The following is a 72,089-nucleotide window of genomic DNA, read 5'->3' as shown; positions in this document are numbered from 1 at the left end:
AGTCTGCTTGAGACCCTTGTTTCCTCTCTTCTGCCCCTACCCCCAATCTCTCAAATAAATAAATAAATCGTAAAAAAAAAAAAAAGAATCTTTATTACTAAATGTCAATAGAGTTTGAAAAAGTTCTTAGCATTCTTGGAGGACCTGAAACTGGTACAGTTACATTGATTCCCAACTACCTGAACAGTTACACACAGAATGTGGATAAATGATAATTAAAGACCAAAGGGAAGAATTTGTTCTCCAACTTTTACTCTGTCCTAATCAGCATTTTGTCATAATCTTGGGTTAAGACACAAATGACATACTTATCAATCTTCACATGCACAAATCTAGGAGTCATCAATAAACTACATAACTTTAAATGAAGATGTAGAGATATCATAATTTCTAGAAAAAATGAGTTGCAATTGATGAGATTTTTTTTTATGTGAATAGATGAATAGCTTTGCATAAAAACTTTAAAAAGTCAATTTTATAAGCACAGGGAAAGAAAAAGAGTCCAATGGCAAATCATGGGTAAAGGCCTGGGATCTCAATTGGATGCAAATTCAGCTGATTCAACTTTGGCCAAAAATGTGTGTGTGTGTGTGTGTGTGTGTGTGTGTGTTTTAATGCTATAGTTATTTTTATTACATATTATTTTTAATATATTGTATAATCATATAAATATAATTTTAACAGGAGTGCAATCTCCAGATCAGCTGACTAGTCCAACTGCATTTGTGTTTTGTCCTTGCCAGGGTAAATACAAGTCTTACATTCAGTTCTTATCAGCATATTTAAGGAAGAAACTTCACAAAGTAGAAGACTATAGGGGAAAGGACAATTATCAAGAAAGCTTGTAATGGTTAATGATCTGAGACTGTTTAGACTAAGGACTAAGTCTACATTGCAACTCTCATTTAAGAGGTGAAGACATGTGGAAAAGATGGTAAATTTATCCAATGCAGATCCAAAATTAGGCCAAAGGATAAAAATTACAGACATGTAGGTTAAGGCTTCAGAGAGAGATTATTTTCTAAGATCAGAGCTATCTGAAATCAGACATTTTCTCTACGGAAGCAGTAAACTCACTAATCACTGCAAACGCTCCCTTTAGGTGATGAGATACCTCCCCCTTAGAGGAAGTGTGAAGATGAGCTTAAAGATCTTTATAATACCTTTATAATTTAATGTCATATTAAATTAGTTATACATATAGCCAAATAAATCCGATTTACTAGTAGGCATTTGATAAACCTTGTCTGTGACAATAGGATATTATTTTATATTTGCTATCATTCATTCCTTAAAAATTACTGAGCCACCTGAAGAACAGCAGAAACTTTCAGCTTCTTGTATGCATCTGCTCCTGCTTGACTTTTCCCCCATTGTATCTTTCAATCTAACCAACTCAGCTAATCCACAAAGCATGCCACTACCATGCACTTAATAACATTTAATGTGCTGGCCAAAGTTTCCATTAAACTCTTACGTTTTGTGAATCAGCAGCTCCCTTATTGATTTAAGTTGTTTCTTCCTTTCTCTACTGATTGCCAAGAAAGATTTCATAACAGAATATGAATGTATTCTGCTGAGCATAATTTAAAACCACATAACCTTTTCACAGCAAAAATCAAGTTAAAGCTTACCTAGATTCAGGACATCATATGCTTGACACTTACATTTATAATTTATTACATAAAATGGAATCAAAGGATGCATTTTCTCCTTGATCTACTTAATTTAAATATTGACTTATAAATTTCAGCAGAATATATTTTTCCAAACTGAGGTGTTTAAGATATAACCCCAAATATCTCTAGTTTCTACCATTCTAAATGGATGATACCTAATTCCATAAAACATTTTATTTATCAAATATTAACTGAGCAGTTATTTGCCAGGCTTTGTCCCATACTCTGGGAATGAAAGATGGAAAAAAAAAAAAAGGTCATGATCCTGTTCTTGTGAGGCTTATAATCATATTACACCATAATCAAACATAAAATTGAGTGATTAACCATTAATAATGAAAATTATTAATAATGGGATTTGACCTGGTCAAGGTCAGGGAGAGTTTTTCTGAAGAAGTGACAATAGAGCCTCTCTAAAGAATGAGTGAAAGTTTTCCCAGACACAAAAGACACGGAAAAGTACTTTACCTCTACAATATTGTAAAGGCTTTCTGGTGGGGCAAAATATCACAAGGATAAAAGACTAGATGAGATCTGTGTGGCTAGAACCAAACAGAGTACAGTGGGGGAAAAAAGGAGCCTAGAGTGAGAAGAACTTGTAAAAACAGAAAGGGCCAGACAACACTCTTCAAAGGAATGGGTAGTAAATGATTAGTATTGGATAGCATTACAATTTATTATGGATCATTTGACCCAAGGGGAGAGACATAATGATGAAGAGTGGAAGCCAGTAAAGTAGTTATGAAGCTATTTCACTCATTCATTTTGGAGAAAAGTAGTGTGGGTTAGTTTGACATGGAAACAATGAAACTGGTTGTGTTTGGGAGATATTTAGAAGGTGAAAGTGATCTGATTTAAATTGATCTAAGTTTATCTTTCACCTATAAATCAGATTTATAGAAATTGAGTTTTGGAGGGACACCTGGGTGGCTCAGTCAGTTAAGCGTCCAACTTTTGGCTTCATCTTGGGTTATAAACTCAGGGTCCCGAGATTGAGCCCTCATCATGCACAGGGCAGAGTCCGCTTGTTCCTCTCCTTCCCTCTCTGTCCCTAGCCCCTGCACACACATGGTGCATGCGCTCTCTCTCTCTCAAATAAATAAATAAATAAATAAATAAAATCTTAAAAAAAAAAAAAAGAATTTGAGTAGTTCCTCTTTACCAAGAGATTCCCTGATCGTGCAAGCTGTATCAGTCAGGGGTCTCCAAAGAAATAGTACCAATAGGACACATATATTTAAAGGGAGACTTTTTTTTTAAAGAACCGGCTCACACAATTGTGGAGGCTGACAAGTCTAAAATTTGTAGGACAGACCAGGAAGCTGGAGATACAGGCAGGATTTGTATGTTAACCTTCTTCTCAGGGAAATCTCAAATTTTGCTCTTCAAGCCTTCAATCAAGTGATTGGATGAGGTCCACTCACCTCACTGATGGTGCTTTCTTTAAAATCAGCTGATGGTAAATGTCAATCATATATACCTTCACAGCAATATTTAGACTAGTGTTTAAGCAAACAACAGGGCACCACAGCCTAGCCACTTTGACACATAAAATTAACCCCAGGAGAATTTGTGTATGAATTTATGTCATTTGATATCTCAGAGGATGCCTCTAAGTTTGGTATTTTGAAATCTAGTAACCATCCATATAAACTTTTCATGGATTTATTAACCTAATGAATGAACTTTTAAAAAATAGTCTATTTTAGCCCTAGGTTTTTCATATTATAAAAATACATTTTGTTTGTCTTTCCTTATGTCACAGGCTCTCTGTTACACTTACCACCTTCCTCAAGCTTCCCAGATTTTCTAGGATAACACAGTTCATAAAAATTAGGAAAAAATATATTATGTTAACTTTGATGAATGCTTTGGTCTGAGATTTGTCTAACATGACCAAGAAGTTAAGTTACAGGACTACCAATCTTCCCAACTCCTAGGCACATCCTTTAGGAATTTTAGTATTAGAAAGTCCTCAATGTATTAGCAAATCTGGAGATTTTGTTGAAAACTCCTAAGAAATTTATTAAAAACATTCACGAGGGTAAATCACATGGAATACCTGCAAATGTTTTTAACAATTCTAGAACCAAAGATATAGCCAGATTCTTTCTTACATTTTGGTATGTTGACTTCCTCATTTCTTCTCCTATGAACCTCCCAAATATTAGCAACTCCACCATCATCAAAGTGATAACTTCTGTGTGTGCATGGGTGTGTGTGCATGTGCACAAAGGCATATTTTGTGTAAGTCTCTTGTGAAAATTTTAAGTCAAAATGAAGCCTATTTTCTGGTTCTTCCTTGTTCAAGTGTTCATTTACATGCTATGGCACCTAGCATATCAATTCCAACCTCCCCTATCAATTTATATACAGACACACATAGATAGAAATTAATAAATCTTTTCCCCTGGTGTATCCATAGTAAAGGCAGCATATGAATCTGTAGGATAAAGGTAGTACATGTTTCTGAGACATCAACTTTACTATAAGATTTGGAGCAAAAATGTCATCAAATAGTCAGAATTTCAAAACATATTTTTTGTCTCTTCCTGGGACTTATTATCCTTATCTACTATTTCTGCTCTCTCTAACTTTTCTATTAATTTTTCTGTCTTTATTCTTGTCTGCCATCCACTAAGAGATTTCCTCAATCCAAACTTCTGGTTTACCCATTCTTTTTCAGCTATATCCAACCTGTTGTTTATCTCAACTGTTTTGTTCTTGATTTCTGCTACTGTTTTGTTTTTTTTTCCAGACCTGATATTTCTGCTTCTTTGTGTGAGTTGTCCTGTCTCATATTCTTTTACAGCTCATCAAGCATCTTACTTTGCTTATTGTAAATTCTTAATTCATTCTTAATTTCTCAGTTCCAGTAATTCTCCATATCATAGAGTCTGTTGTCTTCCTTTTTTGCAGCTTACCTTCTCAAATGCCCACTTATTTTGACCAGTGGGCTCACATTCCCCTGAGTATATTGGCTACGGTATCAGGTAATGTATAAAAGAGAAGGGCCAATATCTAATGCCTAGTCTATATCCTTCTTAATGAACCAAAAAAGAAGTGAGGGAAGGAGCCCTAGGGAAGATTACATCATAAGTAGTATTTACTGCTTCCATTTGCTGCCACTTTTACTAATTAGGTATTCATTTTTTTTTTTTTAACTACTAGAAAAAAAGCAGCACTGGAAGGGAACAGCCTCTTCAGTAATTATCTATTGGCCCTGAGAGTTTGGAAGAGAATGGGATGCAAGAGTAAATGCCTGAAAGCAACCAGTCTGCCATGCCACTGGTCATTAGCTACCTACCCCAGCAGTTGATTTACCTTCCAATACAATGTGGCCTAAGCAGTTGCTAAGATGATGGAATCAGCAATGATTTCTCAACTCAGTGTGGAAGAAAAGCAAGAGCAGAATTTAAAAACCACCTAATCCATCTCCTACCAAAGTGTATGGCTGACCTCTACTCCAGGCTACTGAAAACCCCATCCCTTCTCTACACATACCAACTCAAGGTTTCTTATTTTTATGTTCATTTCTCAGATTTGAGCTACCTTCTGAGCTCTGTATGGTTGATTTTAGGGAAGGAGCTAATAGCTCATGCTACATTATCCCCCCCGCCCCCAGAAACTAGAGTCTAAAACAGTATTTGTCACCTAAAGCAAATATTATTATGGAGTAGAAGGCAAGGTTCACATGAACACATCAGATAAAAATACAACAATTAAAACACATTTTGTTCTTGCAGCAGATTTCTTCGATTTATGCCCAGGGTATACTTGCAACTCCCAAGTTGTACCTGTTCAATTTACTCTGCCATTATAAGTCTCAAAAGTGCTGGCTTCAGTGATCAATGGAATAATCCCTTGCTACAAATCCCACCAGTCTGCCCAACAAAGAATGAGATTCACTGGTCTGTAACTCTCTGGTCTCCAGGGAACCCTTCTCACTCATGGTTGGAAGTTTCCTTGGCAATCACACAGCAGAGTGACCCGCTTATGGCTGCTTGCATATTTATGCCAATGACTCCATAATTTCACCCCTGAGTTCCTTTAAAACTCTCCTGACAGGTCATTAGCAGCAGAGGGCCTAGGGGATCTGAGAGATACTGAGACCAGAGAACAGAGGAAGAGAAAACAACCCTCACCATGCAAGAGAACCTGGGTAAACAAAGTCGTAGGCATACACTGAGGTCTCAAGTGCATACACTTACATAAAGCAGAGTAAGAGAGATTCCATAGTCCAAAAGGCCAGTGGCTATGCACAGGGGTAGACAGTCCACAAACGGGAGGTTGGAAGGCAAGGAGGAAATAGGAACACAACACACAGCCAAGAAGAAGTCAGAACCTGCACTGCACTGAGGTGCTGAAGCTGTTGGTCAGCTGCCTTCATGTTCCTCTCACCTGGCCTGGGGAAGACACTTGGAAATAGCTATCATGCTACACAGTGAGGATAAGAGGAGGTAGAGAAAAGTCATTTTCTTGACAAAAACTGGGATGGATGGTATCAACCCGAGTTATTCATATTCATCTCATTTTGCAATTGTATATAGAGCCTAGCATTTACTGGTATTTGGCTAGTATCTTTGAACCATCTTTGTTAAGAGATAATTTGGGAGTAGAAATTCCTTTAATGTTATCCTCATAAGACTCCCAAGTGAAGAATTCAATTATTCTCCTTGCTCTCTCTCTTGTGTTCCGAGTATACCCTTTAAATTATCATTGCCAAATTTTTTTCTCCAGTGTTCTGCCTTTAACACACTTAGAGTAATTATTATTCATATTACAGACTCTTGCAGGTTTTCCTTGAATTATTTTTTGATCTGTATACTGTTTACCATGTCCTTGACCTTCCACAATTCTGAGCTACCCTGTCTTTAACTCTTAACTGATCTTCCCCTTTCTGTAAAGATCATTTTCCTCGTTTCAAGACTCCTTATTGAAAATATGACTTTCAGGCTTACTGTGATTTATTTGCTTTCAATTTTTTTTTCCTTTCATAGTTTCCTTAACTTATTTTGTCAATTTTCAATCTCTAAATTTCAGTTTTATGATAAATGTCTTTTTGCTTATTTTCCTTTTCCCACATAATCACTGTGTTATATTTTGGTGCTTCTTGGTACTCTTCCTTATTTATTCACAGGTAAATAAGGTACAAGTTTTTGTCCCCAACAAAGAATCAAGCCAATACAGAGGTATTTGGGTGAATTTTAAGTTGGCCTGTTCCAGGAAGTAGACAAAACTCATCCACATACCTTGCTTCAACTTAGGATTCCATCCGGGCTTAGCCTATTGGGTGGACACTTGAAATTTCCCAACATTATTATTCTATCTAATTTGCCCAATCTCAGCATTTTCAATTTATTATCTTAAATATGAAATTCATTGTACATTGCTCTTACATTTTTGTCAGTTTATTGTGTGAGGTTTACTAGTCAAGCCTGATACACATTTGGCACCTTCACTATTCCTATTAATTATCCTACTGTTGCCAGATTTTTTTATACTGGAAGTCCCACATTCATACAAGACCAATTAACTGAGCAGTCACTGCATGTCAGCACTGTGCTAGGCCCAGGGAGACATGGCAGTCACTAAGAAAGAGAGAATTTCAGTTCTTATAAAACTGAAAGTCTCAAGGCTTGCCATCACTAGCAAGCAAACATTTATAATTTGCATAGATGCATTTTTAGGTCATAAAGATGCATTTAGGTCATATTATTTTAAAATGATCTTTGTCATTTGATGTTGTCAGTTGATTGTTTCCTCATCTTTACTTTCTTCGAATATGGTATTATCTAATGGGGTGGGACATAGAGAAGAGGACTGGTTAATCCTTATGAGAAGTCTTTTTGTGTTATTCAACAGTTTTCACCTAGGTTTTAGTTTATATATAAACTGCCCTGTGACTTCTGGTTCAAAATCTTGATAAAAACCCTAAAGCAGCCTCTCTCCCTAAAAAATATTTATGGAAACCATAAGATGTGGAAATATTAAAAACATCAAAAATACCATGACTGACAGTTAAGTTATCTGGATGTAAGAGAAAATCTCTGCTAACCACTCGGGCTTTACCTCTATGTCAACAGAGCTGCCACACCCACTAAAACAAAAGCATGGTGACCTCTTCTCCCTCACTTTCCTTCCCCTGACCCAGAATACCTCTCCCATATAGCTGATGCCCTTTTCATTGGATATAATTCTTTCTTTTTCTACTACTTTATGACATTCTGAAGAGAAATACATCAAACTCTAAATAATCTTAGTAAGAATTAACATTTATAGGAAATTATTCAGTGGAAGAAATGGTTCTAAGCCCCTCACATTTATTGTTTCTTTTTTTTTGCACTTTTTTAAAAAGATTTTTTTTTTATTTTTATTATTTTTTTTTAATTTTTTATTTTTTATAAACATACATTTTTATGCCCAGGGGTACAGGTCCGTGAATCGCCAGGTCCACAAACCCCACAGCACTCACCAAAGCACACCCCCCCCAATGTCCATAACCGCACCCCCTTCTCCCAACACTCCTCCCCCCAGCAACCCTCAGTTTGTTTTGTGAGATTAGGAGTCACTTATGGTTTATCTCCCTCCCAATCCCATCTTCTTTCATTTATTCTTCTCCTACCCACTTAAGCCCCCATGTTGCATCACCACTTCCTCATATCAGGGAGATCATATGATAGTTGTCACTCTCTGCTTGACTTATTTCGCTAAGCATGATACCCTCTAGTTCCATCCACGTCATTGCAAATGGCAAGTTTTCATTTCTTTTGATGGCTGCATAGTATTCCATTGTGTATATATACCACATCTTCTTGATCCATTCATCTGTTGATGGACATCTAGGTTCTTTCCATAGTTTGGCTATTGTAGACATTGTTGCTATAAACATTTGGGTGCACATGTCCCTTTGGATCACTACGTTTGTATCTTTGGGGTAAATGCCCAGTAGTGCAATTGCTGGGTCATAGGCAGTTCTATTTTCAATATTTTGAGTAAACTCCATACTGTCTTCCAGAGTGGTTGCACCAGCTTGCATTCCCACCAACAGTGTAGGAGGGTTCCCCTTTCTCCGCATCCTCGCCAGCATCTGTCATTTCCTGACTTGTTTATTTTAGCCATTCTGACTGGTGTGAGGTGATATCTCATTGTGGTTTTGATTTGTATTTCCCTGATGCCGAGTGATATGGAGCACTTTTTCATGTATCTGTTGGCCATCTGGATGTCTTCTTTGCAGAAATGTCTGTTCATGTCCTCTGTCCATTTCTTGATTGGATTATTTGTTCTTCGGGTGTTGTGTTTGCTAAGTTCTTTATAGATTTTGGACACTAGTCCTTTATCTGATATGTCGTTTGCAAATATCTTCTCCCATTCTGTCAGTTGTCTTTTGATTTTCTTAACTGTTTCCTTTGCTGTGCAAAAGCTTTTGATCTTGATGAAATCCCAATAGTTCATTTTTGCCCTTGCTTCCCTTGCCTTTGGCGATGTTCCTAAGAAGATGTTGCTGCGGCTGAGGTCGAAGAGGTTGCTGCCTGTGTTCTCCTCAAGGATTTTGATGGATTCTTTTCTCACATTGAGGTCCTTCATCCATTTTGAGTCTATTTTTGTGTGTGGTGTAAGGAAATGGTCCAATTTCATTTTTCTGCATGTGGCTGTCCAATTTTCCCAACACCATTTATTGAAGAGGCTGTCTTTTTTCCATTGGACAGTCTTTCCTGCAGTTGAGGGTCTATTTCTGGGCTTTCTATTCTGTTCCATTGATCTATGTGTCTGTTTTTGTCCCAGTACCATGCTGTCTTGATGATGACAGCTTTGTAATAGAGCTTGAAGTCCGGAATTGTGATGCCACCAACGTTGGCTTTCTTTTTCAATATTCCTTTGGCTATTCGAGGTCTTTTCTGGTTCCATATAAATTTTAGGATTATTTGTTCCATTTCTTTTAAAAAAAAATTGAGGGATTGCATTAAATGTGTAGATTGCTTTAGGTAGCATAGACATTTTCACAATATTTATTCTTCCAATCCAGGAGCATGGAACATTTTTCCATTTCTTTGTGTCTTCCTCAATTTCTTTCATGAGTACTTTATAGTTTTCTGAGTATAGATTCTGTGCCTCTTTGGTTACGTTTATTCCTAGGAATCTTATGGTTTGGGGTGCAAATGTAAATCCTTAATTTCTCTTTCTTCTGTCTTGTTGTTGGTGTAGAGAAATGCAACTGATTTCTGTGCATTGATTTTATATCCTGACACTTTACTGAATTCCTCTACAAGTTCTAGCACTTTTGGAGTGGAGTCTTTTGGGTTTTCCACATATAGTATCATATCATCTGCAAAGAGTGATAATTTGACTTCTTCTTTGCCTATTTGGATGCCTTTAATTTCCTTTTGTTGTCTGATTGCTGAGGCTAGGACTTCTAGTACTATGTTGAATAGCAGTGGTGATAATGGACATCCCTGCCGTGTTCCTGACCTTAGCGGAAAAGCTTTCAGTTTTTTCCATTGAGAATGATATTTGCAATGGGTTTTTCATAGATGGCTTTGATAATATTGAGGTATGTGCCCTCTATCCCTATACTTTGAAGAGTTTTGATCAGGAAGGGATGCTGTACTTAGTCAAATTCTTTTTCAGCATCTATTGAGAGTATCATTTGGTTCTTGTTCTTTCTTTTATTGATGTGTTGTATCACATTGACTGATTTGTGGATGTTGAACCAACCTTACAGCCCTGGAATAAATCCCACTTGGTCGTGGTGAATAATCCTTTTAATGTACTGTTGAATCCTATTGGCTAGTATTTTGGTGAGAATTTTCACATCTGTGTTCATCAAGGATAATGGTCTATAGCTCTCTTTTTTGATGGGATCCTTGTCTGGTTTTGGGATCAAGGTGATGCTGGCCTCATAAAATGAGTTTGGAAGTTTTCCTTCCGTGTCTATTTTTTGGAACAGTTTCAGGAAATAGGAATTAGTTCTTCTTTAAATGTTTGGTAGAATTCCCCTGGGAAGCCATCTGGCCCTGGGCTTTTGTTTGTTTGGAAATTTTTAATGACTGTTTCTATCTCCTTACTGGTTAAGGGTCTGTTCAGGCTTTGTATTTCTTTCTGGTTCAGTTGTGGTAGTTTATATGTTTCTAGGAATGCATCCATTTCTTCCAGATTGTCAAATTTGTTGGCGTAGAGTTGCTCATAGTATGTTCTTATAATTGTTTGTATTTCTTTGGTGTTAGTTGTGATCTCTCCTCTTTCATTCATTATTTTATTTATTTGGGTCCTTTCTCTTTTCTTTTTGATAAGTCTGGCCAGGGGTTCTCAATTTTATTAATTCTTTCAAAGAACCAGCTCCTAGTTTTGTTGATTTGTTCTATTGTTTTTTTGGTTTCTATTTCATTGATTTCTGCCCTGATCTTTATGATTTCTCTTCTCCTGCTGGGCTTAGGGTTTCTTTCTTGTTCTTTCTCCAGCTCCTTTAGGTGTAGGGTTAGGTTGTGTACCTGAGACCTTTCTTGTTTCTTGAGAAAGGCTTGTACCACTATATATTTTCCTGTCAGGACTACCTTTGTTGTGTCCCACAGATTTTGAACCATTGTATTTTCATTATCATTTGTTTCCATGATTTTTTTCAATTCATCTTTAATTTCCCGGTTGACCCATTCATTCTTTAGAAGGATGCTGTTTAGTCTCCATGTATTTGGGTTCTTTCCAAATTTCCTCTTGTGACTGAGTTCTAGCTTCAGAGCACTGTAGTCTGAAAATATGTAGGGAGTGATCCCAATCTTTTGATACCAGTTGAGACCTGATTTAGGACTGAGGATGTGATCTATTCTGGAGAATGTTCCATGTGCACTAGAGAAGAATGCGTATTCTGTTGCTTTGGGATGAAATGTTCTGAATATATCTGTGATGTCCATCTGGTCCAGTGTGTCGTTTAAGGCCTTTATTTCCTTGCTGATCTTTTGCTTGGATGATCTGTCCATTTCTGTGAGGGGAGTGTTAAAGTCCCCTACTATTATTGTATTATTGTCGAGGTGTTTCTTTGATTTTGTTATTAATTGGTTTATATAGTTGGCTGCCCCCACGTTGGCGGCATAGATATTTAAAATTGTTAGATCTTCTTTTTGGACAGACCCTTTGAGTATGATATAGTGTCCTTCCTCATCTCTTATTATAGTCTTTGGTTTAAAATCTAATTGATCTGATATAAGGATTACCACTCCTGCTTTCTTCTGATGTTCATTAGCATGGTAACTTCTTTTCCACCCCCTCACTTTAAATCTGGAGGTGTCTTCGGGCTTAAAATGAGTTTCTTAGAGGCAACATATAGATGGGTTTTGTTTTTTTATCCATTCTGATACCCTGTGTTTTTGATTGGGGCATTTAGCCCATTAACATTCAGGGTAACTATTGAGAGATATGAATTTAGTGCCATTGTATTGCCTGTAAGGTGCCTGTTACTGTATAGTGTCTCTGTTCCTTTCTGATCTACCACTTGTAGGCTCTCTCTTTGCTTAGAGGACCCCAATATTTCCTGTAGAGCTGGTTTGGTGTTTGCAAATTCTTTCAGTTTTTGTTTGTCCTGGAAGCTTTTAATCTCTCCTTCTATTTTCAATGATAGCCTAGCTGGATATAGTATTCTTGGCTGCATGCTTTTCTCGTTTAGTGCTCTGAAAATATCATGCCAGCTCTTTCTGGCCTGCCAGGTCTCTGTGGGTAAGTCAGCTGCCAATCTAATATTTTTACCATTGTATGTTACAGACTTCTTTTCCTGGGCTGCTTTCAGGATTTTCTCTTTGTCACTAAGACTTGTAAATTTAACTTTTAGGTGATGGGGTGTGGGCCTATTCTTATTGATTTTGAGGGGCATTCTCTGAACCTCCTTAATTTTGATGCTCCTTCCCTTTGCCATATTGGGGAAATTCTCTCCAATAATTCTCTCCAGTATACCTTCTGCTCCCCTCTCTCTTTCTTCTTCTTCTGGAATCCCAATTATTCTAATGTTGTTTCATCTTATGGTGTCACTTATCTCTCGAATTCTCCCCTCATGGTCCAGTAGCTGTTAGTCCCTCTTTTGCTCAGCTTCTTTATTCTCTGTCATTTGGTCTTCTATATTGCTAATTCTTTCTTCTGCCTCATTTGTCCTAGCAGTGAGAGCCTCCATTTTTGATTGCACCTCATTAATAGCTTTTTTGATTTCAACTTTGTTAGATTTTAGTTCTTTTATTTCTCCAGAAAGGGCCTTTATATCTCCCGAGAGGGTTTCTCTAATATCTTCCATGCCTTTTTCGAGCCAGGCTAGTACCTTGAGAATTGTCATTCTGAACTCTAGATCTGACATATTACCAATGTCTGTATTGATTAGGTCCCTAGCCTTCGGTACTGCCTCTTGTTCTTTTTTTTGTGGTGAATTTTTCCGCCTTTTCATTTTGTCCAGATAAGATTATATGAAGGAGCAAGTAAAATACTAAAAGGGTGGCAACAACCTCACGAAAATATGCTTTAACCAAATCAGAAGAGATCCTAAATCGTGAGGGGGGAGAAAGGAATAAAAAGAGATTCAGAAAGAAAGAAAGAAAAAAAAAAAAGAAAAGAAGTAAAGAAAGAAAACGAATAAAGAAAAGTATAAAAAAGAAAAAATATATATTAGATAAACTAGTTTAAAAATGTTAAAAAAGAAAAGGGTAAAAGTTAAAAAAAATTTTAGCAGAAGAAGATAAAAAAATTTGGAAAAGAAAAAATTAAGATAACTGCAAGACTAAAAAATCACAGGGAGAAAGCCATGAGTTCCGTGCTTTGCTTTCTCCTCCTCTGGAATTCTGCTGCTCTCCTTGGTATTGAAACTGCACTCCTTGGTAGGTGAACTTGGTCTTGGCTGGATTTCTTGTTGATCTTCTGGGGCAGGGGCCTGGTGTATTGATTCACAAGTGTCTTTGCCCCAGGCAGAATTGGACCGCCCTTACCAGGGGCCGGGCTGAGTAATCCGCTTTGCTTTTAGGAGCTTTTGTTCCCTGAGCGCTTTCCGTATAGTTCCGGAGGACGGGAATGGAATACAAATGGCGGCCTCTTGGTCTCCGGCCCGGAGGAGCCGAGAGCCCGGTGCCCCACTCCTCAGTGCGCCCTCAGAGAACAGCGCCCAGTAACTCCCGTCTGCCTGACCTCCGGCCGTGCTCCGAGCTCACTGAGCCTGCGGCTGGTTCAAGGGAACCCTGAGCTGTGAGCTCACTGTCAGCTCTGTCTCTGTAGCTGGCTTTCTCGTTCTAATTCCCGCAAGCTTGGTGACACTCAGACACCCCCGATCCTTCTGTGACCCTGTGGGACCTGAGGCCACGCTGCTCCCGCGTGGGCTTTGCCCCAGTTTAGCCTCTGGAGCAATGTCCCTCAGTGGAACAGACTTTTAAATGTCCTGATTTTGTGCTCCGTTGCTCCGCCGCTTGCCAGGAACCGGCCCCTCCCCCCGGGGTCTATCTTCCTGTCGCTTTGGATTCACTTCTCCGTCAGTCCTACCTTTCAGAAAGTGGTTGTTTTTCTCTTTCTAGAATTGCTGTTCTTCTTCTCTTCGATCTGCCGATGGATTTGCAGGTGTTTGTAGTCTTTAGATAAGCTATCTAGCTGATCTCCTGCTAGCTGAAGCAGTCTCAGCCTGCTACTTCTCCGCCATCTTGACTCCTCCTCCTTATTGTTTCTTTTAATCTTCATAATTATCCAATGAGGGGTTTTATTCCCATTTTACAGGTGAAAAAAACTGAAGTACAGAGCTTCTGTAACTGTTTCAAGATTATTCACTAAGGTAGAGGCGAGGCCAGGATGTAAATAAGCATTCCAGCTCTAAGTACCTTAGTGTAAATGAGGATAATCTAGATATTATGTGTCTGGAGGCTCTGGGCCTAAGAGTTTAGATGACCCTGCCATTGAGAATAATTCCTGCTCATACGGTATATGAAAGACAATGTACTGATGTTACTGTGTATGCTGGTTTCTCAGAGTTAAGTTTTCAAGAAAACAGGGTGCATAAAAATGAAGAACTTTAGAAGGTAGAGAGAATATGGAGGAGCTTTGCTTTCCAATTTTTGTAAATGCTCTTTTTTTTCATTTTTCCAAATCAATTTGACATCACCTTCTAGAACCATTCTTAAAAGAATCATGGGTGTTTATTTATACTGCTATTTTAACTTTTATTCAATCTGAGGAAGGTTATTTACCCTCTTTAAATTTCAGATTTCCATTCATTTCTCTTCTTAAGTGCACAAATAATCATAGTTTGAATTGTTATTTTTATTAAGTAGCGTAGTCATCATTAGTAGCTTTGACCAAAAGCTCTTTGAAAACATCAGCAGTGGCTTACTCTTCTTTATGCCCTCACTGACTAGCATCGTAATTGTTACATTACAGGTGCCCAATACACATTAATGGAACATTAAACTTAATGACCAAACCATAAATTTGCTAAAAACTCTCAGACACATAGAGTTAGCACTAGAGTTGATTGCCCAAAAGATGATAGCTTGGATGACACAATCCTTCTTCCCCTTGCACAAAATCTGTACCCATGGGTCCAATACATGATAGCACCATGCCCTTGAATAGAGATAATGAAGAAAAACTATCCAAAGTTAGCTTGACAAAGTAGTCATGTATATTAGGCCTCTAGTGATTTAAATTGTTTTGATTATAGATAAATGTTCTTGTTTTTATATGCAATATTAAAAATTATGGGTGAATTTCTGAGTGCTTCTGGAACCACAAATAATTATATCAAGAGAAGCAAAAACACAGGTGCTTGGCACCACTAAAAAACAAGAATCTGATTCATGGTATCAGAGAGGAAGGATTAGACAAATTAGTCTTTTCTCCTACTTTTGCTCTTCTACCATTCAAATCCTCCCCCACATTCTGAAGAAGTTTCAGTCTTTCTCTCCCAAACAGATGCACAACCCACAAACTTTCTTTCATAGCATTTATATATAGTTGCCATTCATTTCAAGGCAAGAGAAATAGAAATGTTTTCCTGGAATCTGAACACTATGCGTTAAAACAATAGATGGTCAGGGTAATAGATTGTACTGTGGTAGAAAAATGTGTGTTAACTGAAAATAGTCATCCATTTAGTTTTAAACAAACTTATGTTTTATGTGTTTGTGATATGTTGAACCCTAGAGAGTACAAGGCCAAAAAACAGGACATCATTTGTCCAGGTTTATAGATGCTACTGGTTACCAGTCCCATCATAGTCCAAATTTCTTGTCATATGAATACTTCAGGTGTTTCAGGAAATAATATATTAGTCTCCTCAAACTAGACTTGTCAGAAATCAGCCAAGACAAGAATCATTACTAATCTAGTAAAAAGCTGAAACACTACAATGAAAACAAAACAAAACAAAAGGCAGAGGTTTTTTTCTTTTTTTTTTTTTAAAGATTTTTTTATCCACTTGAGAGAGAGAGATCACAAGTAGGCAGAGAGGCAGGCAGAGTGAGAGAGGGGAGAAAGCAGGCTCCCCGCAGAGCAGAGAGCCCAATGCGGGGCTCAATCCCAGGATCCCGGGATCATGACCTGAGCCGAAGGCAGAGGCTTTAACCCACTGAGTCACTCAGGCGCCCCGGCAGAGTTTTTTTTCTTAAAAAAGAAAAGAGCTTGGGGTACCTGGGAGGCTCAGTCAGTAAGTGTCTACCTTTGGTCAGGTCATGATCCCAGGGTCCTGGAATCAAGTCCTGTGTCAGGCTTCTCGCTCAGGAGGGTGCCCACTTCTACTTCTCCCTGCTTGTGCGTGCTCTCTCTCTCGCTGACAAATAAATAAAATGAAAGAAAGAAAGAGAGAAGGAAAGAAAAAAAGAATGTCAAACAAATAATCTCCCATTGTAAGAAACTAGAAAAGGTACAAACAAAACCCATCAAAATGGGAAAAATTGTTAGAGCAGACATTAATGAAATAAAAAACTAAAAATGAAGTCAATGAAACAAAAAATTAATTCCTGAAGAGGTCAACAAAACAGACAAAACTGTAGCTAGAATTATGAAGAAAAAAGGAGAAAATACTCAAATTACCAAAACCAGGAATGAAAGGACAGACACAACTACAGACAGTATAGAAATAAGAAAGGTTATATGGACATAGTACAAACAACTATATACTAACAAATTACAAAACTTAGATGAAATGGGAAAATTTTTGGAAAGATAAAAACTTCTAAAATTGACTCAAGAAGAAATGGAAAATCTGAACAGACTTATAATAAGTAAAGAAACTGGGGTACCTGCGTGGCTCAATCTGCTGTGTCTGACTCTTGTTTTGGCTCAGTTCATGATCTCAAAGTCCTAGGACTGAGTTTCCAGTTGGGCTCACACTCAGCCAGAAGTCCACTTGTCCCTCTCTTTCTGCTCCTCCCCCTGCTCTCTCTCCCCTCTCTCAAATAAGTAAATAAAATCTTTTTTTTTAAGATTTTATTTATTTATTTGACAGAGAGAGATCATAAGTAGACAGAGAGGCAGGCAGAGAGAGAGAGAGAGAGGAAAGCAGGCACCCCGCTGAGCAGAGAGCCCGATGCGGGGTTCGATCCCAGGACCCTGGGATCATGACCTGAGTCGAAGGCAGCGGCTTAACCCACTGAGCCACCCAGGTGCCCAGTAAATAAAATCTTTAAAAAACAATAATAAGTAAAGAAATTAATTAACTCAAAAATTTCCCATCATGCAAAGCCCAGTTTAGACAGTTTTAGAGGTTAAAAACTACCAAACCTTAAAAAATAATAACAAAATCAATTTTCTATACACTTTTCCAAAAAGTATTTTTGAAGTGAGTATTGGCCTTTTGCCAAAACCAGACAAAGAGATTACAGGAAAAAAATGACAGAACAATATCCTTATGAATGTAGATGTAAATTCTTCAAAAAAATACTAGCAAACAGATCCCAATACTCAAACAGAACTATAAATTGATTATAAATAAACATGATGCTGAGAATAATCACATATGCTAATAAATGAGATAACCTAGAAGAAATGGATAAATTTCTAGAAACATACTGCTACCAAGACTGAATCATAAAGGGGGTGGAAAAAAACCAAACTTATAACTAGTAATAAAATTAAGTCAGTTATCGTGCACCTGGGTGGCTCAGTGGGTTAAGCCGCTTTCTTCGGCTCAGGTCATGATCTCAGGGTCCTGGGATCGAGTCCCGCATCGGGCTCTCTGCTCAGCCTCTCTCTCTCTCTCTGCCTGCCTCTCTGCCTACTTGTGATCTCTGTCTGTCAAATAAATAAATAAAATCTTTTAAAAAAATAAAAAAAATTAAGTCAGTTATCAAAAACTCCCTCATTGGGGCTCCTGGGTATCTCAGTGGGTTAAGCCTCTGCCTTTGGCTCGGGTCATGATCTCAGGGGCTCTCCGCTCAATAGGGCGCATGCTTCCCCCGCTCTGCCTGCCTCTCTATCTACTTGTGATCTCTCTCTCTCTGTCAAATAAATATATAAAATCTTTAAAACAAACATCAAAAACTCCCTCCTTACTACAAAAATAAATAAATGAATAAATAAATAAACAAATAAAAACAATCCAAAGACCAGATTATTTCACTGGAAAATCTACCCAATATATTTGCTCAAATTTTTCCAAAACTTTTAAAAGAAGGGACAGAATACTTTTATACTCATTCTATGAAGCCAATATTACCCTGAAACCAAAATCAGAAAAAGGCATCAAAATAGGAAAGGAAGAAGTAAAACTTTCTGTTTGCAGATGACGTGATCTTGAATGTAGAAAATCCAAAATATTCACAAAAATACTGTTAGAACTAATAAATTCAGTAAGGTTGCAGGATACAGAGTCAACAGCCCCAAATCAGTTGTTTCAACACATTAATAGGAATAATTCAAAGAGGAAATTAAAGGAACAATTCCATTTACAATAGCATCAAGAATAATAAAATATTTAGGAATAAACCAAGAAGGCAAAAATTTATACCCTAAAAACTATAAAACAATGAGGAGAGAAATTAAAGAAGATACAAACAAATGGAAAGACGACACACAATGTCCATGAATCTGAAGACAAAATATTGTTAAAATATCCATACTACTCAAAGCAATCTACAGATTCAATGCAATCCCTATCAAAATCCCAACATTTGCTATGGAAATAAAAAAATTCACCCGAAAATTCATATGGACCCCAAACAGCCAAAATTATCATGAAAAAGAAAAACAAAGTTGGCAGTCTCATGCTTCATGATTTTAAAACTTATTACAAAGCCACAATAATCAAAACAGTGTGCTCCTGGCATAAAGACAGATACATAGACCAACAGAGCACAACAGAGAACCCAGAAATATGGTCAAATAATCTCTGAGAAGAGTGCTACACAATGGGGAAAAGACAGTCTCTGCAATAAGTGACTGATGCTAGGAAAACTGGATATCCATAGGCAAAAATAAATAAATAAATAAACAAACAAACAAATAGATAAAGCTAATCCTTCTGTTATATCATATACAAAAACGATCTCAAAATCAATAAAGACCTGAGTGTATAATATAAAACTATAAAATAGCTATAGTAAAAAATAGGGGAAAATATTCACGATGTTCGAGTTGGCAATGGTTTTTGAGATATGACACTGAAAGCACACATAAAACAATGATAGAAAAATGGGACTACATCAAACTCAAAGTCTTTTGTGCAACATGTTGCAACATTTTTCTAGATATGTCTCCTGAGGAAAGGATCAACAAAACCACATGAGTCCAGTGAATGGGAGAAGATATTTGCAAATAGCATACACAAAAAATGGTTACTACCCAAAATAAGTAACAAACTTATATAACTCAACACAACAGAACCCCAAATAATACAATTAAGAAATGGACAGAAGACATGAACAGATATTTCTCCAAAGAAGACATACAGATGACCAAGAGACACACAAAAAGATGTTTAGCATCACTCATCATCAGAGAAATGCAAATCAAAACTACAATAATGTATCACCTCACACCTGACAGAACGGCTAAAATCAAAAACACAAGAAACAAGTGTTGGCAAGGATATGCAGAAAAAGGAACCTTCTTGCACAGTTGGCTGAAATGCAAACTGGTACAGCCACTCTAGAAAACAGGATGGAGATTCTTTAAGGAATTAAAAATAGAATTATCATATGATCAGTAATTTCACTTCTGGGTATTTACCCAAAGAAAATGAAAATAATAATTCAAAGAGATATATCCACACCTGTGTTTACAATAGTCAAATTATGGAAGCAGCCCAAGTGTTCATCAATAGATGAAAGGATAAAGAAGACATGATATATATACAAAATGAACATTACTCAGCCATTAAAAAAAGAATAAAATCTTGCAATTTGAAATGATGTGCATGGACCCAGGGAGCATAATGCTAATGGATAAGTCACTCAGAGAAAGACAAATACCACATGGTTTTTTACTTGTAAGTGCAATTTAAGAAACAAAACAAATGAGCAAAGAAAAAAAAAAGAGACAAACCGAAAAACAGACTCAACTATAGAGAACAAACTGATGGTTACCAAAGGGGAAGTGGATAGGAAGAGGCGTGAAATAGGTGACGGGTATTAAGAGTACAATTATCTTTTTTTTTTTTTAGATTTTATTTATTTATTTGAGATAGAGCACAAACAGAGGGAGTGGCAGGCAGAGGGAGAAGCAGGCTTCTCCTTGCTCCCTTCAGTGAGCAAGGAAGCCAATGTGGGACTCAATCCCAGAACCTTGGGATCATGACCTGAGCTGAAAGCAGATGCTTAACCGACTGAACCACCCAGGAGTCCCAAAGGTACACTTATCTTGATGAGCACTGGGTAACGTATAGAATCACTGACTTACAACATTGTACACTTGAAACTAGTATAACACTGTTAATTACACTGGGATTAAGGAAATTAAAAATTTCTGTGCAAAAGACAATCAACAAAATAAAAAAACAACCTATGAAATAGGGAGAAAATATTTGCAAACTACATATCTAGGAAGGAGTTAATATCCAGAACACATAAATAACTCCCACAACTCAACAACAACAGCAAAAAAAACCAATCCAATTTAAAAATAGGTATTTTTCTCCAAAGAATACATATTTCTTCAAAGAAGATACACAAATGGCCAATAAACATATGGAAAGATTTAACATCATTAATCATCAAGGAAATGCATATCAAAACCACAATGAATCCTCACCTCACATATGCTAGGATAGGTTAGGCACTATTATAAAAAAGAACAAAACAAAACAAAAAACAACTTAGAAAAATTAAGTGATGGAAGTATGTAGAGAAATTGAAATCCTGGTGCACTACCAGTGGAACTGTAAAATGATGCAGACACTAGGGAAAACGTTACAGAGATTGCTCAGAAAGTTAAAAATAGAATTACCATATGATCCAGCAATCCCACTTCTGGGTATACATCCAAAAGAACTGAAAAAGGAGCTCAAAGAGATTGGCACACCTACGTTCATTGAGCATTTTCACAATAGAAGTGGACAAATTAAACACTTCACTTTGCTGATAGGAATGTAAAATTGTGCGGCTGCTGCAGAAAACAATTAAACATTGAGTTACTGTATCACCCAGCAATTCTACTCCTAGGTATATACCAAAGAAAAATGAAAACATATATCCACACAAAAAATCTTATGTACAAATGTTCATAATATCATTTATAAGATCATTCATAAGATTATCATGTTTATAATAACCACAAAGTGGAATCAACCCAAACGTCTATCAACTGAATAATGAAATGGGTAAACAAAAGTGGTGTGTCCACACAGTGGAATATTATTTCACAATAAAAAGGACTGAAGTACTACATCATGCTACAACACACAAACATTGAAAACATTATGCCCAGTGAAAGAAGCCAATCACAAATACCATATACTGCATGATTTATATAAAACATTTATATGAAATGTCCAGAACAGGCAAATCTATAGTGATGGAGCATAAATGCTTTTCACAGAACAGAGGGAAGGGGACTAGAGAGTGACTGCTAATGGATATAGGGCTTCTTTTTGAAGTGATGATGAATATGTTCTAAAATTATTTAGTTCTAATGTTTGCATAACTGTGAGTATATTTATACCACCAAGTTGTACATTTAAAAGGGTAAATTTTATGCTATGTGAATATCTTAAAATATTTATGTAAGAACCGCATTGTTAAGTAAGAGAGTAATTAGAAGATCCACATAAGAAGAAAAAAGAATATTTTTAAAAGGTAAGAAATAAGGCTGAATTTGCAAGTGAATGTCACTAGTTCACATTTTTCATTCATAATTTAAGATGCACAAGAAAAATTCTTATGTGAAGATTTAATAAATAACTTTTTAGAAAAATGAAAGGAGACTGCAATTTTGGAGTCTTATTTCAGGTTTTCCATCTGTTTCAAGTACATAAGCTGTGTCTCTTTAATTTTTCATGGAAGTTTATTATTAACAGCTTCTTTTTTCTGAAATTAAAATCATGTTGAAAAACACAGAATTAGATGCTGACATTGATCAGAATGGATTGGCCTGTCATCAATATATACTTTGAGTTGAAGTTCACTAAAAAGCTCTCAATTAATGTCTTTCCTCAGACCCTATCAAGTAAATGTTTGTAGTATTTCCATGATTAATAAAAGAAAAGAAAATACCATGTCGCTAAAATTCATTTCAAAGAACTCTCTCTTTGCTTTCCCAACACCGGCCAGCCACTCTCAATAGGTTTGAAACATTTAAAAATGTGAGACTAAAGGAAGTCAAGAAGGATGAAGGTGGAGAAAAATCATTATTTTACTTGCTGTCTTTTCAAATCATTTTCTTCATCATTGTCACCTTGACTTGCCCTAGAATTCCCAACTCCGGGTTGGCATAACCCAGATTAAAGTTACAGTAACATTAACTTACTTACGCATATAAAACAAAGCAGAATAAAGGAAATATTTTTCCCTTAAATATTCCATCTAACTTGTATTCTGAGGAAACAGGACTGTGGAGCCATAAACCCCCCTCCCCCAAATCACAGGTTTAACTGTTAGGTAAGGCATCAGGAGGCAAATAGTGATCATTACAAGTGACTGTCTGTCAAATGAGTTTGGTCACTATCTTGCTCACAGAAGTTGGTCAAAATCAGAGTAACTTTGAGCCCGCTCACGATCTTGCTCACAGAAGACAGTTCTTGTTGGAACACTAACACAGAGAGAAGGCAGGACAAGAGGAAAATGATGATGAAACAAATGAAAGACATGCAACCAAGTCAAATCAACTAGCACTTTGCTCTATTGTCTTAGGCAAAAAAAATTTTTTTTAAGATCTTATTTATTTATTTATTTATTTGTGGCATAGAAAGGAGGGAGGAAGGGAGGGCGAGAGAGAGAGAGAGAGAGAGAGCGAGCATGCATGCGCATGAGCAGGGGGGAGGGCCAGAAGCAGGTTCCCCACTGAGCAGGGAGCCCAATGCAGGGCTGGATCCCACAACCTTGGAATCATGACCTGAACTGAAGATAGTCACTGAACAGACTAAGCCACCCAGGTGCCTCCTATGCAAAAATATATTTTTTTAATATTTTATTTATTTATTTGACAGAGAGATAGAGAGCACAAGTAAGCAGAGCGGCAGGCAGAGGGAGAGAAAGAAGCAGGCTCTCCCTGAGCAGGGAGCCCAATGTAGGAACCTACATGAAATAAGTAAACCATGCATATAGTGAAAGAAATCATAGCTGAATTCCACTTAACCTCTACATAGGTGACAATCTCCTAATCAGGACTCAAAATCCAGAAGCAATTTAAAAAAATAAATTTGATTACATAAAAATTTTTGAAAACATTTGAATGGCAAAGTATTATAAGCAGAGTCAAAGATAACTGAAAAACTCAGAGAAAATCTTTGCAACATATACCACAGATGGATAATATCCCCAATATATAACTAACTCTAAAAAACTGAGGGACAGAGAACCAAAACTCTGATGGAAAATGGGGAAAAGATGGAAAAACAATTCAAGATACTTGAAAATGTGCACTTCAAAATGTGCAGTTGTCTAAATTCCTATGGGATGGAGGGAGTATACCTCCGTCTAGATCTGAGCCCAGTAACTCATCACTAATTTTAGTTTTTTGATGCTGCCAAGAATATGAATTTAGCATTGATTGATTGATTGATTGATTGATTGTAGTTTACCTCACTGGAAGAGCTGATCTGTATCACCTATCATCATCAATGTCCTGAACAGGGCAAAGGAAGGATGTTAGCTGATTCTTACTCATATTCCCATACAATTCTGTTTTCATTTCACTGCTCTCTGGTATTTGGTGCCCCCATTGGTATGGCTTTCTGGGAGGCTGTGGCATAAACCACATGGTTTCTGTGCTTTTGTTTTCTATAACCATCTATGTTTTAGCTTCTAAATATCCTTCTGTCTTCTCTTCTTTGCTTGTTTATGTGAGTTTACGATTTCTTATTCCTCAACCATGACTTTACCAGAGCTCTAGAGAATGTGAAGAATTTATTTCTTAATTCTTTTCTTCCCTAATTTTATAGAAGAATAATTGACAAATATAACTGTATATAAAATGTACAACATGATAATTTGATATACATACACATTGTGGAATGATTAGCAAGATTTACTTCTCTTTGATGACCTCAGAGGCAGGAGGTACTTTAGCCAGTCAACCAACAGAAGGGATTCTGGGCTAAGGGACTACCACTGATTTCTTGATTTTTATAATGAAATATTCTTATGGAGCAGCAGGGCTTACTGTTTCAGAGAATGGGCTCTCCAACTTATTACATAACTTCTGTGCCTCAACTGCCTCAGAATGAAAATGAATATCATAGAAATATTTACCTCTTATGTTCTCTTGATGGTTAAAGGATTTAATACCTGTAAAACACTTACAATAATGCCAGTCACAAAATAATCATTCAGTAAGTGTTAGTTTTTATTACCATTACCAGAAAGCCCAAAGAACAACAGTTATGTCTATCTTCAATCAACCCATGGTAGGAACCCTAGAGGGTGTCATGAAGTTCACCATCATTTGTGCTTTAAACACTCAGGGGGGGTTTTAAACACTCAGGGCCATTGCTCTTTGTTTTCTTTAGTACCTAATTTTCTCATATCAATGGTTCTACTTTTAACAGCCATGGGGAAAAGAAATGTAGTCAATTTTCTGTTCATTTAGTTAATTTGTTTCTAATCAGCGCACTATGTATTTATCGACTATGGCACTGAGTTAGGTATATTGGAAGATAGAAAGATTTATAACAGTGACTGCCTTCTAGTAGCAAATACACAATGCTAATATATTAGGTGAATACTATAATTCATAGAAGATTTAAGTCACAGTTCATAGGGAAAATAGAAAAGATAGTTAAAGGCAATACTGGATTATTGAAATCTATTCGGAAAATTGAGTCATATTTCTATTGAAATCATTCCTGAATTATTTAAATAAATCACTCAATACCAGAGATAGGAATCGGTTTTCCATGAAAGAAATGGAACTTTGGGATTCAGGGACCCTCATTTCCATGCAATAGATTAACAGGAGAAAATCAAATTTAATTGTGTATGTTTGGGGACTGCATAGGAACACAAAGCCCATAGGTAGTCAGGCAATTGAAATTTAGATGTCATCCTTAGCTAAGGAGAAGGGGGAGGAGTCTAGGACTTCAAAGAGAAGGAAGACAATTCATGGGAAGATGAAAAAGAGTAAATGTTTTTTGTTTGGTTTGGTTTTTTTTCAGTAAGGAAACATTGGCTTTACTTTTTTGTCTTTTTGTGATTTTATCCATATTTCATTTTTTCTATTATTTATTTTTTAATTTAAATTTAATTAACTAATGTTTGATAAACAAATGTTTGCTGGACCATTCAGAAACAATGCCCCAAAGACAAGAATTTTTTTTTCCATTTATAGAGAATAGATAAGTCTCTCCCTATCTACTGACCCTGTGATAGTAGTTATAATAGTTCATATTATACTGTAGTTGCCTATGGTGATAGCTCTCTTCCTGGAGCAGATCCTCTATCTAAATTCTTTTAGGCAGTTAAGGAAAGGTCAAAGTTTCTTCCTGGGCCCTTCCTTTCTTAGAAATAATCAGCATAAAATAAACCCACATCCCAAAGAGACACATTTTGAGCTGTCAAATTTTGCTCCCCTATGGGGCTTCCAAAAATATATTCACGTAGTCACATGTTTGTATAAAATCTGGAAAAGTACATGAGTTTAAAGACTTCTGACTTACCTCTCATCGCACTTCCCCTCGTGGCAGATGGCCTTGGAGTGGCTGTGGGCATTTGAGGAACTCGACAAAGGAGAATTTCAGTGTAGAATACATTTCATTTGGATCTAACAGCATATGTGTTATATGGTTCACAAGCAGTTCTATGTATAGGCGAGCTTACTGTTAGCAATACCGGTATAGGAACAGATCCTAGAAACTTGCACCTCTTACTATGTGAATCCACCCTGTGCAGCGGCATGAATGGTACATCACCAGAGGTCTTGTTAATGCTGTGAACATGCCCTATAGCTCTCAGCACCAGAAGGACCAGGATAATGGAGAGAAAGAGGTTTGAAATGTATGCAGCCAGGAGGCAGCCAGTGGAAATTTCTTCCAGTCATTGGTGGTGTAAAATGAAAAGCAGTGCATTCAATTCTCATGGAGTCTAGTCAAAACAAAAGTTACCACCTGTCAGGAATATACTCAATAATGCAGCCTATGCAATTATAAACATATCATGCATTTTAAAAAGAGAATTATGCACAAAATTGAACTTGGATTATTTATTTATTTATTTATTTACAGAGCACACACATGTTAAGGGTACTATAAGGAGTCAGGACATCAAAATGTGAAACTGTCTGTTGTATGCCTCTCAAGGTTTTGGACTGTATCTTAGCCTATCTGCTGCATCTTGTCCTGGTATAGTAGAACATGCCCAAGCAAATCAGTGAGCAAAATTGCCACTCAAACTACAAAACGACCTGAAGAAACAAGTGCTCCAGTGACAACCTCCCCACCTCCTGCATGTTGATCAGTAAGTCAATGCATGTAATTTAAGAGTAATTTGATTACACAATTATGTAGCTCAATACAATGCAGTCACAATTTTAAAATGCCTTTGATTCACTTTCGTGGATTCCTTGATTTCAGATTCATTTTACATGTTTATGCTTATTGATCATACCAAAAATATTATAAGGGATAGATGAGGCAATGAGGCAGTTAATTTATAAAGGTGTTGCGGTATTTTGTGTGTGAGGGAGATGTTTGTGGTATTTGTCAGCCTTTTTAAGCTTGCAAATTTCTTGTGATTTTTTTTTCTAAGTATATATATCCACGCTCACACATTTCTGTCTACTAATAATTGTGTATTTTTTAAAAGAGGGCCTCATAAATAGTTCATAATGGATCCTACAGCAAGATCATTGTGAGGCTGACAAGATTTGGTACATGCACAGCCCTCAGAGCAATGCCTGTCACAGAAGTTCCTGTCAACTCCTAGCTCTCGATGTTATTTATAAGTGACCAGCAGAATGCTGGACACATAGCAGAGTCTAAGAACTAATGTCTTCCTTTCTTCACCACCTCGAAAGACTCACTCAGTTGTTGTGGAACTGTGCCTTCACTGAATTACAATCACTGACCTGAAGCAAGAATTAGGACTATGTGATATTTTCATATTTTTCAACTCTACGAGGTCCAGTAGTGTGGATCATGTCCAGAACTTATAGAATGTGAAAAGGCAAATACTGGCCTAGATACCAGAATACTGGAAGAGGAAGTATACAGGCTCAAAACTTTACAGGAACTCAGAAAGAACAGACACTTGAATAGAGTGATTCTCCCCAAAATAAAAGATGCAACCAGAGTTCTACTATTTATTCACCACCTTGCTTTGTCATTTTTAAAACGTTTCCCTCTCTTTTCTCTATCCATATTAGTTCTACTGTTCCCTTTTTATTATTTTAAGATACTAGCATTACTTTTTACCTCAGTTATTTTTTCTATATTATTACAATGTTAATTCTTTTTTTTTTAAATATGAATTGTACTCCAATTTCCCCAAAACATACCCTTTGAGTTCTTCTCTATACTGGGAGACTTGGGATCCAACTCTTTCAGATCTGCCTTTTCATTCTCCCCTCTGTCTTGTAATGTATGCCCCCATCCCGCATGCTTCCTACTCTGCTTTTTATTTGTTTATTTATTTATTTTTTATTAACATATAATGTATTATTAACCCCAAGGGTACAGGCCTGTGAATCGTCAGGTTTACATATTTCACAGCACTCACCATAACACTTACCTTCCCTAATGTCCATCTACCCTCTCCCTACCCTCCCCCCACCCCACAACCCTCAGTTTGTTTGGCATGATTAAGAGTCTCTTATGGTTTGCCTCCCTCCCGATCCCATCTTGTTTCATTTATTCTTTTCCTACCCCCTAAACCCCCCACGTTGCATCTCCACTTCCTCCTATCTGGGAGGTCACATGATAGTTGTCTTTCTCCGATTGACTTATTTCGCTAAGCATAATACCCTCTAGTTCCATCCACGTCGTTGCAAACCTACTCTGCTTTCTAACATCATCGGCTGTACTATGTATTAGAAACACCCTGTAGAAAAAGCTAATTGCTTTGGGAATTGCTATTCCCTAAAGCCAATGGGAAACTCTGGAATCTCCTGTTAGACTCAAGACTGAAATCCTATCTCAATCAAAGATAATTATTAAACTAAGCAAGAGGATTTCAATAGTCTTCTCAAATTGATCCCAGCCATGCCACCTGCAATGCTGCTGCCTCATTCAGCTTTAGCCACTTTCAATTAACTGAACAGCATAAAGCACTCCCAAGGGGCTAGGAGCAAACAAAATCCAAATTACAAACAAGCCGAGATATCTAAAGTAATTAAGCCCTTGGTGGCTTAACTCCAGGGTGCCCAGAAGTCTTGTCCAAGGCCAAGGACCCAATTGTCGTGGGTATATATTAAATCAGTTCAATCCCATGAAGCAGTTAATATCTGATAAATCTGGGCTATGTAGACAGTTATATTAATAATTGGTAAGAAAGAAGAAACAAACAAACTCGTGGCCTGACTAAGGTAATTTAGCACTCTCTACAGCCCAGTTCCACAAGGTAATGCCCAAATCTCCACTTGCAAACTTGACCTCATTTACTTCCCAGCATAACACAATACTCTACTGCAAAACTGCATCATATATTTCCTTGAGACGCCATCAAATAATCTAGTCTCAGCAGCCTCTTAAATGCATCATGCCACCAGCAAAACTCCATGGTTCCCATTCGGGTCATTTAGCAAACTTAAAGAAGAGTCAATGGAGGGGAGGAGGTAAAAAGGAGAACAAAAGGTGGAAAACTAAACAGAAAAGGAAGCAAGGAAGTGTATGTGTGAGAGCAGCTGAAGTAACGAAATGACTCTAAAATACAGTCCCCAGAGTGAATCCGCATGGCTATGCGTATCTGATGATGGGGGTCAGGGAAACATTCCAAAGGTGCTTATGTTTTTGACTCAGCACTGGTTTACAGAGGTCTCTGCCAAGCTTCTTCCGGGAGGGAGGCAGATGCTAAATTCCTTTTCTTCCTTCATTGCCTCCTCGCTCGCTCCGCCTCCCCCATGTTATCATTAGTGGAGCAGCACAGAGGGAGAGTTCTGGGACTGAAGAGGCTTATCTGTAATAGCAGCTTATCTATGGCTAGCAGTACACCTTGAAGTTAAAACTAAAGGAATTCTAGCCCTCCTGTCATTTCTCTTTTTTCAATGCTATTCCAATTCTTTAGGAGCCTCTTTCCCCCACTTCACGCACTCCAATCAATCAAATGAGCAATAAGCACGCATTCGGGCCCCACTATGCCCCAGGAACCATGCCAAACCTGGGGACACAGAGATGGACAAGATACTCTCCTTGATACCAAAGAACTTAACATCACTGTTGAGGACATAAGGCGTAAACATTAAAGGACTGAAAAAGGGCTAGGCAGGGCTGAGTGGGCTGTGGTCTCCACAGAGAAAGAGCTCCCTAAGAAGTTTGTGATGGCCTTTGTGGTAGGTGCAGAAACTAGATGTGCTTTTTCAAAACAGATCGACTAGAAGAGGACAAGCAACCAGAAAAGGCTCACAGTGCAAGCAAAAACACTTTATGAAACAAGGCTGACTTTCTGAGGGAATAAACCAGCCTGGTATAAGGGAAGTCCCCAGATAATGATAGAAAGCAAAAGTCAGCTAAGACTCTGGAAGCCTCTGGATATCAATCTAAAGAACTTGGACCGTATTCTGCTAAATGTGGTAAAATAACCAAGTGTTTCAAGAAGAGCATGCCTGCTCAGTTATTTGTTCATGTATGCATGAAGGCATGCAGTGAATATATTTATTAACCTTTCATTTAGTCCCTGCCTTACCTCTGCAAAAGATCTGAGCCTTATAATAAGAACAGAAATCTAAATTTACTATAAGAAAATAATTCATATTTTCAAGTCAAAATAATCTCACATGTAATGAAGATATGAGAATAAGCAGAAAAATTGGTAGTTAATAGAGCACACAAGTAGTTCTTAGTATATATAATGAGTAAATATATGATAAATAATAATAAATATATTTTGAGTATATGTTATACATGTATAAATATACCGGTACCAATATATTTATAATACATTTGTAAATAAGTATAATAAATAGATAAGAAGATAATCACAACAACCACCATAAAACTTAATGTCCCTGGGCTTATTATCCCTGACTCACTCTGCAGGAATTCAAATTGTGGAATCCATAGCAAGTTGTCTTATGTGCTATGAAACAGCCCTCTAAGCTATCATGTGGCAGGTATCACTGGACTCCCTTTTATTTCAGGTACCCTGATGGAATGCATGGCAGTGCCACAGTTAATAGTGATATACGTCAAAGGTACTGTGCTTGCCTCAGACTAATTCCATCTGCCTTCAGGCAGCCAGTCAAAGTGATGAGGGCCTGCTATCTGCTTGGAGGACCCTGGCATATGTCACTACTAAAGGCATGAATGCTGCCTACAATCACTGTAGACAGCCCTGGCACATCTTTCCCAGGAACACTGGGCCATCCATGAGCGGCAAAGACCATAATGGAAGTCTTTGGTCTTCAATCTTCCATTTACTACAGCCCAACGGAAAACAAGCACCATGAGCCAACTGAGACCATCTGAGTGACACATTTGGATCATGCAGAATCATCCCCTCCCTTTTTAATAACTGAGTCATTGTCCTTGAGGAGCCACTGGGGTCTCTTCTTTTTTTCCTTTTAGAATTTAGTGATAAAGAAGACTTCCTGTCTCCTAGAGTGGATAAGGCCCTGTTTGAACTGATTTTTGCTCAGATAATTTCTTAAAATTTTGCCCCAGTTTATCTTCTAACAGTTCTGGTGTCAGAAGAGGGAACCAGAGCACCAGGATGACTCAGTCAGTTAAGTGTCTACCTTCAGCTCAGATTATGATCCCGGGGTCCCAGGATCAAGTTCTGCATTGGACTCCTTGCTCAACAGGGAGTCTGCTTCTCCCTCTGTCCCTTATCCCACTCGGTGTTCTCTCTCTCTCTCTCTCTCTCATATAAATAAATAAAATCTTAAAAAAAAAAAAGACAAGGGAACCAAAAGAGACCACAATGGTCCCCAGGAGTGATGTATTTTATCTTATATGAAAATGTTCAAAATAACCAATGAATATTCATCATTTAGATAAAATACAGAAGCATTAATTACTGAACATAGATGTATCCACTTCTGGCTTTCTTTTACATAGGAACTAAATATACCTGGGTCTATTAGGAAACACGTTTTGTGCCACATTGAAAACTTCATTATGAGCAACTATATACTTCAATAAATTATAAAATATATTTATAAGTTTCACAATCCTCATAATGCTAGTGTAATACAGTCCACAATTATTTACTTTTCTTTTTTTGTTGTTTTTTTGTTTTTGTTTTTGTTTTTTGTTTTCACTAGAAATTAAGGGTTCTGGGGCACCTAGATGGCTCAGTAAGTTAAGCAAATGCCTTCAGCTCAGGTCATGATCCTAGGGTCCTGGGATGGAGCCCCAAGTCAAGTCGGGCTCCCTACTCAGTGGGGAGTCTGCTTTTCCTTACCCCTCTGCTTCTCCCTCTGCTCTTTTGCTAATTCTCCCTCTCTCAAATAAATAAATAAAATCTTTTTAAAAAATTTACCTGGAAAGCAAAGATTTTGTGTACTATCAAAGTGATGTACTGCATTTCATGTTATTTTTTCCAGATCTTTGATTATTTAAGAAAACCCAGCTTTCTTAATATTAAGAGAACTAAGTATTATTCACAACTATCTAACCTTCTGCATTTGCCTTTAAAATTATCTATATCACCTTGGTTAAATAATTTTTTTCATAATAATCTGTGATCCTATTTAGTTAAACGTTCAAACATTTTGACATTTTGACAACTTCCCAGATGAAACTCTAAACAAAGTCTTTTTTACCTCAAAAGTAGCTTTGAGACTTCCCAAAGGCTCTCTGGAAATTCTCAAAGCATTTGTCTCTCAACTGGTAAAAGAGAGATGTTAAGTTAATTAGGTTTAGTTGATATGTTAAATTACATGGGCAACATTGCTGAATAAGTAATGATAAACCCTTAGGTTATATTTGTATCAATGTGTTATTAATATGTCTTTTAAAAATTGTATGAAATTCCTAAAAATCTCATATGTCATTTTATAATGTTATCAGACATAATTCTAATTATTATCTAAAATACTGCAATGTCACAAAAAAACCACATTTCCTTGTCAATTCCATTATAATGAACTCTTTTAGAATTATTTTTTAGTTTTTTTTAAAGAGTTCATTTATTTGACAGAAATCACAAGTAGCCAGAGAGGCAGGCAGAGAGAGGGGGAAGCAGGCTCCCCTCCATTATAATGAACTCTTACCAGATCATTGATCATGGACATTTTTAAGTCTTCTGCTATTTACAGACAGTTACTGTTTTACTCTGATGGTTTTACAAAAGTAAGATTCATGGAAAGAACCCTGCACCAAGTACTCTTGACCACTAACACTGCTGCTAACTATAAGGTGTCAAAACTGGCATGCATACTCACAAGAGAAGAAGGTTCCACCTGACATATGTATGTTCCTATGCAAATGCTACAGACTTCAAAATCAAACTGACTTGGAAGAGAAATAGTTGACATTCAGTTACATTGTTTCCTTCCAAATCAACAATATTTCTTTCCAGGGATTTCTGCCAGGTAGCTCAATTGGTTAAGCAGCTAACTCCTAATTTCAGCTCAGATCATGATCTCAGGATCATGAGATTGAGCCCCATGTGGTCTCCATGCTCAACAGGGAGTCTGCTTGAGATTCCTTCTCTCCTTCTCCCTCTGCCACTCCCTGTGGCTCATGCTCTCTCTCTCTCTCAAATAAATAAATAAACAAGTAATTTATTTTCTTTTTTTTTTTTTTAAAGAGGGACACAAGGCAAGGAGAACCAGAATGAAACCACCAGTGTGGTCTATAAACACATAAATTTTATAAATTTCCATAGCAGTCCCATTTCCAGTCCTGAGCCATAGATTAAAAAAAGAATTACAATGAGGTATTCATGATTCAATATTAGCTTCCTTTTGCAGATTCCTTTGGCCCTTGCTAGGACTAAGTACTTATAAGGCTATGATCAAGAAGCTCTCCTTCTCTCAATGACACTACAAAATCTGATGCTAAAGCAATAGCCACCAACAAAAATCCCTAGATTCTCTGGCCATAATTTTTCTTAATAATAGCCTAGACTTTGCTTGTCTTTAGCTGAGTGGGAAAGTATTAGTGCTATAGTCAACATCACTTGCTACACTTGAATAGACACTTTTGGGGATGTTGAGACTCAAGCTGAATAAGTCAATTGGCTTAAGAAAGTGACTTCTTGGGGCACCTGGGTGACTCAGTGGGTTAAGCCTCTGCCTTAGGGTCAGGTCATGATCTCAGGGTCCTGAGATAGAGCCCCGCATCGGGCTCTCTACTCAGTGGGGAGCCTGCTTCCCTCTCTCTCTGCCTGCCTCTCTGCCAACTTGTGATCTCTGTCTGTCAAATAAATAAATAAGATCTTAAAAAAAAAAAAAAACCACACACACACACACACAATTTGAAGAGACAGCAAGTTCAGAATATACAAAGAACTCTTACAACTCAACAATAAGACATAAATAACTCATTTAAAAAATGGGTCAAAGACTTTTAACAGACACTTCACCAAACAAAATTTCAGATGACAAATAAGCATATGAAAAAATGCTCCACATCACATGTCTTCAGGGAAATGCAGATGAAAACAACCATGAAATATCATTACACATTGGAACACTGACAAGACTCAATGCTGGCAAGGAAGTGGAGCAATAGCAACACTCATACCTTGCTTGTGCAAATGCAAAATGCTAGAGCCACTTTGGAAGATAGTTTGGAGATTTTTTGCAAAACTAAACATACTCTTGTTGTATGATCCAGCAATCACACTCCTTGATATTTATCCAAAGGAGTTAAAATGTTTATGTCCACACAAGAACCTGCACACAAATGTTATAGTAGTTTTATTCATAACTGCCAAAACTTGGAAGCAACCAAAATGTACTTCAGTAAGTGAATGGATAAACCGTGGTACATATAGACACCAGAATATTATTTAGCATTATAATAAATGAGATATCAAGTTATGAGAAGACATGGAAGAACCTTAAATGCATATTCTAAATAAAATGTCAACTTGAAAAGTCTACATACTATATGTCTCTAGCTATATGACATTCTGGGAAAGGCAAAACTATGGAAACAGTAAAAATCAGTTGCCAAAAAAATAATAATAATAATAAATCTGTTGTTGCCAGGGGTGGGGAGGGAGGCAGAGACGAGTAAGCAGAGTACAGAAAATGTTTTAAGGCATCGTAATACTCTGTAGAGTATTATAATAATGGATATATGTCATTATATATTTATCAAAACCCAGCTCCATATCATTAGCCCTTTCATCTCACTATTCTGAATTGAGGTGAAGTAGCAAAAAGAGAATTATACTGAAGTTCCTAAAAAAATAAAGATGGTCACACTCTGCACATACAAGAGGATGATAAGAAGAATGAGGCCAATTAACAAATGAATGATAGATATCCTTGACACCATGTTAAGATGCTAAGGAAGTTCCACCTTGCATTTCCTTCTAAGTTGCTTTTAATTCTATTAGGGAATGTTCACTAATGAATCAATGAGACCAGGTATTTTCTTCTTTCCTCTTTCATTCAGAAAGCTATCCCTTTAAGAAATATCCCATGATATTTCTATGTTACTACATAACATAACCACTTAACCTTAAGTGGTTAAGCAACTGCCTTTGGCTCAGGTCATGATCTTGGTGTCCCAGGATCCAGTCCTCTGGCTCCCTGCTCCGTAGGGAGTCTGCTTTCCCTCTGACCTCTCCACTCTTACACTCTCTCTGTCTCTCAAATAAATAAACAAAATTAAAAAAAAAAAAAAAGAGTGGGCCCATAAAAAAAAAAAATAATAATAATAATAACCTTGCTAATCTATATGTCCTAGAGGTGAAACTCTGTTAGTCATAACCAGTTCTAGGATTTAGATCACATAAAATTTTGTCAGATAATGGGAGCAGAGACTATAAAGTTCAGGAGATTTGTCAAGTTGAAACAAGACATGTAAACAATCTACATACCCCTTAGCTACAGAAATATAAACAGAAGGGCATAAAAGGTCAGTCTTTCTTAGTAGCTGACTTGAAATCAAAAGAAATAAATTCTCAGAATTAACTCAAAAAACATTCCTGACAATGACTAAAGATCATTTGGCTAGCACACTTTTATTTCACCCAAATTTCCAGAACAGCAAAGAATTCAAACCCTTGAACGTGAAATGATCCATGTCCTACAAACTGGGTTTCTGACTGATAAATAATGTTAATACTCAGAAAGCTCATTATCAGATCAGGATTTTTTTTCATTCAGAACCTACATCTTACTGTTAGGTCCCCTAATAATGGGTCCATGATCAAAGGAGCAAGACTGATACAAAGTGAAGGTCAAGCAAAACTTTATTTTGCACCAAGCTTCAAGAATCAAACTGACCGATCAGGGCCATCTCTTACAAAGAGGCGACCCTTCCCTGTCTTACAGACTAACTTTTATAGAACAAAGGCCATGTGGTTGAGCCTGGCCACACACAGGTGGCCAATGAGATTGTAACACACAGAGAAAGCTGCACAGTCATGCTAGGTCACACAAAGGTGGCCAATTGTACTACAATTCACCCCATAGTAGCTATTTGAACTAGCCTATCACCATGGTCAGAACTGGTGCCCAAAAGGTGGGGCCCACACTCCTTGGTAGCTAGGGAGACAGTATGGGTACCCCACTGATTGGATGGCTCCACCTGGCCCAACTCATCCCTGCATCCCGGCTCTGTTATCTCTACCTGACCAGACCCACCCTTGTATTTGGGCTCTGTTATCAGGGGCTGGTGGACCATATTTTACTACATAAACAACACAATGGCTGTTTAATCCGAGAGATGGAATTGCTCTGGCTAAGTAGGCCCACATTACAGAAGATTTTCAGTTTTTGGGATAGCAAGGGGGAAAATGAAGATTCTTTGTCTCTTGATATTCATGGTAAATCTGAATCTGTAGTGCCTGTTTTAGTAATGTCATCCTAGATGAATAGCCTCTGTCATATGGGCTAAAAACCTAAATAATGGGTCCATCTCTATCATGAAAAATGGTTTTCTAGAACAGTGCGTGAGAAAGATTGTGTTCAATGAGGAGCCAGTCTTCTCCAGAAAAACAAACAAACAGCACTGCAGGCACTTAACGAAAAAAAATAATGATGACAATGACAATCCCAAGGCTTTTTACTGGGATTCTGCATGTGTTACTGTCCCCAGGTTATTTTGTTCCTGTAGCGATAATGCTCAGGTCAGTTTGCCCTTCCTATTTATATATTTACTGTAACTTAGTCACCTTGTTTCATAATTGTCTGGGTCCCGAAGGGTCACCTCTCGGTTTTAATGGTGACTAAATACAAAAATGTTTTTGTATGAATTCAATTCCAGGTAAAACATCTCCCTGTAACATCCTCTATTCTAAATCAATAGCATTCGTAGATTCTACCTTAAAGGTGGTGAGTCCAATCAATTAGCTTTTCTTGTTTTCCTTTACATACAACTCCTAGGCTGACACCTGTGAAATTCTCCTTTAATTCGTCTGTCATGGCTGTGCCCCCTGATCAATACATAAATATTCTATTTGGAGGTTCCAAGCAGGTCTTTGCCTAAGTCAGTCACCCTCTTTCCTCTCTAATTTCTTCACATGTTTTTCTGCCTAGTTTTTCTAAAGCAGCTTCTTCTTTGTTTCGAACTTCCCCACAGTTTCTAACAGTCCTTAAATATTTCTTAAACATTCAGAAGTAAATGGTCCTCAAAGATGGCTATGTATCTCAACCTTGGAGACCATATCATACTCAGGACATCAATTCCAAAGGGAAAACACAGATTTCTTGAATTTCCAACTTTTCAGGATATAAAACAGCTTTTTCAACATTACCATTCTTAGGACGCCTGGGTGGCTCAGTTGGTTAAGTGGCTGCCTTTGGCTCAGGTCATGATCCCAAGGTCCTTGGATCGAGTCCCGCATCGGGCTCTTTGCTCGGCAGGGAGCCTGCTTCTCTCACTGCCTCTGCCTGCTTGTGTGTACTCTCTCTCTCTATCTCTGGCAAATAAATAAAATCTTCAAAACAAAACAAAAACAAAAAACAAAACATTACCATTCTTTAATTTTTTTTTTAAAAAATTATTTATTTATTTGAGAGAGAGAGAGAGCAGGAGAGAGCAGGAGCAGGGTGAGGAGCAGAGGGAGGAGCAGACTCTCTGCCTAGCAGGGAGCCTGATGTGGACTCAATCCCTGGACTCTGGGATCATGACCTGAGCCAATGGCAGATGCTTAACAGACTGAGGCACCCACGTGCCCTCAACATTACCATGCTTTATGTTCCTCCTATATCATATGATCCAATAAGAAGTCCATTTTGAAAATCAAACTTAATCCGAGCATGACTCTTCCCTCAAAAGTTTACAGAGTTTAAATCTTCCCCATCCTTATCAGAAATAGCAGAAATAGGCACCAGGCACCACACATAGCCAGCAGGCAAAAGTACCCAGAGTGAAGCAGCTCCAGGGACCAGCAAACAGAGAGAGAAGCTATTCTTGGTTAACAAGTGACTGCAGCAGGCATTTCGCAGAGCATGTTAACAGAAAGCAAAAAATCCTTAGAAACCAATTAGCAAGAACATTGCCCATTTCATATGCAAACTCAGACAGTGCTGGAGATTCTGATACAAGTGTTTTTGTTGTTGTTTTTGGTTTTTTTAAGATTTTGTTTATATATTTGAAAGAGAGAGAGCGCATCAGCACGAGCAGGGCGAGTGTGGCAGGCAGAGGGAGAGGGAGACTGCTGAGCAAGGAGCCCAGTGTGGGACTGGATCTCAAGACCTTGAGATCTTGACCTGAACCTAAGGCAGATGCTTGACGAACTGAGCGACACAAGTGCCCCTCTGACGCAAGTTTTATTGAAGCCCTTGACACAGGGAAGTGGCCATTTCCATATTAATGGGACAGAAGAAGAGACTTATCCAAACACAACATGAGGAAAGAGGAGATTCACAAAGTTTCAAACAGGAAGGATCTCATTGGCAACACTAACACCTCACTAATTGTATCAAGTCCTAATGAAGAAGAATTGGGAAGTAATACCAGAATTTCACTTAATATTGTTTTGCAACTAGAGATGTTATTGGTCAGTTATTTGAAAAAGTCATTTAAAGCAGCAGACGTTAAAATAATGATGCATATATATATATGTGTGTGTAAGTGCACATGTAAATATAATATTTTTACATAGGGCCAGAGCTGATGACATTCTGGGTCCCAGTTCTTTCATAAACCACAGCCAGAGGACGGTCTTATTTTTTCTTTCTTTTTTTTTTTTCTTATTTTTTCCCCTGCTTCAGTGCCTTTAAAGTGAAACAAGTACTTAATTAAATGTACTTGTAAAGCAAATTGAATGCAAAATCTTTCCTGAGTTTTACATTTCTCTTCTATCTTTTGTCTTGCCCATCCTGTATCTACATATTCCTAGTGACTCTCCTGTGTCTGTTCTTACCTAAGTAGTTAACTCTTCCACAGAATGAAAAACAGTCTCTTTCTTTCCATATTTATACTACATTGGTTTGTGTATTATTTAAGTTACTCAAATATAATAAAACAATTAACATGTCTGAGAATAAACAGAACTGACCCTTGATGTGACACAAACTGCTAGATGCAGGTGTGCTTGAGCACCCTAGGAAAACAAAACAAGCTAGCAATAAGCATCAAGCTTGCTACAGGCATTATTCAGAATGTTTCACTGAGAATTTCAGGTAATTTGGAGATAATTGAGTGCATCTATTGTGTTTGGCAAAAGGGTTTCCTAGTCTAACTTCGTAGTAAAGAATTTAAATCTTCCCTCATATTTTGAGGAAGGTTCAGCCCTATTTGTGCAATCCATCTTTTCCTGGGCCACACCCCTAGAAAAGGTCATGACACAGGTAAAGACATGGGGCTACTCTGGCTCAGCCTGGCCAACTGAATTACTGAATGGGAAGCCCAATTTCACTCCTCTTTACTCTGGAAATTCTCAGTTACTAGGGTATCTTATTCATAAATACAGCTTTCCTAGATCTTGCATGGACTCCTTCTCGTCCACTGCTCCCAGTGACAGCCGGGAGGGTTCCAGATTGCTGGAGGAGGGGATATGTCATTCCTTGGTCATTCTGTCCTTCACTCAGCATGAATCATCTCTGCTCCTAGCACTAAATCACCATGCTAGTGAGACTCTTCACTCTCTGCATCATATCTTTCATTTCAGATCCTTTAACAGTCAACTTGAGGGAGTAAGGGAAAGCATGCCCTTCAACCCAGGTTCTTATTTATCATGAAGCTGATGAGGCTTGGGCTCAGGTCCCTTCCTGTGCACCATGTCTGTCTCAACTGTACCCATTTTTTGTATTCTTTTCTTAAAGAACTTCCTTCCAAATGTGTAAGCACCAGACTCTGCTCCAACCAATTTCTTTCACTCCAATTTATTTATAAGGCAAAAAGTAGTCCTACTTTGATATCTTAGGTCTCACAGAGATTAGAGAAGTATCATTTTTAATTTTAATATCACCTGGTACATGTCTCAGGGGAGAATGAAGGGACTGAGTAATCCTTCACTGTTCCTCCAAATGTCCCTTTCACTCCCCATTTGTGAGGGCTCATTAGCCTCACACTGAGCCTGCCAGCCTCCACTTTCTTCCTTTACCTCAGAGTCAATTTCTTCCCTTGAAACTACTTGGTCTCTAAATCATAGAGGGTCTTTGGATGGACTTTCCTTCCTTCTGTCATCCATGAACATTAGTGAAAATGACATATTTTCACAGATTTGGCTTAAACCGTGGTAACCTACTCTTCTCTTTCAACCCTTCTGTACTCTTTATAAAGACTTGAGCAGAAGAACTCCTCAAGGCACTGTTACAAACAAATATGGGACTCTAGCTGGCAATTACATCAAGTTTTTGGTGCTTGAACAGGTCCTGGAGAAAACTAGAACTAGATAGTAGTTAAAACAGTAAAAACAGATTTTATTCAGAAACTAATGCAGGAGAGGAAAAAAGACTTCAGAGCAGAGCTGGGCTCAATTATGAATGCAATAAAGACAAGTGGGGATCCAGAGACTGGGAACACGTCCGGGGCACAAAACAAACCTCAAGAGTAGTTCACTCCTTCCCAAGAACTGCCTTAACCAGGTATATTTCCATCTAGGTGAGCTATAGAATACATTTATAAATCTGCTATAGATGAAACCCACATTAATCAATCATTGTCTAGTCATGAGACTTCACTAATTCAGCAGCAATCAAATCAGGAAGGTCAAAGTAACACCTATGAAAAAAATCATGAAATCATCCAGTTCATGCAAGCCAATCTTTATGAGAAAGAAAGGAAATCATGTACCTCATTGAGACTGAGCAGCAAGACTTATAAAAGTGTCAGGCTGGTCAGAACAAAGGCACACTTCAAGAGCAGGAGGGTCATGACCTGGAGAGCTGCCACACACTGATGGTAAGAAGAGAGGCATTTCCACAGGTGAATCACCTTCTAGACCTAACTGGCTTTATTAGATTTCAAGTATCATCAACCCTAAAGTCGTTCCCAAATCAGTTAAATGCACATATAAGAAATGAGAAACTATCAGGAAAGTGCTGGGCCTTGGGAGGATAATGACTAATGCTCAGATCTGGAGGCAATATCTTCAGCCACACTGAAACAATAGCTATTTTTGAATTGCTTAGAAACTTTGTCAGTGGCCAAAGATAAACTAATAATGTCAAGTAGCATGGAGCTGAGACTAGTAGACCTCAGGTATGAAATGCCACGGAAATATAGCTGACCCCGCAATAACACGGGTTTGAACTGCATGAGTCCACTTAAAGTTTTGATAAATACAGTGTAGTACTCTAAATGTATTTTCTCTGCCTTATGATTTCCTTAATAGTGTTTTCTTTTGGGGCTCCTGGGTGGCTCAGTCGGTTAAGCGTCTAACTCTTGATTTCAGCCCAGGTCATGATCTCAGGGTCACGAGATCAAACCTTGCATCGGGCTCTGCACTGAGATTCTCTCTCTTCCTCTCCCTGGGCCCCTCTCCTCACTCACACTCTCTCTCTACATAAGTAAATAAAACCTTTAAGGAATGTTTTCTTTTGCTTACCTTATTGTAAGAAACAGTATATAATACATATAACACACAAAATACATGTTAAGTGAGTTATCATTAAGGCTTCCAGCCAAGAGGAGGCTGTAAGTAGTTAATGTTCCTGGGAAGTCAAAAGTTAATCACGGCTTTTCCATTGCACAGTAGGGTTCATACCCTTAACCCCTGTGTTGTTCAAGGGTCAACCGTATTTGTAAGGAAGCAGCGGGCAGGTTTCATGGGAGGCAACTGGGCTGGTGTCATACCATGGAAAAGAGAGGGGTGGATGTATTACTGGTCACCCTGTATGGCAGTGATTCTTCACTGCAGGCCAATTCTTTCCCCCAAAGGACCATTTGGCAATGTCTGGAGAGATTCTGAATGGTCACAACTAGGGTTGCTAATTATAGGTAATGAGTAGTGGCCAGGGAGCCCCCCTAAACATCCTACAATCTGGCACTACCACCATGCCCCCCAAACAAAGAAGTATATGGCCCAAAATGGCAATAGTGCTGAAGTAGAGACATCCTGTTCTAATGCTACTCAGGAGGGAAAAGCAACCCAGTACCCTATTTGCCTAAGCTCAGGTCATGACAACAACCAATGATCTGCTCTAATCTAAGCCAGCATTTAAGAGATAAAAGTATGGGCATTTCTAAATATATGAGTGCAAAGGAAGCAAATGGATAATAAATATTTTATATTCCCAGATTTCTATTTGTTGGAATAATTTTTTGTCCTAACGCATTCACCCTTTACATTCTATGTTGGTTTCCCTATTTCCTTCCCTCAACCCCTTCTTCTTCTCTCCCACCTTTAACCTATAAGACCACATAAGAGCTACCTATTATTCAGAATGCTTTGCAGGGTAGAAACCTCAATGAATATCTGAGGCTATTCTGAGGTAGTTGTGGTCATTCTAGTCATAGATAGGAGATAGCCTGTCTGATGTGGGAATTATTGATCAAGATTTAAGAACTCACAATCACGTCAAACATAGTTTGAGATATTTCAGAACCTAAAATGGTGGTAGTGTTATAAGATTTGCCCTTAAATTACATTTCCCTCTCCTTTAACCTGTTAATTTTTAATTTTTCTCCTTGTAATCATAAAACATATCTTGCCTACAAATCATAGGGTATATATGACACATGTTTTCCAAGTCACGTTATTCTGCAGATTAAACCAAAGCAAATAATGAATGAAGTCTTGGCGAAGACAAACACTCTATTTCCAGGTCACTACTGTGAATGTCAGCTGCTCTCCAAGTCTTTCCCAGTGGTTGCTGGGCTTCTCCTAGAGCATTCCCGCCAAACTCCCGGTGTTACACTGAGCCATGAGCATACCCTGACAAAGCAGCTCTCCTGTGACAAAGCTGCCACACTGGCCCAGACCACTTCCGGCCCCAACGCCACAGTGACGGCAGTCTCAGGCCTCTGGCAGTGCTGAGTGGAGTCTCCTGCCAGAATAGAATGTCTTTCCCCCACCTCTGTTATTTTCTGTACCAGACTAGCTTTTTCTCATTCGAACTATGTTCATTTATGACCTGTGCCCCACTGCAAGTGTCTGACATTACACTCAAGACTCTGCATTTCTCAAGCTTCCCAGAGATCCTTTATGCACGTGAAAGTAAGTGTGAGAGTGCGTGCTCCCAACACCTCACCGAATTTTTAATAAAGTCGTTTCATCATCTTCATCTGTAGGACTCTCCCCTTCAGACACATCTAAATAGGGTGACGGTGATGACAATGACAATGATGGCGGAGGCGGCAACAATAACACTACAGCACACATTAGGCGTGTTGCCTGAAGCTACCAGCAATACAATGATTAGAACCAAAGCCCTGGGCAGGAGGGTTGACCCGAGTAAACGGATAACTAAGCTCCACTCACAACTACTCCTTTCTAATGACAGGACATTGAAACGAGACCAGAATCTCCTGTTTCTATTAATTCGTCCTTGTGTATGTGAGTCGTGGGTCCTGAGTCTCAAGAGCTCCCATAAGCTCTATATGCCGTCGTGCATGTGTGTGTGTGTGTGTGTGTGTGTGAATGTGACAGGCGTGTGTGTGTGTCTGGTTGCAAGAGGCATGTGTGGGGGGGGGGGCGGGGTGCATGTGTCTGGCTGTGAGAAGCTACTTCATTTCAGCCCAGGCCCGCCGCTCCCTCCGGGCAGCCGGCCATCCGGGTCTATACCTGAAGCACCCAAGGCCAAATCCTGCCTGCAGCATGAACATTATTAACCCGTAGCCTTCTGAAGGAGGGCCCGGTCTCGAAAGAGAGAGGCACAGAGCCAGACTATGGGGCCGGTGCTTACTGGAGGTCCCACCCAGGGCTTGGAAGAGCAGATCCCCGCCTCAGCATGCAGTCGGCATGGCCAGTCGGGCCCCACTGCGCCTGCGCTGTGAACCGGCCTGCGCTCAGCTCTGGAGGCTCAGGCGCATAAGATCCGCCCACTCTTGCTTGGACTCTCTTAAATATTGCGGGTGCTCATGGCTTAGGTACAAGCTGGGATATGCCTATCTTACTCCACTATCAGTCTGCACGCTGGCCTACATCCGTTCTCATCACCCAACACTCCTAAGTACATATATATGAATCCAGAATAGGTTAGATTATCTCATCCATCCAGCCTGCAATGCAAAATAGACTTCTTTTGAGGCAGGTCCTGCCTCTTAATATTGCAGCCAAGTATTTCATTACATAAGCAAGTGGGTGTAATAAAGTAATTAAGGGGATAGTTTCTGAAGTCAGACTGTTCCCAGCTCAGATCTCATTTCTCCCACTATTTAGTTATGAGACGTTGGGACTTAAACTTCTCTTTCTCAGTTTCCTCAACTTTAAAGCTTTAATAATAACAGTACCTATCTCATAGGGCTCTGGTGACAATGAAGTGTGCTTTTTTTTTTTCTTTTTCATATAGCACACAGGAATTGGGTCTATCTCACTGAAATCATCACTTAAGTGCCAATCATTATAATTAACTTTATAAGCTATAAATTTTACGAGGGGGAAAAAACACTTTTTCTGTCTTTTCCTGTAACTAACTGAAAGAAATACAATACCCAAATATATATGCATACTCATATCACAGAAATAAAAGATTTATAAAACAATAGTCATCATTTTTATATGCACAGCTCTCTAATAAGCTCTTACCTATTCTATTTCATTTTTTTTTAAAGGAAGGTCAAAATTCATCAAACTACTTTCACAATCTATTGTTAGTACCCAACACACAGTTTTAAAAACACCATACTGAGGGGTACCTGGATGGCTCAGTTGGTTAAGGGATGGACTCTTGATTTTGGCTCAGGTCATGGTCTCAGGGTTGTTAGATTGTACCCCACATCAGTCTCTGCACTGGGTGTCAGGGTGGAGCCTGCTTATGGTTCTTTCCCTATGCCCCGCCCCATAGCACCAGCATATGCACTCTCTTAAAAAAATAAAAATAAAAAAAAAACAAACCTATTATTCTAGACTGTATGTAGATTTCATGAAGGAAGTCCTTACATCTGTTTTGTTTAACACTATATCCCTAAGTTCCTGGAACAGGACATGACATGTAATAGGTACTTACCTACATGTGTTGGATAAATGAGTTGCCTTTTACCAGCATTTAACAGACATAAGGAAAATCTGTTTGTCTTTCTCTGGTGTTGATATGTGAAGCTGTGGAAGATAGAATCCTTTCTAATGAGAGTCTTAAGAAAAGTCCTAGAAAGTTAAAACACAAAACTTTCCTAGAGGCTTATCTCAACAGAACTGGGCCTCCATGGTAACATGGCAACCAAAAATCTTGCATTAATCTTAAATATGTGTTTTTTGGGAGCAATGGGATGTTCTTGCCTTAATTTTTTCTGTTAATTCAACTTTTTCTTTTTATATGTATCAGCACATTTGGTTTTGTAGACATTCCTTGTTTTTTATAATAACATATGTCCCCTAAGATGGCCAGAATGATGACAATTCCCATTGCTACAGACTTCTGACATATTTTAAAATTTACCAATCAGTGAATGTAGTTCAGTTCAATCTTTTAGTTTCACTAGAGCTACATCTAACAGGTAAACTTGGATAGATATGGCTAATGAAAGAAACGCTAGTTTTTACTTTGTTACTAGTTGATGAGTTTCAGTCCCTTGCCTCCTGACCCTGCCCTCCAACACACACACACACACACACACACACACACACACACACATAATAAAGCACACTGTGGGAAATTATGTACTAGATAGAAGAAACCTAAGAAGTAGTAGGAAAGCTTCACAGAGTTTATAAATATTACAATGCTAGGTTGTAATTTCATACTCTGTGGTGATATCAAAAGTTTTGATTTCAGGGGCGCCTGGGTGGCTCAGTGGGTTAAGCCTCTGCCTTCAGCTCAGGTCATGATCTCAGGGTCCTGGGATCGAGCCCCGCATCGGGCTCTCTGCTCAGCGGTGGGCCTGCTTCCTCCTCTCTCTCTGCCTGCCTCTCTGCCTACTTGTGATCTCTCTCTCTGTCAAATAAATAAATAAAATCTTTAAAAAAAAAAAAAAGTTTTGATTTCAGAGGCAATATTGTCTATTAGAAAACAAAACAAAAATAGATAAATAAACTAAAATTAAACCACGGATACTAGAATTGGGCAGATCAAGTTTCAAATTCGGCCTAACACTTTCTAGTTACATTTCTTTTCTTTTTTTTTTTTTTCGTCAGAGAGAGTGAGCACAGGTAGACAGAGTGGCCGGCAGAGGCAGAGGGAGAAGCAGGCTTCCCGCTGAGCAAGGAGCCCGATGTGGGACTCGATCCCCGGACGCCAAGATCATGACCTGAGCTGAAGGCAGCTGCTTAACCAACTGAGCCACCCAGGTGTCCCTCTAGTTACATTTCTTATCTGTAACTTTTTTCATCTGTAAAATGGTGTTAACCGTGTCTGCATGACAGGGTAGGTGTAAGGATACAGTGGTCAACACTGGAATGGCTTTAGGGCCTTGGAAAATAACAGTCATTCACTGTAAGAAGTTTCCTCTCCTTGTCCTGGTGGTCGTGCCTGGCGTCTGGGTCTTATGACCTGGCTCCCTCTCAAGTCCCTTGTTGGCGAGACTGAGCTGCATTTCTCGAAATAATGATGCAGTTTTTGACATTCGATTCAATTCAATAAATATGCATTAAGCACCTTCTGTAACAAGATTTTGTGGCTAGTTGTTACCGAAAACAGAGGAAAGAAAATGAATGAAAATTGCTTCCTTCCCTAAAGAAGGGAATTTTTTTCCCTAAATTTTTCTCCCCAAATTTATTGGGAGAAAAGGATGTAATTAATTAACTAACACAATAAATACAAGTAGTATAGCTACAAGTGAGAAGCAATTACATCTAATTTGGTGGAAGGGGCGATAATCCATAAAGGCGAGCAGGGAGATATTTAAACTAAGGTTGGAGAAAGAGCATGGATTTTCTAGGTTGAGACAGTAGCAAGAGATTTTTAGACTAAAGAACTAACGTGAGCAAAAACTGGCAAACCAGCTAAGTGGTGATAAACCAAGCCAGAAAGGATGAGAGCCTCGATAAGGACAATGGCAATGAAAATGATGTTGGGAAAGGAAGTGGGGGAAAGTCACAGAGTTTAAACAAATAACCGCGAACTAGGACAGGTTGCACAGAACAACGTACTTTGTACTGTGTCTGTGGAGTGCTTTGGGTTGTTTCATCAACCAGTGTGTTTTTAAAGCCTTTGTTCTCAAACAATTCTTCTATTCTCTAACTACCATAGTGGGCTTGATCATCTAAACACATTTCATTGACTGGCTTCCCCCACATTTTAAGAATAGATTTGATTATTCTTTCCCATGTCTTTGCTTCTTTGCTTCTTAAAAATTTTCTGTATGTCATTCAAATCTCATTGACCTTTTTTATCCCAATGTTGTATCATGGCTTCGTTTTTATTTTCTACCCTACTTGTTCTGTATCTTCTAACATTATCACTTACCAAATTTCTCAGGAGGACTATGAATCTGGTTCAATTTCTTCCCAGATGTACTAGTTGACATTCTCCCACTTTAATCTCATTTTGATTTGAGTCCATATTTGTAACCTTTTCAAGTTCCAGATAAGCAGTTTCTAAGTCATTATCTGTGTTTACAACATTGCCTAATACACATCCTTTCAAGATATATTAATGTACTGCTCAATCCTGCAGATATTAATTGAAGACTTCAGAGAGATAAGCGGAGACAGTATCTTGTCCCATGGTATCTATGGAACAGTTTTGTGAATAACTTTTATTATTTGGGACTTTTGGTTATCCAATTTCACTTGAATTACTTTCCAAGAAAAATGAAGTAAAATGTAGTATATATACATTTAAAATCAGCTATTTTTTTCTTCTTTCCATCTATTTTGAAGTTTTACTATAAAAGCATTCCTTTGAAGTCTTGTTTTTGTCTTGGATGTTTTGTATTGACCCACATACATGTTTCAAACAGATATGCAGAGAAAGTGTCTCTGGGAGAAGAGCAGCTTGCTGACCAGGGGGCTCAAACCTGTTTGGATGTGGCCTGACCCCGTGTCTGGTCTTTTTACTATGTTTACTATGTTCTTATTTTGTCCATTATTTCCTGTGTTCTTATTGTATAACTTTGTTGTCTTCCAGATATTTGCATACTTCTTTCCTGATTATAATTACTTTTTTTTTTAAGATTCATTTATTTATTTATTTGACAGAGAAAGAGAGAAAGATCAAAAGTGGGCAGAGAGGCAGGCAGAGAGAGAGGGGGAAGCAGGCTCCCCGTTGAGCAGAGAACCTGATGCAGGGCTTGATCCCAGGATCCTGAGATCATGACCTGAGCTGAAGGCAGAGGCTTAACCCACTGAGCCACCCAGGCGTCCTATAATTACTTTTATTAAAAATATATTTTATGGACAGAGCCTTTATATTTAAGGAGTTCAGATACACCAATAAGAAGAGATAGGTAATATAAGAGACATATGAAAAGATAATTCACAAAAGAGAAATTATAGCTAGTTGACAAAGGAAAAGGAATCAACGTTTTTAAAAATATGAGATGCTATTTTTCAACTACTGAAGGAGAATACTCTTCAGTTATGATACTTATTACTGGAGAGAATCCAGAGATGCTTGTATATTCAGACACTGGTTTTGACAATAAAAATTAGAACAACTCTTCTGTAAACAAGTTGGCACTCTGCATCAAACTTTATGAAAAAAAGTCACACTTTCTGTCAGTCCAGTCATCCTACTTCTGGATCTAACCTAAGAATAAAGTAAGGGACAAAATATGCACGGAATATTATTAATTATGGTCTTTTATTAGTGAAAATGCTAAAACTATCTGAATATTTGACAGTAAGGGAATTATTTCAATTATAAAACATCCACAGAAAGAAATAGTTTAAAAGTTATCAAAATACATCAGAGAATACTATAAACATGGGAAAATGTTTAAAAATAAAGTTTAAGGACATGAAATAGCAGGTTTAGTGGTACCACAAAAACGTAAAAAGAAACTGCTTATATAATGAAATTTTGAAATGAAAAATGTTAAAATAATTTTGTATACTTGGGGATTTTTTTTCTTCATTTTTTCTCTATTTTCTAGCTTTCCTTAATTATGCTTATTTTTTACAATAAAAAGGTTTGGAGTTGGTGCCAATTTACTGGGCATTACTATGTGCTGGGCAGTATGTTAATTAGGCCTTGGAAATATAGAAGTAAAAAAGCAGATACGGCCTTTGCCCTCACAGAGCACTGTATAATCAAGATTTGGATACTTGGCATCATTCTCGACCCCTCTTCCTCTCTTCCATCACACTTCAAAAGTAATTCACTAGGAAATACCAATGACTTTAATTTCAAAATAATATCTAAAATTCAGCTATTCCCTGCTCTCCTCTTTGTGACATCCTAGTCGGAATCACCACCATCTTCTGCCTTCATTAACAGTGTTGTGATAAAAGAAGTTGCTATGGCCAGTGTCAAAGAGGTTACTGCCTATGTTCTCCTCTAGGATTTTGATAGATTCCTGCCCCATATTGAGGTCTTTTATTCATTTCGAGTTTATCTTTGTGTACGGTGTAAGAGAATGGTCGAGTTTCATTCTTCTACACATAGCTCTTCAATTTTCCCAACACCATTTATTGAAAAGACAGTCTTTTTTGACTGGATATTTTTTCCTGCTTTGTCGAAGATTATTTGACCATAGAGTTGCAGGTCCATATCTGGGCTCTCTACTCTGTTCTGGTCACATACTGGTCTGTGTCTGGTTTTGTGCCAGTACCATGCTGTCTTGGTGATCATAGCTTTGTAATAAAGCTTGAAATCAGGCAACGTGATGCCCCCATTTTTTTCTTTTTCAACATTTCCTTAACAAATCAAAACCACATTGAGATACCACCTTACACCAGTTAGAATGGTCAAAATTAGCGAGACAGTAAACAACAAGTGTTGGAGAGGATGTGGAGAAAAGAGAACCCTCTTACACTGTTGGTGGGAATGTAAGTTGGTGCAGCCACTTCGGAAAACAGTGTGGAGATTCCTTAAGAAATTAAAAATAGAGCTACCCTATGACCCTGCAATTGCACTACTGGGTATTTACCCCAAAGATACAGATGTAGTGAAAAGAAGGGCTGTATGTACCCCAGTGTTCATAGTAGCAATGGTGACAATTGCCAAACTGTTGAAAGAGCCAAGATGCCCTTCAACAGACGAATGGATAAAGAAGATATGGTCTATTTATACAATGGAATATTATACCTTCATCAACTTTTGTATCAACATGGATGGGACTGGAGGAGATTATTATGAGTGAAATAAGTCAAGCAGAGAGAGTCAATTATCATATGGTTTCACCTACTTGTGAAGCATAAGGAATAACATAAAGGACATTAGGAGAAGGAAAGGAAAAGTGAATTGGGGGAAATCAAGGAGGAGACAAACCATGAGAGATTGTGGACTCTGAGAAACAAACTCAGGGTTTTGGGTGGGGGATAGGTGAGCCTGGTGGTGGGTATTAAGGAAGACACATATTATATGGAGCACTGGGTGTGGTGCATAAGCAAGGAACCTTGGAACACTGAAAAAAATAAAATTAACTTTAAAATAATAGAATCCAGGAAAAAAACAAACCAACCAACCAGTGTTGTGATGAGCAAAGTAATGAACCCCCCCCAAAAGGTGTCCTGATCCCCAGAACCTAGGGCTATGTTACCTTATATGACAAAAGGAACTTTGCAGATGTGATTAAGTTTTGGATTTTGAGATGGGTAGATTTACCTGGAGTGTCCACGGGGGTCTGGACACTTGTACTTAGTACAAGTGGACTTAATAAGAGTGGGGGGCAGGAGGGCTAGAATCAGAGAAGGAGAAACAATGAAAAAAGCAAAGGTCACCATGCCTAATTTCTGGAAGAAGCTTCTAAGCCAAGGAGTGTGGGCATCTTCTAGAAGCTGTAAAACACAGGGAACAGATTCTCCCCCTTGAGCCTTCAGAAGAAACACTGTTCTGCTGACTCCTTGATTTCAGCCCAGTAAGACTCATTTCAGATTTCTGGCCTCCAGGACTGCAAGAAAATACACTGTCTTAAGCCACCATGTTTGTGGTAATTGTCATGCAACAGTAAGAAACTAATACTGGCCTCCTACAAGGTTGCCCTGTTCTTAACCATCCCTCTCCACAGTCTGTTCTCAGTCTCACAATCAGAGTGACTTGGCTAACATCTGCATCATGTTACTCCATTGCTTTCCATTTCACTCAGAAGAAAAACCGAAGTCCTTACAATGACCTACAATGTCTCTCATGACCAATTTCCTTTTCTCTTTGACCTCGTCTCTTAAAATTCTCACTTCCCTGATTTTGTGCCAGAGTCACACAGACTTCCTTGGTATTCAAGATCACCAGGGATACTCTCGCTACAGATCCCTTGCACAGGTAGCTCTCTCTACCTAGAATATCTTGACCCAAATCCTTATATGACTTCTTCCCCTGTTTTCCTCAGGCCTTTGTTCAAATGTCATCCACCAATAAAAGCGACACCAGTCACCCGATCTGAACCTCTACCCCTAGAACTCAACTCTTGCTCTATTTTTCTTTCAAAGGTTTTTATATATTTTTTTGACAGAGAGAGACACAGTGAGAGAGGGAACACAAGTGGGGGTGGCACGAGAGGAAGAAATAGGCTTTCTGCGGAGCCAGGAGCCCGAGCAGGGCTCAATCCCAGGACCCTGGGATCATGACCTGAGCCGAAGGCAGACACTTTACAACTGGGCCACCCAGGGGCCCTTATTTTTCTTTCTTTTAATAGCATATACATCACCTTCTGACATACTATATAATTTACCTATGTATACTGTTTGCTGTTTATTTGCTACCCACTTACACACACACGCGCGCACGCACACACACACACACACACACACACGAATATAAGCTCTGTAATGGTAAGGATTCATTTTCTGATATACCTGATATAGTTCATTTTCTATATACCTCAGTGCGTAGAACACTGCCCAACACATGATAGATGCTCAATTAATATTTGCTAGATACTTGGATAAATTATTTTAAAATGTTCTTTGGACACGAATTTAAGTTTTACAAATGGAAATATTTAAGCATGGAGTAATAACTTTATTAAATAAAGAATTTATTCAAATCACTAAGAAAAACAGTAAGTCCATACTAAGAAAATGACAAATTTATGATTTATAAAAGAAGATATACAAATGAGTAATAACAAGCACTTGGGTAATAGTTCAAACTCTTAAAAATCAGTAGGATGCTTTTTTTTTTGCTGATTAACGTCTATATACAATAAAAAGTAATCACGGGTCTTCTTTTTTTTTTTTTTTTTTTTTAAAAGATTTTATTTATTAATTTGACAGAGAGAAATCACAAGTAGACGGAGAGGCAGCCAGAGAGAGAGAGAGAGAGGGAAGCAGGCTCTCTGCTGAGCAGAGAGCCCGACGCGGGACTCGATCCCAGGACTCTGAGATCATGACCTGAGCCGAAGGCAGCGGCTTAACCCACTGAGCCACCCAGGCGCCCAATCACGGGTCTTTTAAAGCATATGATGATTATGATTTTCTAAGAAATTATATGGAATATTATATGAAAATATTGAGCTTTGTTCCTGTTCTATGGAGCACTTCTATGCATGCTTCTGGCTGGAAACCAACTGTATTATTCTTTTCTCCTTCTTTTCAGGTTATGACTTTAGGTAAGTGTTCCCCTTCCTCTATTACAGACTGGGATGGGCTTTTCCCCAAGATTTTTGCTACATACCTTTAGATGTGGTTTATGGCCTGATTCAAGGGGAAAAGTTCACTGGAAAAATGAACTCTGTTCTGCTTTTCTCTTAGCTTCATTTATTTATGTATTTTTTGCTTCATCTTGTTTTTTTCTCATCTTTCTGTGTCATCAATTTCATTGGAAGGATAATGAGCACCATATCATAGAACATTATCAAGAGATGTCTGAATCCTATATGCGGCAGTGAGCTCTCTAGAGTTTATGACGGGTCCCAAGGCAGGTGCCTGAGAGATCACTCCACACATGATTTAGTAATAAGCTCGATGGCATGGGAAGAAAACTGCTTCTCTACATTTCAGAAGATTAAAAAAGTGGGCCCTTGGGCACATGAGAATATATTCCACTTCAATCATCTAATTAGAATGCTGGTGTCTATTTTTTTTTCCGTTTTGATCACATTGTTATTAAACCCAATTATAACAAAGACTACTTTATTCAGAGAAATAAATCATTCCAGACACTTAGCCTCTCTACTGTGAGGTCAAGAAATCTAGGACTAATGATTATATCTGTTCACTACCATCTTATGACCAGCTCCATTACAAACTCCTCTTCAGACACAGGGATGAGGATGTCTGATTATCTACTCAACAAACATTTACTGAATGCAACTAAGTGCTCCAAACCTAATGATGCCAAAAAGAGTAAGAAGCAGTCCCCATGTTTTAGAGTGTAGAGTGCAACAGATGAGACCAAGAAGCTACCAGGAAATTTATAGATCAGCATTAAAAATGGCATGAGAGAAGCTTATGTGCTCTGGATACCATGTGGCCAGATGGAAGGATAATTAACTTAAATGGTGGGACAGAGCAGGGGAAAAAGACAGAAGAAGTAGGAATTGAATCCTTCAGGGCAAGTCAAAGCTTAGCAATGGGATGAGGAATAAAAGGAAAGGAGATGAAAAGAAAAAAAAAATTGAGGATCCTGAGCAAAAGCTGGGGGTAGGAGAAAATGAGGAACCAGACACACTGAGGAAACTCAAAGTAATTTGTAATCTGGTATGGCTAGAGTAAAGAGCAAAAAAGACATGGAAGAAGACGGGGCTAGACTCCTAGATGAACACTACATTATGGAGGCATATATGCCAAACTACATATTTGGTGTTTAGCTGAAGATACCTTTTTCTTTAATATCTCTACATCACTGAGTCTCTCCCCACCTTGTTTATGTCATAATAGACACATGGAGGTTGTTGAAACCAGAGATATTATGTCCAAGCATAATTTAATATTGCCCTTTCCAACCTTGAAGTATTATTTATTCAATCATTCTTCAAAAATAGCTGCTTTGCTAATACATATTTGCTAATTACAGTAGTCGCAGATAAATAATGTTTTGACTTGATGATGTGCAAATGCTCAACTTCTTCCATGATCGTTTGCATTCTTTAGGTCAATAGTTGCTTTATTATTTCTCTATTTTTAGATTTATAGGCTTTAGTTTTCTTCTTGAGGATAGACTTAAAATGAGTTCACCCTTAGAAAGTGTTTTAATTGACATTAAATTTTATGTTCTACTCCATTTATTATCAGATATTTCTTAGTGTCGGTTTTCTTTTCCTCTAGCTAAACTCTATTTCTACGAGCAATGGGAGAGGCTTCCTACTGTTTATCTTTTCATTATTGCTTTATTTTTTGCATAACATTCATTCATCCAAACTCTTCCCTTATCATTGAATCTGATATAGCAATGCATTGAGCTAGGGTGAGCCCCTTTTGACTCTAATCTTATTTCTGCAAATAACTAGCTATTTGATCCTAAACAATTCACCCTTCTCCTCATCTGTAAAACAAGAGAGTTAGACTAGATAACTCCAAGTGCCCTTTTCCCTGAGAGGTTTTATTCTCATGGCTAAACATGCGTATATATGATGGTCCTCATCATGATTCTTTCCTCTGCAATCTCATCTGTACATTTTGTCACTCATAATACTGTACACCTTGTTTTCTCTCGTCTATAGATTGAGGCTGCTTGAGGGGCTTGTACTGAGTCATCTATTTCCTTAGATTACCATCAGAAACACTGCTCAATTTTCTCAGCTGGTAGGGGCTACTCAGTGACCCTTCGTCACAACAAAGGCGTAGTAGGAGTTATTGTTTGTGCTTTTGTGGCCTTTGTTGTGTGCTTTGGATGTTTCTGTTTTGTTATAAAGCCTAGAAAAGAATGTTCTGTTTCCAAGTCATATGATCCTGTTGCTTCTGTTATTAGTTCTCAAATATTCAGGAAAGCCTGGCTCACCTTGACTCCAAGGTTATAATATTCTAGCCTACTGCCATGACCCAAATGGTGTGGCTTTAAGGAATGAAACCTGAGGTGTAATTCAGCTAAGTCATATACGAGTATAAAAAGAAAACCTACTGTGCATTCCAAATATCAACATTGTAGAGTTTAGATGACATCTTCATTAAATGATCTTCATCTTTTCTTTCTTCAATTTGCTTCTCTGAGGAACTTTCATACTGTTTTCCACAGTGGCTGCACCAAATTTCATTCCCACCACCAGTGCACAAGGTGTCCTTTCTCTCCATATCCTTGCCAGCACTTGGTATTTCTTGTCTTTGTGATTCTAGTCATTCTGATAAATGTTAGGTGATAGGTGATTTTGATTTGCATTTCCCTGATCATTAGTAATGCTGTACAGCATCTTTTCATGTACCTGTTGGCCATCACAGATCTTCTTTGGAAAAATGTCTATTCAGGTCCTCTGTCCATATTTTAATTGGATTATTTGTTTAATCAGTTGTGTTTCTATACACTAATAATGAAGTAGCAAGAAAGAAACTACTGGGGCACCTGGGTCTCTCAGTGGGTTAAAGCTTCTGCCTTCAGCTCAGGTCATGATCCCAGGGTCCTGGGTTCAAGCCCCACATCAGGCTCTCTGCTCAGCAGGAAGTCTGCTTCCTCCTCTCTCTCTGCCTGTCTCTCTGCCTACTTGTGATCTTTGTCTGTCAAAGAAATGAATAAAATCTTTAAAAAAAAAAAAAAGGAAAAGAAACTACTAAAACAGTTTCCTTTATAATTGCACCAAAAAAAGAATACCTAAAAATAAACTTAACCAATAAGGTAAAAGACCTGTACTCTGAAAATTATAAAATATTGATAAAGAAATGGGAAATGACACAAATGAATGGAGGGATATTCCATGCTCATGGAATGGGAGAACAAATACTGTTAAAATGTCCATACTACCCAAAGCAATCTACAGATTTGATGCAACCTTATCAAAATACCAACAACATCTTTCACAGAAATAGAACAAATAATACTAAAATTTGTATGGAAACACAAAAGACCTCAAATACCCAAAGCAATCTTGAGAAAGAACAAAGCCTGAGGTGTCATAATTTCAGATTTCAAGATAAACTACAAATCTGCCATATTCATAACAGCATGGTATTAGCATAATAATAAACACATAGGTTAATGGAACAAAACAGAGAGCCCAGAAATAAACACTTGCTTTTATGGTCAATTAATCTACCAAAAGGAGGCAAGAATAGACAACAGGGGCAAGACCATCTTTTCAATAAAAGGTGTTGGGAAAACTGGACAGATACATGTAAAAGAATGAAACTGGACCACTTTCTAACACAATACATGTGGATTAGAAACCTAAACGTTGAGACGTGAAGCCATAAAACTCCTAAAAATATATATATATATAAATATAGGCAATAATTTAATTGACATTTACCTTAGCAACATGCTTCTAGATATATCTTCCAAGGCATAGAAAAAAATTGAAAATAAACGATTAGGACTACACCAAAATAAAAAGCTTCTGCACAGCCAAGGAAACTAGCCACAAAACAAAAAGGCAATCTACTGAATAGAAGAAGACATTTGCAAATGATACATCCAATAAGGGGTAATATTCAAAATATGTAAGTAACTTATATAACTCAACACAAAAAACCACAAACAATCAAAGCAAAAATGGGTAGCTCTTGTTGTTGTTGTTGTTTAATCTTACCAGTCTTTAACTTATTGTATGATAGACAGTCAAGAGCAGAAGGAATGAACTACACGGGCCCAGCCAACAGAACAGACTCTGGCTCTCTGTACATCTTGTCGTGTGTGTTTGGTTGACACCACGCTGTCAATTGCTGAGAATGCTACCAACTGGCAACCCTCCCCTGCCAGTCTTCTCCAGGAATTTCCCTTAACTGATGAGAGCTGCTGGGTCAATTATCATGACTCCTCCCCAGGGAAAGTCTGCCTCCAACATCTAGTCCTTGTGGGAATATGAAGTTCCACCTCTTCTTCCCAGCTCCAGACACCTGTGCAGCCCTCTCTCAGCCTAAGGTCCATATAAGATTCATGCGGACTTTTGTTGTGACCATATCAGGACCCAGTGTTTCCCTCTGCCCAGGCTAGTTTCCTCTCTTTTCCTACAAGTGTCAATCACAAATTCTTCCATTCTAAATGACATTTCACTGTTTACTTCCTAGAAAACTCACCCTGCAGCAAGACAACAGGAATGAAAAAGCCACAGATAAAGGGAAAACAGATAAGCTGTTTCCCTGAGAGGCCAAGCTTTGAGCATAGTCTGTTAATTCTCCACATTAACTAGCAGGCTGCATCACCATGTATAAAAACTAGGGGTGTCCCACATACTCATGATACAGCACATCCCCACGACTCACCTGATTCCAAGCCAGCTCTGGGGAGGCCCAGGCCCACAGCCAGTATCCCACATCAGATACACTCAGTCCATCGAAATTGGAACTTGGAAATGTAGGGAAGTTTAATGCCCCAAGCAGCAACCTTGTGCCAGGAGAGGATGAGTGAGCTGTTGGATGAATGGATAGTCTAACCTTTCTATCCTCTGGTGGGATAAATGTGAGACAAGGTTTACATTCTTTCAGTAATTAAACAGCAATTCAGTACCACTGAGCTTTTGTCTCCACATTATTCGTGTGCTAGGGCTGTAGTCACAAAATACCAGAGACTAGGGGAGTTACACAATGGAAATTTTCTTTCTCACAGTTCTGGAGGCTAGAAGTCTGAGACACCTTGGTATCTTCTGAAGCCTCTCTCCTTGCTTACAGAAGGCCAACTTCTCTCTATGCCCTCACATGGTCTTTCCTCTGCACCTGAACACATCTGGGCCCTAATCTCCTCTTCTTATAAAAACACTACTCATATTAGATAAGGCCTCATCCACATGACCTCGTTTTATCTTAATTAATTCTTCAAAGGTTTTATTTGCCAATCAGTCACTTCCTGAGGTATCACAAGTTTAGACTTAGAAAAAAGGAATGTGGGGGCACATGGGTAGTTCAGTCAGTTAAGCACCTACCTTCAGTTCAGGTCATGATCCCAGAGTCCTGGGAGGGAGCCCCAAGTTGGACTTACTGCTCAGCAGGGAGCCTGCTTCTCCCTCTCCTCTCTGCTCCTGCTTTCTCTCACTATCTCTGTCACTATCTCTGTCTCACTCTCAGATAAGTAAATAAAATCTTAAAAAAAAAAAAAAGAAATATGAATTTGGGGGATGGGGGACACAATTTAGCCCATAACACCTGAGGAACTGAATGCATACATTTTCCAGCATTTCCCTCTTCTGTCTCACCTTTCCCCTCTCATATATCTGCTTCTGTGGATCACCTCCTAAATAAACTAAGAAAGCTCATCTTTGTCTCAAGGTCAGTTTTCAAAGGAACCCAATCAACTCTCTCTTTGGTTGAAGAGACCAAATTAGCAATTCCTTGACGAAGTTAGGAAAAGGTTAGATATACCCAGGTCTTGTTTGAGAAATACATAAACCTCCTCTATAAACACTGTATCATCAATGGAGCCCATCCCTTCGAATCGAATTTTCCAGGCACTCTGACCTAAAGATGAAAAACTGAGACAATCAGATAAGGTAGAGGAACACACACAAATTCACTGACTGCCTCGACCCTGTCAGCAAAATTAACTTTGGTGCAGTATATAAAGACATGTAAATGTCTGGACAAGAAAGGAGAGAAAGTATATCCAGCAGCATGAGCACAATCTGTGAGACTCCCCCGTGGGACAGAGCAAAGCACCTGCAACACCACCAAACATAGAACCATCCATGCAGTTTATGAGACTTTTCCCGAAATAGAAAAGTGGGATTTATTACCTGTTGAATCCAGAATATTTTTCTCTTTACTTTGAATTCTTCTCATTTGAATTTTGAAATGATAGATATGTTTTCAAGCCAAACACTCTGGATTTTTTTATCACCCTTTTTTCTGCCATGAATTTATAGTTTATTTAAATTCTATAAGCTATTAGCCTAAAAGTAGCTCTCTTACCTCTAAAAAGCTTACCTAAGTCCAATCTTTAGGATGTTCTTCTGACCACTATCAATGACCTATGGGTGTGTATCAGTTAATGAAGACTGAAGCAAAGAAAACAAAACCTAAATAATCATAATAGTTGCTTTTTATGATAAATGACCTAACTTGTCCCATCCTTCTAAAGGACATAAATGGAAAGAGCTGTAACTTAAGGAGCTTCTCCTCTGTATCAATCTCTTTAAATAGTTACCATATTTAGTATCTCCAAAACCTTGTTCTCCATGTTTTTAATATAAGGAAAGGGATTTGGAAAATACCACTCAACTATTAAATGACACAAATAGGACTTGAACCCAAACCTGGTTCTAAATCTTTTTACTTCCAGTGATTCTAAATTTGGATTGAGCATTAAATTTAATTGGAAAACTTTCAACAGTTACAGGTGCCACCATATGCAAAAAGTACTTTGAGATGGATCAGAGTTCTAAATGATAGCTAAAAATAATCAAGCTTTTTAAAGAAAACATAGAAGACTATACTTATTACCACTGCATAGATTTCATAAGCAAGACTCAAAATACACTGATCAATAAAAAAAAAAAGAATAACAAATTGGGCTTTATTCTTTTGAGGAAGAGAGTGGAAATGTAGGCTACAAACTAGAAAGAGGTATTTCCAACATATATATCACAAAAAATCCAGTTGGATCCAGACAATAAGCATTTGAAAAGGTGCTTGTCCTAATCATCAGAAAAATAAAGAAATAAAATAAAATAAAATAAAATAAAGCTACTGCATACCTACTTGAATGACCAAAATAGAAAATTCTGACGAACATCAAGGGTTGACGATACCATAGGAAACACAGGGGCTCTCTTACATTGCTGATAGGAGTGTTAAATTCTGGAATCACTTTAAGAAACTCTTTTTAAGTATCTTTGAAAGTTAAACATGATCATACCCTAATGATGAGTCCCTAATGATGCAGCACTCATCATTCCACTTATAGATACACACCCAACAGATGCAAGTGATACTTCCACCAAAAAACACACACAAGAATGTCCGTCATAGCTGTATTCATAACTAAAACCGTAAATAATCCAAATATTCATCAACAGTCAAATGGACAAACAAAAGTCATGTACTAGAATACTACATAGCAATGCAAAAGAAGAAACTACTGATACATTAAATAACTTCTACTTCACAGATGAAGTAATAAGTGAAAGAGGTCAGACACAAAAGAGTACTCATTATATGAGTCCATTTATATAAAATTTTAAACAGGCAAAATAATCTATTGCGAGATAAATAAATTATCCTTGGAGGAGGAGGAGTTTAGTGACTGAGAAGAATCACAGATGGGTTTTCTGGGATCTAGAAATCCTAATTTAATCTTAGTCTTAGCAGTGTTTACATGTGTATGTATGTATTTATATATTACCTACATGTGTATGCATAAAAAATCGTGACTTTATACTCAAGATTTACACACCTCTACTGTGTGTAAATTATATTGTTATCTTAAAAAAAAAAGGTAGAGCTGCTGGATATCTTCTCTAGGCCTCTAGAATCAGAAGTAGGGCTGAGGGATAAGATACATATATATATATATATATTTTTTTTTTTTTTAAAGTGTTCCCTGGGTTATCCAGGTGATTCAGATACATGTCTTTGTTTCAAATCACTTTATCACCAGATTCAGATAATTTAACCACTGTGGAAAAAAAAAAAAAATCAGCCCTCTTTGTGTACAAGTTCTGGCTGTGCAAATAATAAGCTGGGTAAGCTTGGATAATGCACCACAAAAAGAATGCTCTGGACTAAATGAGCTCTCAGGTCCCTTCCCATGTTAATGTAAATTCTGTGATATAAATCCATACTGACTGACAGGCAGGCACAAATAAACCCAGTACTAAACCTAAAGGAAGAAGGTGGTTGCCCAATATGATATAATAGCAATTCTGGCTGCCCAGAAGTGTTTTACATACTGTCTTCAGAAATTCAATCTTCTTTATTATGCTCAGGGACTGGTTGAATGGCAAATTCTCTAAAGATGGCAACACATTAGGGATGTTATCAGTCATTAACACATCATTATGGATGTGACAACAGATCATTTTCAATTTGACAGTTACCTAAAATCCTACCTTTAAGAACAGGATATAGAAGTAAAGGCAGTTTGGTGTTTGGTATAAAGAACACAGAACAGAGGGACGCCTGGGTAGCCCAGTCAGTTAAATGTCTGCCTTTAGCTCAGGTCATGATCTCGAGGTCTGAGGTCCTGGGATTAAACCCCCGACTTCAGGCTTCCTGCTCAGCAGAGAGTCTGCTTCTCCCTCTACCCCTCCCCCAGGCATGCTCTGTCTTTCTCTTTCAAATAAATAAAAATGTTTAAAAAAGAAAACAGAACTGTGAAACAGGAATGTACTTTCTATTCACACTTATACCACTAATTAACTGTACTTTGAATAGGCCCTTTCCTCTAGACCTCGGACCATCCACCCGTAAAATGGGAGGATTAGAATAGATAACCCCTACGTGTCATAAGGACTATATAATTCTGTGACTCTTCTTAGGCCCTGAAATGGGGAAGATGAAAGGTAATCTTCAGCTCTGAATGAAGAACACGAGTTTCCTTGTCACTTTGAGGGAGAGAGTCACAAAAACTAAGGATGGTGGCAGGAGGCTGATGAAGAACACTGAGATCATGTTTGTTGTTGTTGCTGCTTTAAGGCAGGTTTGAGCCCTTAGGTAAGAGCTGGTGTCATTGTATTACCTCTGTGTTTGCCACTTACAGAATACTGGCTACCTTGTGTGGTACAGGGAGGTGGGGAAAGGAATACACTGGCTTTGTTCTCAGGACAATGCATGCAGGATGTCTTTATAAGCTACTACAAAAGTGCAGAGATCAGAGTCAACTGACTCACCTCCAGAAGCACAGGGTCCTAATGAGCAACAGTTCCCTATTCTTTGCCCCTTCACCTGCTAGTTGTGCTCATCCCCTCAAAAAACCCCTGGGACTGGGACTGGCAGGGAGAAACCAGACATCTGGGAAAGGGCTGTAGTCCTGGATGGGAGCATCTAGGCCTTCAGAGGTAGACAACTCAAATGAGGGGAGTCAGGTAGCCAAACGGAAGTAGTGCTGGGGGAGGGGGTGGTATCTGGGAGGGACTCAAGAGGGATAACAAAGGAGTTTACAAGGGCCCTCCCATGTGTGAAAGGGAAATTGGAACTCAGTCACATGAGAACCATTCAACTCTTCACACTGGATTAGTGCAATTATGCCTGTTTTCCTAATGAGATTGGAGAGGACCACATTTAAAATGAGGCAGCCCACTCAAACCTGGCAGTGTTAAACTTTGACTTTCTTACTCCAAACAGGTAATCTCAGGACAGTGGCTGGGAGGTCAGATTTTGGTAACTGAAAGAATTATAGAGAACACAGGGTCTTTCGCAATGTGCCTTTCTTTCTTTCGGTCTCAGGAAGTCAGCCCCTACTTCATTTTTCATGGCCTCTTCCAGGAGTAAATACAGCTAACCCAGAAGTCACTGGGCCAGGAAATGCAATTATGTGCACCTATGTTTCCAGGGAACTGAATGGAAACGTACAATTTCAAGTACTCCAGGAAATCGCCATTCAGCTAATAATGATAACAGGTTGCTACTGATCTCTGCCAGATGGGAGCTCATCTGAAACTGTAAGTTGGGAGGAGTCTTTCTTTCTCGAAACCTGCCTCATTCTCATCTGCTTTTCCTTGTCTCCTTCCCCCCTTCCTTCCCTCTCTCTTCTTCTGTCCTCCTCCTATTCTTTTTAAGCTCCAGATCTCCCTCCACAACCTTAAAGAAATATTTAGCTTATATTTGTAATGAGCCTCAGGAAGCTCACTGGGGCCCTGCTTGAACATTGGCTGTAATTTAGGGTGAGTTATGTTTCAATTACCTCTATGTTATAGCATACTGGTGAGGGCAGGCATTCTGTCATGTCGGGGATACAGGCAAGAGAAAATACGGAGGCCCCCATTATAGGAAGTGATGGAGCAGTTTTAATAATATTGGGGGGAAATGGAACATAAACGCCTTTCCAGCTACACCATTACTGCACATTAGCAATACCACGTGGCCAAAGTGAGGCAGGAGGAGGATGCAGGGAGAACAGGGTTACAGGTACGGTGGCTCCTGGAGTTTGTTCTTGGTGTTTAGAAAGGACAAAAAGTCCTATAAAAACCTTAAAATATTTGGTTTTTGTTCTGCGAATAACGATCTTACCAAAGATATAAAACACAAACTTTCTAATGATTAAAAAAAAAATCTAATTTCAAGCGAGTTTTTCTGCTTCGTGTGCGAAGGACTCTTACAGGTGCCCTCATTCTCCCTCCCATTCCCACTCCCTCATTTCCTCAGCCTCTTTGTTTTCTTGACACAAATAGCAGTCATCACTCAGAGAATGTGCAGGATTAGGCTGCTTTGTAATTCAAACCTTTTATTCAGCTTCCCCTTATGTACTAAAGAGGAAAATATGTATTGGCTAAATAGCCTTGTTATAAAAGTTTCCAATTGCGAATGGAAGGGTGGGTGCCCCCCCCCCCCCGCAACAAACCTTTCCAAACCATGACTCCATTTATCAGTTACAACAGAATTTAGCTAATGCTAATTTCCACCTTTTTACTTTTATTCAAATGGGTGGGGGGAAGCATCTCGAAGTATTTTTCTTGGCATGACTGGTTCCTTTAAAAAGAGGAAGTAGCAAAAATGAGCAGTCACAGCCTGATGATGATCTGTACTTTGAGGACTAATGGTGTGTTAGGTGCTGAGCTTGATGAAATACAGTAGGAAAGATGAGAACGTAGTCACCATCAGGCAAGCTGCTCCTTTTACAAAGCTGTTTACCTTTGTTCAGTTAAAACAAATACAGTCCTTCACAGGTGCCTCCTATTTAACCAAGAAGGAATGCATTCAGTAACTAAATAGTTTATATGGTTGGTCTAACTTTCCTCTAATCAAAATGACAGGGGAAGCCTAAAATAAAAAGGACAATAATGAAACATAGCGAAATGCACAGAAAATACACTGGGAAATTAAAAAAAAATTTTTAAATCAACTGGCATTGGGAAAGATACATGCTAAAGAAAGACATCCATGTATGTGCGCTTAATACCTTTTTCTCCTTGTAATTCAAACTTGGAGAAAATTTGAAAATTTCATATAAATATGAAAAAGCATCCCAGTTATTATTTCAATGGTTTCTACCTTTTTAAAATGATTCTAGTTAATGTTTGATAAATTCATCCATTCAAACAATTATTTACTGACCATTTACTATGAAATGAGCACCCCTTTGCTCAATATGAAATGAAAATATCTATAAAACCCAAGTGTGGTAAATTCCCTCCTGCAGTTTACATCCTACCAGCAGTGTTAAAAATAAGACAACAGCCCCAAACACAGTTGCAAAGACTAAGTCCCACATCATCAAACCAAGGCTTGATTTAGTTCAAGTTCTGGCTATCCCAGAAATAGAATCTTAGAGCATACCATCATGAATCACCTGGTCAGCAATAGTTAGGTCATCTGCCTAACTAACAGACACCTGCCATCTCCTAGAAGAAAGTAACTGCAATAACCAACCTACTTTCTTGCCTAGTGTAACTTCCTTGTTCCCTCTCCCTTCTGCCCATAAAAGGCTGCCATCTTGTGCTGCTCCTCAGAGCTTCTTTCTAGCACCTAAATTGAATGCTGCCCAATTCAAACAGATTTTTGTGCAAATAAGCTCTTAAAATTTTTATGTGCCTTAGTTTATCTTTTAACCGCAGAACGAGGCAATACAACAAATACTTGCAGTTTGTGATGCATTTGAGGAAGCAACATGTTGTGTCATAACACAACAGTAGAGAAACAACTTTAGAAAAGTCTTCAACCGGGCATTTGGGTGGCTCAGTTGGTTGAGCATCTGCCTTTGGCTCAGATCATGAACTCAGGGTCCTGGATCCAGTCCCACAACCACCTCCCTCCTCAACCGGGAGCCTTTTTCTCCTTCTGCCTCTGCCCCTCCCACTGGCTAGAGCTCACTCTCAAATAAGTAAATGAAATCTTAGAAAAAAAAAGAAAGTCTTCAGGATCATAATTCATATGTGATTTTATATCCACTTCATTCATTTAAGAGTGCTATGAATGTTCTTGTATCACTAAATAGTCTTTCAAAACATTTTAAATGGCTACATAGTCTGTACTTTAAGCAAAACTTAATTTATCTACTAATCTTTTTGTGTGTGTTTTTTTTCCATGGCTTTAATGCTTAAAAACAATTTTTTTGTCAGAATACCTATTAAATAATCACCTATATTTTCTTCTGTTTTTGTTGTCTTTCTTATATAAATGTTTTAAATTCATCTGAAATTTATTTTGATGCAAATGATAGAAAAAATAGTTTTCCACATAAACAAAGTGAAAATAATAATTCCTAAATCACACATAGCTTCTTCATTATTTTATGATCCACTGTTTGCTGCATATCAAGTATTTAAATATATTTGAGTTTATTCTAGGATTAGAAATTCTGTTGTCCTGTCTGTAAATATTTAACCTCAAAGGGTTTAAAATTTCTTAAGCTGTATAATCAATTTTAATGTGAAGTAGGACAAATACTCTACCTCATTTTCCAATTTTTGTCAGCTGTATTCCTACCAGTTTATTTTATAAGTAAATTTTAGAAATATATTTTCAAGACTAGCTACAAAAAGGACAAATATGTAGAATTAAATCCTCATTACTGATGGATTGCATATATGCAAATTCACTTATTCACTAAAATTTATTTGTAGCTCCAAAATCAATTCTCCAAGCACTTTCAGGGTTATTTATAGACATGAGTAGAGTGACAAAAAATTTGGCTTGCCCAACACACATGTTCCCAGCTAAGGTTGAACAAGACTCTGCTTCTTGTGTCAGCTCTCATACTGTAAACAAGTACCTTTCTGTGCCCTATTAACTGTCATGTTTTTCACATTTTTGTGTTTTGCAAATAATTTCATTGTTTAAAATGGTCCCCAATGATGCCTACTTCATTGAAGCCATGATGTATATTACAGAGAAAAATAAATGTGTTAGATAAGCTTGGTTCAAAAGCACAAATGACAGTGCTATTGGCCAAGAGTTCAATATTAATGGATCAACAATATATATTAAATAAGGTGTCTTTAAACAAAACCAGACATGTTCTGTTTGGTTGGTGAAAAAGTTGTGACCAGAGGCTCTCAGGAACCTAATCATACATTTTCCCCTAGGAACAATGGTTCAGTGTTCATAGCAACTTTATATCATAACTATCACAAATAATGAGATGAATTATATTCTTATAGTTATTGCTTTAAATCAAGGTATTAACTTGAGAAGGATTCAGTTCTTTAAAATGAACTTCTCATGAATAAGTCACCAGAATAAAAGATACAGACAGCATAAGGAATATAGACAATAATATTGTAATAACATTGTGTGGTGACAGCTGGCTACACTCGTTGTGAGTGTAACGTAATGTATAAAGAAGGTGAATCACTATGCTACACACCTGAAACTAAAGTAAGAAGTGTCAGTTATACTCAATAAAATTTTTTAAATAAAAGAGCTCTCATCCAGAAATATATTATGTTTCATAATTTCTTTCATACTGCCCTACTCATTTGATTATATTCATTCGCAGGGATTGTATTTTTATTATTTGTTACTGCGAATTGAACTCTTTTTCTCTTGTATCTTCAAAGGAGTTACTCTTGGTTTATAGAAGAGCTATTAGTTCTCCTAAAATTATTTTGTATCCAATCCAGTCACTTTACAAAAGTCTTATCAATTATTATAACTCAAAGCTGATATTTCCCCACAATAAAATACTATGCAAAAAAAATACTAATTATAACCCCATCCCAATCATTTTAATATGTTTCTGATTTTTCATCCCATTTCACTGGAAAGAACTTTTAGAGCAGGCAACTTCTTCTTGCTCTTGATTAAAATGGGACTATTTAGGGGGGGCCTGCTGGCTCAGTCAGTGGAGCAGAGCACATAATTCTTGATCTCAGGGTTGTGAATTTGAGTCCCACATTGGGTGTAGAGATTGCTTAAAAATAAAAAATCTTTTTAAAAAATGGGACTGGGGTACCTGGCTGGCTCAGTTGGTTAACCATCTGCCTTCAGTTCGGTCATGATATAAGGGTCCTGGGATTGAGCCCGATGTCAGGCTCCCTGCTCAGCAGGGAGTCTGCTTGTCTTCTCCCTCTGCCCCTCCCTCTGCTTGTGCTCTGACTCTCTCTTTTAAATAAATAAATAAATAAATAAATAAATAAATAAGCAAACCTTTAATAAATAAATAAATAAAATGGTACTATTTTATGGTCTTGAATTCAAGTATAAATTTGGATTTTGATTTACATGTTAAGAAATGTTTTGGGGGCATCTGAGTGGCTCAGTTAAGCATCTGCCTTTGGCTCAGGTCATGATCTCCAGGTTCTGGGATGGAATCCTGTATCAGGCTCCTTGCTCAGTGAGGAGTCTGCTTCTCCCTCTCCCTCCACCCCCCCCCCCACGTTGCTCCTGTTCTCTTTCTCTCAAATAAATAAAATATTAAAAAAAAAAAAAAAGTTTTCTGGGGCACCTGGTGGCTCAGTAGGTTAAGTGTCTGCTTTCAGCTCAGGTCATGATCCCAGGATCCTGAGATGGAGCCCCACATCGGGCTCTCTGCTCGGCAGTGCCCCTTCCACTTTCTCTCTCTCTCTCTCTGAAATTAAAAAAATAAATAAAATCTTAAAAAGTTTTCAAAGTATTGTGATAGAATGGATGCTAAATATAATCAGAAGCCTATTTAATACTTAAGATAATCATTATCCCCTTTTGGTCTCTTGATCCCATTAATTGATCTCTTAATATTAATTCCCCATTACATTCTACATATAAATGTCACAGTGTATTTATGGATTATATTTAAGGTATATTTGGATTCAATTTATTCATAGATTATTTAGGTTTTGCCTCTCTATATAAATGAGTTTTTATTTAAAGATTAAAAATACAGATAACTATGTGGTACTGTTATATATATATATATATATATATATATATATATATATATATATAATCTTTTTTCTGCTTTTACTATTAGATTTATTACCTGAATTTGATAATTTACTACATTAAGTCAGTAACTTTATATGTTTTTCTACATTCTAGTCCCTAAAACTTTGAAAAAACTGTCATACATAAGAACATTGAAAGCTGAAATGTTAAAAATATATTTTTATAATAAATTTTTAATTTGCTTAATTTTTAATGAGAGATCAGGCTTTTTCCTAGGCAACTGTGATAATTAACAGTTTCTGGAAAATTGTTCATTGCATTTATATTTTCAAATTTATAAGCATAGTGCCATGGTTTGAATGTGTACCCCAAAATTCATATGCTGTGATAATTAACAGTTTCTGGAAAATTGTTCATTGCATTTATATTTTCAAATTTATAAGCATAGTGCCATGGTTTGAATGTGTACCCCAAAATTCATATGCTGAAACCAAAGGGATGGTTTTAAGAGGTGGGGCCTTTGGGAAGTGATTAGGTTATGACAGCAGAGCCCTCATGATGGGATTAGTGCCTTTATAAAAATGACTACAGAGAGAGCTCCTGCCTCTCCACCATGTGAGGCCAGGAGGAGAAGTTGGCAGTCTGCAACCCAGAAAGGGGTCTTCACAAGAACACACAGATGCTGGCACCACGATTTTGAACTCCCACCTTCCAGAAACCCAGGAAATGAACTTCAATTGTTGATAAGCCACCCAGTCTACGGTATTTTGTTACAGGACCCTGACTGGACTAAGGAGCCTTATACTGCATATAGAACCATTTGCTCATTCTAAAAATGCTTTTCTCTTTTTAAACTTCCTTTCCCATGTCTAATTTTCATTTTATTTTACCTTTGCTATTATTATTAATCTTGCCAGAACATGTCTAATTTTTGTTTTTAAGATGACTAATTTAGGGAGACAAGTCAGGAATTCTCCTAAGAATGGTTGAGGACATTCTTTAATAAAGGAGTGGGTGTGGATGGGAAGATAAAGTCCAAGACTGAGCACAGCCTCATGTTAGGGGTCATGAAGGTAGCACTTGGAGTCACGAGAAGCTGGCAAGCTTACTTCTCTGGAGGCATGGAGACAACAGATGAAGCATGACATTCAGTTATGAAACCAGGAGTGGGCATCTGTAATAGTGATAAACAGTGTGCCACGTTAAAAGCTTCAGCAAAAGAGGAAGGACCAACATTACGCAGTCTTAAATTATTCTAGGAGGAATTCATGAAAAGAATTACAGATCAAGGCAGGAAGGGCTTTCCAGGAGGCTATTAAAGTCCTGGCCAAAAGGATGAGCAGGAAGAAAAAGATAAAAGACTCCACAGTCCTAGTAAAAATGCGCTGCTTATCCCAAAAAGAACACGATCATCCGACAAGCATGAAAGTATTTGTGGGGATGTCTGGACCACAGTAGCTTTCCCCCAAATCTGGATATTCTTCTTTGGGTTCCCGAAGAAAAAGTTGGTAGGAAACAACTTCTCCAACAGAACTTTGAGAAGTTGTGTCCAATACAATCAGTGTCCTAAACATGCTGGGACAGGAAAGAGAAAGAAAGAGAAACATACTCAGAAGCTTTATGTAACAGTGAAGAAGGAAATGGGAAATACTGAAAGTTTAATGGGAGGAAAAAATGAAGTAGTTTACTGATTTAATAGGTCGGGGGAATCTACATGTAATTTCATGTTGAGCTGCCCTGAGGTGATTACCAGGCACAAGTATGGGTAGAAGGAGGTGAGAAGTTAAGAATAAGAAAATAAAATAAAAAGTTATAATAGGGGCATGGCACCTGGGTGGCTCAGTCATTAAGCATCTGCCGTTAGCTCAGGTCATGATCCCAGAGTTCTGGGATCGAGCCCGCCTCAGACTCCCTGCTCAGGGAGTCTGCTTCTCCCTCTCCCACTCCCCCTGCTTGTGTCCCCTCTCTCACTGTCTCTCTCTCTCTGTGTCATAAATAAAATCCTTAAGAAAAGAAAAAGTTACAATAATAATAATAATAGTGTCCCATTATTATTCCATAGGTATCATTTTGGGTTGATTGTGATGTTACAGACCAAGTGCTATTTACATGCCTTCTCTAGTGTCACTGTCCCAATAATTACTGAAGGTAGATTCTATTACTCACACTTTAGAAAAGGAAACTGAGGCTTGATGAGTTAAAATAAAAATAACCTGTTTGAGTCCCCACAGAGTATGACTGGAAGAAGCAGTGTCCAGCTAAGCCCAAGGCTTTTAGCTCCAGATCCTGAGTTCTTAATCAGCATTTTACACTGAGTCATTCAGATCAGGCAGTAATTTAAGAGGAGGAAAGAAGAAACAGATAAACCATCTTCAGGAGATGAAAGATAGGATTGAGACCTCAAACCACATGCATGAACAGAAGAGAAAGAAGGGTTGCCAACTAGTCTCCATACAGCTACAAATGAATGAAACCCAGAGAAGCCTTAGAAATTCACCTTTTCAGTTTTATCATTGCAAAAGAGCAGCATTCCATATTCATCCTATCAGAGTAAAAGGAATAATAATTACATTTATATATATATCCATAAATCAAGTAATATGACACATAAATGGAATACAATAGACATTAAAGATACTAACTCATCCATATATTCATTTATTAAACAAATGTGTATTAAGCATTTACTATTGGCCAGACCCAATTCCAGCAGTTGTGGTTTTAATAGCAACTATGAAGACTTATGTGACCTTCAGGGAGTTTACAGAATAGTGGAAGAGTAATACACCAATCAATAACCACACAAATAAATATATGATTACAAACTGGCTTACGTGTAATAGAAGAACAGTACCAACCCTATAAAAAGGAGCCCTGACTGAGTCTGGCAGGTCAGAGGATTCTTTCCAAGAGAAGTGGCAGTTGGGCCACAAATAGGAATTCCCAGAGAAAATGAAAAGCCCGGATGTGCTAAGCAGCAGACCAGCCTGAAGAAATCCTGCAGCAGGGGAAGCATTGCAGGTGTACGAGAAAAGAAGCCATGTGGTTGGTGCAGAGTGAAGAGCAGAGCAGCTAGAGCGAGACAGTAGTTCACACGGGGCCTTGTAGGCCATGCGAAGGAATCTGCTTTCTGTTCCAAGAGAAATGAGAAGCAATTGGAAAGTTTTCACGAGAACAATGTGTTCAGGCTGAGCATTAAAAAGATCTGTGTTGCGTCAATGTGGAGACAGGACAGAAGGAGAGCCCAAGTGGGTGTTGGAGTCCCAGGAATGTGTGCTGTGAGAGCAGGAGAGATGACAGCAGCTCCAACTGGAGGGATGGCTGTGCTGGCAAAAAGGCAGGAAATGACAGATCGCAGAAAAATGTGAAGAGAAATTCAGCAGAACTTGGTTTAGCTACAAGGGTGAGGCTATAAGAACAGGACATGCCAAAGAAGACTAGTATGATGGTTTTAAAACTGAGTAAGTGATGACTCCAGTCATCGAGGTAAAGAGCAGTTTATTGAATACTTACCATGAGCTAAGGACCCTGCTTTTTGTGTCTTTATTTTTGTTTGTTTTTGCCTCAGATGTGCAGAACAGTATCATTTCCATAAAATATCATGTTAGGCATGTAATGGCATTTAAGCTTCACCATCGACTCCTCTTTGCCCCCCGCTAAAAAAATCACTGTGAGGTAGGCAATGTTGTCACCCATATTTTATAGATGAGAAATTAAAACTGTGAGGGAATGAAACTTGCTCAAAGTCACACAGCTTGTGGATTGTGGCGATTTGTCTTACTCAACACTGTCTTAACAATTACACTCTATACATGCATAGGATTAAAAGCAAGCTGATGGCTCCTGGTTTGACCCACACTGGAGAGGTCAAGAGAAAGGAAATCAAAAGCAATAATGTGGTCATATAGGAGATGGGAAT

At 38.1% G+C, this 72,089-nt stretch overlaps 1 long non-coding RNA gene across 1 annotated transcript; it reads left to right on the top strand.

The window, feature by feature from the left end:
* Window positions 1-36,054: 36,054 nt before the first annotated feature.
* LOC116593738 lies at window positions 36,055-62,966 on the top strand. Its single transcript, XR_004286945.1, has 4 exons — window positions 36,055-36,192; window positions 39,540-39,549; window positions 59,304-59,307; window positions 62,955-62,966. It is a non-coding gene; the product is annotated as an uncharacterized LOC116593738 (long non-coding RNA).
* Window positions 62,967-72,089: the final 9,123 nt, after the last annotated feature.

The sequence above is a fragment of the Mustela erminea genome, chromosome 1, assembly GCF_009829155.1.
Source record: "Mustela erminea isolate mMusErm1 chromosome 1, mMusErm1.Pri, whole genome shotgun sequence".
NCBI lineage: Eukaryota > Metazoa > Chordata > Mammalia > Carnivora > Mustelidae > Mustela > Mustela erminea.
Note: the sequence above shows the minus strand (reverse complement) of the source record. Positions and strands in the feature narration are given on the sequence as shown.